The 72,089-nt window shown below is 40.0% G+C and overlaps 1 pseudogene; it reads right to left on the bottom strand.

The window, feature by feature from the left end:
- Positions 1-49,360: 49,360 nt before the first annotated feature.
- Positions 49,361-53,159, bottom strand: LOC105994870 (annotated as a pseudogene).
- Positions 53,160-72,089: the final 18,930 nt, after the last annotated feature.

The raw sequence follows: 72,089 nt of genomic DNA, 5'->3' as shown, positions 1-72,089 counted from the left end.
CTGGCTCTTTAGGCTAGTGCTCTACTACTGTGCAATTTTTGAGTGGTTAATTAGAGACAAGAGTCTCAAGGGAACTTTTCTACCTGGGCTGGTTTTGAACTGTGATCCTCAGATCTAAGTCTCCTGAGTAGCTAGGATTACAGGCTTCTCTTTTCAGTGTTATAACACATCTTTACTTCTATCATGGCTCTGTGGAAAGGCTTCTAATATCACAGGAGTTTTGTAGTCATCATATCTTAGCCATGTCTATGGATATGAATATGGCTTTGGTGAGGTTCTTCTCAGGGCTACAGTGTTTTATCTGAAAAGTGAGCATAGAAATATATACCCTTTAGGATGCTATAAGTATTAAATACGTAAAGGACATCGAATATAACTTGACATATTGTAAATGCTATTCTATGTAGTAAGTGGTTATTATTGTTATTACCACATCATAGGTTTGGTACATAATAGGTTTGATATCCAATAAACCCTTCACAAATGTTACCTACTATCATCAATTTTGTTCATAATACCACAACATATAACAACCCCTCCACCCCTCTAATTTCTTTGTCCTTACTGTGGTTTCAGTCTCCTTAGGCTGAAGAGCTTGTTACTCGTAGGTCCACTGTTACCTGACTGGGCAGGGCAGAGGAGAGCAGTTAACACTAAAGCATGATTATAAGGCCAAAAACAATATTGCTGATCTGGCAACTTGTTACAAATACACATTCTCAGGCTCCACCCCAGACCCACTGAATCAAAACCTCTGGAGGTGGGCCTATGATTTGTGGTATTACCTGGAAGAAGATGTTGAGGTGTTTCAGATAAAACTGAGGTTTAAGAACAAATACAGTAGGGGAATTACCAGCCTAGAGCATGAGTTCATGCTGGCCTGGTTCACACAAACATTCTTGTTAGCAAAAGCCCACTCTTAACTAATTGAGCTTAACTTCAACTAAAACCCCTAAGTCTTTTTCACACATGTTGATACTAATCCCCATATTCCCCATCTAGCACTTGTACAGGATTCCTTTTGGACTGAAGTATAAGTCTTTACATTTATCCCTATTAAACTTAATCTTGTTAGATTCAGCCCATTGCTTCAGTCATGTTTGGAGAAATTTTAGTTCAGCTGGAATGAACCATGACAAAAAGGCAGGGCCTAGAGACTGAAGAGAAATGGAGCAGGGACAACATCCTTTTATAGCCGGACACTGGCCAATGCAATGCTGGCTATGGTGGGCTTTTCTAAATACTTGAGACCTCAAAGGGCAGAATAATTTGATTTCAGTTTAATTCAGCTAATATTTATTGGGTCTCTACCAAGTTCATGGCTGTGAAAAAGATATGGAAGAACTACTAGACTGTCCACTCTTTAAGGTCAGATATAAGTAGAGATGGAGTTTTTGTTTTTGTTGTGTGTATGTGTATACTTGTGTATACATGTTGTTGTTGTTAGCAGAAACATGAAACCCAGTAAATATTTGCAAGGCTTTAAAAATACTAATATTTTTTAGAGACCAGATTCTATGCTTGATGCCTCATTTACACTTTCATATTTAATTTTCAAGCCAGGCAGTGAGGGAAGATGTTACTCATGTAAAGTTGAAGAAACAGACCCAGAGATAAATGCCTTTCCTCAAGGCCACACAGCTAGTTAGCAGTAAAGCTGGAGGAAATTCCAGATTTGTGGGGCTTTAGAGAACATGTTGAACATGGGCTTTCTCCTTGATATCAATAAAAGTAAGCTCTTTAAAATATCAACACTGGGCTAGGAATGTGGTTAGCAATAGAGTGCCTGACTAGCATGGGCAAGCGTCTGGGTTTGATCCCTAATCCTGTAAAAACAAACAAACGAAACAAAACAAACAAGCATCAAAATCACCCATGGGTCAAACCTCAACCATAAACTATTGATATTCTTAGCTTATTTATTTGTATTTTTTTCTTTTTTTATTGTAAAAATAGTATACAGAGGGGTTACAGTTACATGAGTGAGGTAATGAGTACATTTCCTATAGAGCATTGTTATCTCCTCCTTTGTTTTTTCCCTAACATCCCTTCCCATTTCACCTCCCCACTCCCCTTTTGCTCTCCCCCAAGTTGTAAAGTTCGTTTTCAACATAGTGTCTTGTACATCTCATTGTTACAATGGGTCAGAATGTATCCTTGTTTCAGCATTTTGTTATTTCCCTTCCCCTCCCAAAATTAGAAAAATGTATATACAAGATACAGGGTATCAGAATCAAATATAGTGCAAACAGGGGTTATACCAATAGGGAAGAACATAGGAAAGAAACAAAAGAAATCACATGTACATTATAAGTACATCAAAAACAACAGCAACAAAGATAAACCCTCTGTGTCTCTATCTTGGGGTTCATTTCGCTTAGCACCATCTAATATGGTCATATATGCATAGCTTTTGGTCTTTTCTACTTGTCTGGTAAGGTTATCCTAGAGTTATTGCAAATAAAGGAAACCATAAAAGGTTGGACAAATGGGATTATATGAAGCTGCAGAGCTTCTGAATGGCAAAGGATGTAGCTAGCATGATCAATAGAAAGCCCATGGATTGGGAGAAGATCTTCACTAGCCATACAACAGACAAGGGTCTCATATCTAAAACATACTTAAAACTCAAAAAAGTAACTCCCCCAACAACAAATCCTCAAAGAAACAACCGCCCCATTAATAAATGGGCTAAAGATTTAAAGAGAGACTTCTCTGAAAAGGAAATAAGAATGGCCTATAGGGGCTGGGAAGGTGGCTCAGTGGTAGAGTGCTTGCCTTGCATGCATGAGGCCCTGGGTTTGATTCCTCAGCACCACATAAGCAAACAGAAAAAAGCTGGAAGTGGCACTGTGGCTCAAGTGGTAGAGCGCTAGACTTGAGCTGAAGAGCTGAGGGACAGTGCCCAGGCCCAGAGTTCAGGCCCCATGACTGGACCCCCTCCCCCCAAAAAAAAGAATGGCCTATAGACACATGAAGAAATGCTCAACTTCTCTGGCCATAAAAGAAATGCAAATCAAAACAACATTGAGATTCCACCTCACCCCAGTTAGAATGGCTATAATCAAGACATCTAACAACAACAGATGCTGGAGGGGATATGGCCAAAAGGGAACCTTACTGCACTGTTGGCGGGAGTGTAAACTTGTTCAACCACTTTGGAAAGCAGTATGGAGGTCCTTATATTTTATTTTTTGTCAGTTGTGGAGCTTGAACTCAGGGCTTGGGCACTCTCCCTGAGTTTCTTCACTCAAGGCTAACACTCTACCCACCTTGAGCCACAGCACCACTTCTGGTTTTCTGGTAGCTAATTGGAGCTAAGAGTCTCATGGACTTTCTTGCCTGGGCTGGCTTCAAAATCTCAGTCCCCTGAGTAGCTAGTATAACAGGTATGAGTCACCAGTGCTAATTTATAATGGGTAAATTTATACTCCTAAAAATATTAGAGTAGCACTGATGATTTAATTCTATGTGTGCTAAACAGTGCCTCTGTGTAAACAGTCCTAGTATATATATTTAAAATTATATATATTCAAAATAATATATGGTCTTACTTTTATTTGCAAAGTGCTGGCCACATATTTTGGTCAATATCTATGATGATATTAGTATCATTGATACCAGTATAGACTGATACTTTTAGCAACCAAATCTTTGGATAGGATATAATTTCCTTTTCTCAGGGAATGAAACTAGCCAATTCTGTCCTGCCATGTAATACTTACTGTATTTTACTAGGGTATAATATGTGCCTTTTCATAAACTAGCATTCAGTGTTATGTACTGAACTTAATAGTCTATAAGTTAAAACTTGTTTCTACTTACTCCTAACATCACATTGGCCAAAAAAGTTTAAGCTTTGTGTCCTTCTGAGTTTAGATCTCTAAAATGGAGATAATAATATTCATGGGATTGTAAGTATTGGCTGAAAGAGTATTCATGGAGATGTTCTTGTGGTCTGTACATGTTTTGCTTAGACCTCAGTGTCCTACTCAAAGCTAGAAAGCCAGTCAGTGAAAAAAGCTGGATGAATACCTGGACTCCACCCTCACACCAACCACTTTCTCCATTCTTCACTCTCTCCCCAGCCTCCTTGGTCACCTTAATCTCCTCTTATACTTGCCAGTACTGTGTTGATCTAGCCCGCTGCCAAGTTAGGCTGTCCAGCTTCAGCTTAAATCTTTATGGTTAATATTACTAATTTATCTCTTCTTTTTTTTCCTAGCATGTAAGTTTATTTATTTATTTACTGGGGTGGGGGACCCTCTGCCTTTATTGGCAAATAAAACCTTACTTGTATAGTGAACTACAAACTATTGGGAGAAGAAATATAACAAAAGTATATTAGAGCTAACTTAAAAAGACCTTTTCTTACCAGGCATGTGTGAGTGGAATTTCTGCTGTAACCCAGGGCCTCTCACATGCTGGTAAGTGGACTAATTTTAAACTGCAAGCAAGAGAAAACCAGTGATGGCTCTGAACATAGATATGTCATGAACAGTTATTAAATCTGCTATCTCAGTTCTTCTTAGCCATTTAATGACAGGTATTTCCTTTTCCCTCTTCTAGGACTCTCTCTAGATTCTCCTTCTGTCTCTGTCTTAAAAGATGCTTCCATTTGGGCATTAGAGTAAATAGTTTTGCCCTGCCTTAGTATTTCCTAAATTTCTATTTTTGGTCTCTACTTATCTTTCCTAATACTCTTGTATGGGTGCAATTGAGATTCTTTGGTAGAAAATTTCTGTCTCTAGATCAGCCTTAATTTTTTCCTTTTTCTTTGCATACATTCATTGTATAAAATAATGGGTTTCATTGTGACATTTTTATACATGCATATAATACACCTGGAGCATATTCATTCTCCATCACCCTTTCTTATCTTCCTACTCCTTTCTCCCTTTTCTTCAATAGTCTCCTTTATTTTCATGCCTTTTCCCCCTCTTTACAATCTGCATATGGGAAAATATATGCAGCATTGTCTTTCTGACTCTATCTTATTTTGCTTAACATGACGATCTCCACTTCCATTCATTTTCCTGAAAAGGGCATGATTTTGTTCTTCCTTATGGATGTATAACACTCAATTGTGTACCAAAGTTTACTTTATTTCTCTATTGCTGAGCACGTAGACTGATTTCATACGATTACTGTGAATAGTGTTACAATAATAGTGTACAGGTATCTCTCTTTAATTCCTTCAAATATACACTTGGGAATAAATTAGCAGGATCATAGTTCTTGGGGTTTTTTGATCATAGTTTTTTTTGAGAAATCTTCATACTAATTTCCATAGTGACTGGAATAATTTACATATTCATATCAACAATAAACAGAGGTTATTTTTTTCCTTTGCATCCTTGCCACAATTTCTTGTTCTTATTTTTGGTTTTGTTTTTGTTTTTTTCTGGAAGATAGCCATTCTGCTGGGTGGGGGGGGGAGATGAAATTTCACTGTAGTTTTGATTTGCATTTCTCTGGAGGCTAAAAATACTGTGTGACTTTAAAAAGTATTTATTAACAATTTATACTCCTTTTGAAAAATGTCTGTTCAGTTTATTCGTCCACTTGTTAGTTGGATTTATTATTATTATTTATATTTATTATTATGCTGGTGTTAAATTTTTTGAACTCTTAATGTATTCGGGATTAATCCTCTGTCAAATGAAGAGTGGACACAGATTTACCTCTCATTCTATAGGCTGATACATCACTGCTAATTGTTTCCTTTAGACTTATCTCAGAAGATGTAGAAGTTTTGCAATATGATACAAATCTCATTTATCAATTCTTGCTATTAGTTTCCCAGCTTTGGAGACATGTTAAGAAAAGGTTTGCTTATGCCTCTCTCTCTTATTGTGTTTCCCTTAGATTTTCCTCTGGAAATTTTACAGTTTTAGGTCTTTTGTTAAAGTCTTTGATTTATTTTTGAGTTGAATTAAAATTCAAAATATAGTATGAGAGATAAGAATCTGTTTCAATGTTCTACATGTGAAAATTCAGTTTTTGCACCACTGTTAGCTCTGTTCTTCAGCATATGCTTTTGGCATATTTGTTGAAAATCATATGGTTATAGGTAGTAGGTTGTCCTGTGAAGACACTGGTCCAGAATAGTTTCAGAATTGAATCTACCAGATATGCCTAGCTTACCTTCACACTCTTCAAACTATAAGTTTACCCTCCAACCTTTTCTCTCACTCAGAAACTAATTTGATTTGATTTCATCCCTTCTGCTTTAGCCAAATCACCCTGTTTTATGTCCCTTGTGATGTTTTTGCTCGGTCTCTTGTTTGTCTTATACCTTAACTATGTATATAAGAACCTCATTCATTCTTGATCTTTGGCATAAATCCAACCACTTGAATGAAAATCCATATGCTACATATAGAATTGATCTCCAGGAAACTCGACTGCCAATCCAGCATATAACACTAACACTATGTATGTCACTTTAACTTGCATATTATTCAATATGATGGCTAGTGAGTGATGTCTGTGTTAAAAACAAGTAAACATATTCAAAACTAACATGTATGCTTACAGTTTTTTTAAAAAATTGAAAGAGTAATGGCATTTTAATACCCATGAATTATATTAGAAGTTGAGATATGAGCCAGGCACTGGTGGCTCAGGCCTGTAATCCTAAATACTCAGGAGACTTATATCTAAGGATCACAGTTCAAAGCCAGCCTGGGCAGAAAAGTCTACGAAACTCTTATCTCCAATTAATCACCAGAAAACTGGAAGTAGCACTGTGGCTCAAAGTAGTAGAGCACTAGCCTTGGTCTGAAGAGATCAGGGCTAGGGCTCAGGCCCAGAGTTTGAGCCCCATGCTCTCCCCCACCAAAGTTGAGTAAGTAGAGTTATATTAATTAACTCATATAAGTAACTAAGACTTAACTATTCCATTAATTCACTAAGGCTGCTATGATACAGTACCAAACTGGGTATCTTAAACAGTAGAAAATTTATTTTTCACAATTTGGAGGATGGACATCAGAGACAAAAGTGTCAAAGAAGTTGTTTTCTTCTGAGGTCTCTCTTCTTTGCAGATGGCCCTCTTATCTCTGTATTAAATGGTCCTTCATTTGTGTGTCAATGTCCAAATTTTCTCCTCTTATAAGAACACAAGTTATTTCAGATTGGAATCCACCTAATGACCTCGTTGGAATGTTATTACTTCTTTAAGACCCTACCTCAAAATATAGTCCTTAGGCAACAGGGATAAGGACATACTAATCTAGGGGAGGCAGAGCATAGTTAAGCCTAGAGCTGTTTTCATGCTTCCTTATTGACACTTTTTTTTTTTTTTTGTCGGTCGTGGGGCTTGAACTCTGGGCCTGGGTGCTGTCCCTCAGCTCTTCAGCTCAAGGCGAGCATTCTACCACTTGAGCTACAGCACCACTTCCGGTTTTCTGGTGGTTTATTGGAGATAGGAGTCTCATGGTCTCTCCTGCCCGGGCTGGCTTTGAACCGAGATCCTCAGATCTCAGCCTCCTGAGTAGCTAGGATTACAGGTGTGAGCCACCAGCGCCCAGCTAACACATTTTATGTCAAGACTGGATATAATTTTAGCACACCAAACACAAAGAAATTCCGAGTTTAGGGATACACATTTATCACCATGCTAATAATTTTGCTTTGAATAATTCTGAGCATAAAACTAGGCAAGAAAGGATAAGTAATTATGAAGTTACTTATTTTTAATTAATTTTATTAATATTACAACATCTTTGATTCATAATTTCCCACATAAAAATTTAGTGTTCAGGTGACACACATGCCTGAACTGAAGTTGACAGATGATAAAATGCCTCTGGACAGAATAGAAGAAAGCCAGGATTTGGAGGGGAACCTTAGCTCTATCACTAAAATTCTTGGTCTGTGTCCCATTTTCTATAAAAGTGAATGTTAGCTTCCTTGGTATTGAAGATATAATAATCAAATGGCTGGTAACATTCTTTGCAAATTGCAAAGCTGTATTCAGGTATAATTTAGTTTATTGTGATAGGGTAGGGAGAAACTTGAAGAGAAGCTTCCAGAACTGGATAATTCCCTCTAAAATAAGAGATGGTCAAATAAAATCTAGCTGTCTTATAGTTGCTTGTGTTTACTCAAATTTCTACATCACTGGTAAATATGTATGTTCTGAATGAGTTACCTAGAAGAACACAATCACAATTCATATGATTGCTAGGAATGAAGGTTGAGGAAGTGATGATTGTATGCCTACTATGTAAGGCCTGTCCTGAATGCATAACATACAGTGTATGTTCCCAAAGCCCTGTTCTCATTCACAATTATAGGGCAAAATTCAGCATCAAAAACTTAATAGGATAATTGGAGCTTTTCTTGTGATGTTGATATTGAAAAGGACCCTATATTAAAAAGAAATGATTCTTAAAGTTAGTTGACAAGTTTTAGCTACTTGCTAGTTATTATCCCCTCTCCCCAAGCAAGTGACAAATTAAACTTGACAGCCTGATTATATGATTGAGTTAAAAGGCCAAAGATCAAGATAGGGAAGTCTGTTAGTATTAGTGACTTCAGGATTCCTTCTTGCCCATCTCTGTTGAGTCTGTGGCATATTAAATAAACACCTTTTTATTGCAATTCTTTCTTCTATTTCTACTTAACCAGTAGGATTCATCTTTTTCGCATCTTGTTCATCTCTTATTCATACTTCCCATAACACCTTATACTTAGGGAATAGCTTGAAGAAGTTAGCAAAGCAGTTGCTAAGGTCCATATGGCTCAAATGAATCATATTAAAAAGAAGATAGGACCTATTGCTATTTACTGCTTTAGTTGGTACACTCACCAATAGCAAGAGAGACATAGAAAATAGACAATGTGCTAAATTGCTCCTTGAAGATCAAGGTACAATGGTGAATTTTAGGTGTCAATTTGACTACATTAAGGAATATCTAGAAATCAGTGTTTTTCAGAGGAGACTAGCATATGGGTATGAATGGAGTGAGTAAGGAATATCAGTTCTCAATGCAGATGAGCACTGTCCAATCAGCAAAAGCCCACTGAATTAAAAGCAAGCAAGCAAACAAACAAACAAAAAAACAGAGGAAAGGCAAATGTACTTATCTGAGGAGTTGGTATACAGTCCTCTTCCTCTCCTGTCCTGGGATATCAGAACTCTAGAATCCCTAGTTTTTTGACTACATGACTTACATAGAATATCTCCTTGAAGTTTCAGACCTTTGGACTTGGACCGAGAGGTACACCATTAGTTTTCCTGCTTCTGAGGACTTAGACTTTGATTGACCCACATTCCCAACATCCTAGAGTCTCCAGGCCACAGATGGCCTGTCATGGGACTTCTCAGCTTCCATAATTGTGTGAGCCAATACCCTTAATAAACTTTCTCTTGTATATCTGTATATTCAAATCATTTTGCTCCCTTGGAAACCTTAATATAGAATACAGAAGATAATATTGTGGTGTCTGTTTTGGATGCTGCATAATCTCCACCCTGTTTGGTCAAAGCCAAGAGCACTCTACAACTCTACATTCCCAGTTCCCCATTTCCCTTTTTAGGGGTGGAAAGGCAAATGTAAGGAGTCAGGAATTTAACCTAGGAGACTAAGCCAAGGCACAGCTTCTCCTGATCGCAGGCTGTCTATCTGAAAGATGAGGCAAAGTGACAAAAAAGTTGGATGATTTCTTTAATCTATCTCGTGGATCATTAAATCACAACTAGCCTAGAAAATAGATGAAATCTTCTTCAAGATTAAGGACTAGTGTGGCTGCCCTTGCTTTTGCAGGAGAAGATGGAAATGAAGGGTCCTTGTGACAGAAGGTAGGATGGTTAGAGTGGTGGCGATAGTCAGAGAAGAAATCCTCATGACCTCTGTGGAGCAGAGGAACCAGCTGGACGGCTGATATTTTCATCAATGATGGCTTTACCAAGCTGCACAGATGGGCACTTAAATTATATAATAAATCACAAGCATTCCAATGTATCTATCAAACCGTGCCAGTCATATTGCTTAAAATCTTTAGAATCAAAGACCCTAGAGATTGTTAGTTACAACTGGACCAGTTTGTTTTATTTAATCTAATATTTTGCCTATTGCTGTGAAAGAAAGTAAACTTTTTGGACCGGGAGAAGTAATGCGTACAAGACCATATTATGCTTCCAGTTCTTTTTTGCTGAAGATGCAACATCCTACTTAGGGAACAAATCTCCTTCTTTATGCATAAGAACTGATGCCATCTAGTCTCAATGTTTCTTTTAGGGCAAAATTGAAATGGAACTTTGTAAAAAAATAGTATTTTTATTCCTTTATGATTATAAAGGATTTAGCTTAATCAGTATTCAAGTGGTCTTGTATCATTCATGATGACTCAATAGCAATGTGTCTACAATTTATTCAAGTTCTTTCCATGACTCATGCCATGTATTATTGTAAAATTTTCCTCTCTCCTGAAAAATAAAGAGCCCTTTTTTTTGTATGAAAAGGGTAGCATTTGGAAACTTTTAAGAAAGAGATTTTGCTAATAATATAAATGGCTGTTAATATTTTTGAAAGTGAATCAAAAGCTTGTCACTAACACAGAACTAAGATCTTAGAAATCAAAGACCACCATTGGTGCAACCTGAGTACTAGGAGTGTATTGATTTTCAGTATGACTTCTCTAGAGATTCTGGCATGGGGGTGCAGGTACCCTACAACATGAGTATAACTAGGTAACTGTCTTGGTTTCTTTGTTCTTCTATAACAAATTACTATAGATTAGATAATTTATAAAGAAAAGGAATTCATTTCTCATAGTTTGAGGCTGAGAAATCTAAACTCAAGACTCTGTAGGTTTGTTTGTCTAGTGAGGGCTGCTCCCGACTTTCTCAGTGGTGTCTTATTGCTGCACCCTTTCTCACCCAGTGAGGAGGGATGCTGTGTCCTCACACAGAGAAGGCAGAAGAGCTAAGCGAGCTGGACATAATGTGAAAACTCTTCTATAAGGGCCTTAATCCCATTCAAGATTCATGACCTAATCATTTCTTTCAGGGAGCACATCTTAATACTTTCTTACTGGCAACATTTAAATTTTGGAGGTGACATATTGAAACCACAGCAAGAGCTTATTGTGACTGAGAATCGTATTAAAAATCAGCATTGCCCTGCAGTTAATGTATAAGTCATAGTATGAATTTATTACTTAGTTAAGTGACTGAGATGCAAATTATTGAGTAACCTGGCATAACTGAAGCTCGAAAAGTTTTTCAACTAACTATATTAAATTTTCTATGGTACTCTGTGCCTTGAGGGGGAAAATACCTAACATTTTTTTCGGTTAAATTATGTGTGCTTCTCCCTCCCCCTCTCCGTGCCCATGCCAGTATTGGGGTTTGAACTCAGGGCCTGAATCCATCCCTTAGCTTTATTGCTCAAGGCTAGCATTCTACTACTTGAGTCACAGCTCCAATTCTGGCTTTTTGGTAGTTAATTAGAAATAAGTCTCATAGTACTTTCCTACCATGACTGACTTTGAGCCATGATCCTCAGATCTCAGCTTCCTGAATAGCTAAGATTACAGGGATGAGCCAGTGGCACCTGGCTTCTGATGCATCATTTTTACATTTGAAAAACTTTGGTGAGAAAAAGCCATGTGAGAAATCATGTATTTTATTATTCAAAGGCAAGAATTTTATTTTTTTGGGGGGGGGATTAAAGACACATATATTATTATATTTATAATCACTTATTTGTTTCACAAATTTGCCTATAAATGATAATCTACAACTTTAGTTTTTTTTTTCAGACAGTGTCATTGTTTTGTTTTGTTTTCTTTTTTTGCTCTGTTTTCTGAGACAAGGTATGTAGCCAGATTTACCTTAAACTTGAGATGTTCTCTGCCACTATACCCAGCAGCACTTATTTATTTATTTATGAGGCCAACTCAAGCTGCTAAGTGCCCTATTAGAAAATTCACTTGAGCCATTTCTACATCTAGCCAATTCCTTTTCCTTCCAATTTTCCATGAATACTGGGATAAAGTCACTCATGCAGAGGATGGAGTGAGAGGCAGAGGCATTACTAATCCCAGTGCTGAATATGAAGAAATATGACATGACTTACTAACTCAGATTGCCACTGCCTGTGGCTAATACCTAGGGTCACTTCTGAAGACTGTGACCCAAACCCAGCAGATGTTTGTTTATTCTGTAATGTGATACACTTTGCCGGTCTCAATGCTGCTAGCTTGACAATGGGGTCCTGAACCCAGGCCTTGAAATTACAGCTCTAATGTTGCTCTTAGATCTTGTGTACAGTTAACCACATCTAGATATTGTGTGTGTGTCACTATGTCATGATGACTCATGCCACTGTGGAAAGTACTTCACAGTGTAGCCTGGATATCCCCTGAGAAGTATCCTTTCTTGACAGTTTCAACTTGTAAGCCTTAGGTAGCATCTCCCTGTCCACCTGTCTGAGTCTTTTTTACTTTGGTTCTGAGGAAGCAGAGGTTGATGAAAAGATCCATTTGCTGCAGAAGCCTTAGATCTTTTGCAAATCAATTTTGTTGTTGTTGTGGGTGGTGGTCATGGGGCTTGAACTCTGGGCTTGGACCCTGTCCCTGAGCTCTTCAGCTCCAGGCTAGCGCTCTACCACTAGAGCCACACCACTTCCAGTTTTCCGATGGCTAATTGGAGGTAAGAATCTCATGGACTTTCTTTCCCCGGGCTGGCTTTGAACCACAATCCTCAGATCTCACCCTCCTGAGTAGCTAGGATTACAGGTGTGAGCCACTGGTGCCCAGTCAATTCATTTCCTTTTAAGATATGTTTTCTTTATGAAATAATGAGGCGATTTGGTTAATATTTTTATATCTTCCTTTCAAAGCCACAAGCATATAGTTTTGTATACAAGTAGCAATGTCCTTTTAAATAATTATTTGAAATAAAAGGTATTTTGGGAGGGAATTTGTAGCCCATTAAGACATAGGAATGAGAGATGTAATTTTTAAATATATCTCTGCCCTCATCAAACCTCATCCTGGTATACACATAACAATCCAAATATTATCCTAGTAAATGGTACAACTTTTCCCACATTGCTGATGCTAAAATAATTCCTGACTTCTCTTACTTAACCTCCAAATCCAAGTCCTATTTACTAAATAAGGTAGATCACCAAAATACATCTGATACCATATATTTCAACATATCATCAAAATACATCTCTAAAATATAACAACATATAACAACATATGTCAAACTTTATCAACATATCATCAAACATTTACTCTAACATATATCTCTTCCTTCAGAGAAGATCTCAGTAGCTATTCCCTAAACTTTGCCCTCTGTCACATGGACAATGAGAGTAGCTTCCCCTTTTGCTATTCTTGTAAACCTCTAAGAAATCTTCTTGTCATAATCAGAAATACAAAGGTAAATCAGATCATTTCACTACACATCTTGAAACCCTCAAAGGCCTTTCCTGATTTTCATTTCTCAAAAACAATTTTTTTCCCACTCTAATGTGCTTCTCTCCAGTTGTAACCTTTAGAGAACAGATCTCCAGGTGTCCTTGGGAGGTCTTCCCTGACTTCATTTCTAGGGCTGCCACCTTCAGCTAACTTATTTCCATTTGGTGTGAGTTCCAAGAAGAAATAAAGGTAAATGTTTTCAATTTGTAATTATTATCTACTCTGTTCATATTTTGTTGTTGGAACAAAAGTCATCATCACATCCTGTATAGTTTGAATACCTAATTTTGTTATATTAAATCATAAATATTTTAGATGATTAATAATTCATCCAGAACATGATTTTTTTAAAAAGTACTTTGTCCTATGGAGGTGTCATCATTCAACAACTACAACTCTATTATTAGAAATTTAGGTTGTTTCTTGTTATTTACAATAGTTAGACAATACCAAGGTAATTACAACAGCCCTAAAAAAATACAGCTCTACTTATGAATTAAGATAATAGTCTGAAAGGAGAAATGATGGATCCAGGAATGAAAGGTAAATCAGAGTGCCTCCTAGTGTGTTAGTTAGATTTTTTCATTGTTATGACAGAACACTGAACATAATGGAGGAAGGATTTATTTTGGCTCACAATCTCAGAGATTTCAGTCCCTGCTCTCTTGGCCCCATGCACTTGGCAGAACATGATCGCAGTGGGAACTGTGGTAGAGAGGCGCTTACCATCTTCATGGTGCTTGAAAGTAGGGAGGAGGTATGCAAGACGGGCAGGGGCCCAGGGTAAGATAAATCAAGAGTGATCTATGTTCTACAACTATGTCCCAGCTCCTGAAATCCTACCACCAGCTAGAGACTAATCCTTCAACAATGAACCTGGGAGAGATACATATTCAAACCAGAACTCCTAGGATTTGAGTTCAATGAAGCACAATGTAGCATTATGTAGCTTATTGCATGACAGCCTCTCACATAAATAAGGAGGTAAATAGTGATGAAAAAGGCTTGTTGGTGAAGCCAATGGGTTGGATTTTTGAGATGTTGGATTTGAAGCATTTTGTGGACCATCTAAAGGGAGCTAGATAGTAAACCATTGTAATTAATGGAGTGTGGCTTAGGAGGAAGGTCTGGCTTAGAGTAAAACATTGGGAGACATCAGCCTATATTGGAGGGTAATTGAGGCCAATGGAACCAGACCAAAAATCTAGGGAGCGAATATAGAATAAGAAGAGAACACAAATCGGACACAAAAGTTACCATACACATATGCATGATGGACAGGGGAAATGAACTTTTAAAGGAGGGGAAGCATAAGAAACTAGGAAGCTAGGAGCAAAGCCACGTGATGATCTGGGATTCTCCAGTATCAATTAGCGTAAGCCTGTTATAATCTTTCTTGCTTATAGCTATCCAAAGTGTGCTTACATAGAGCATAAATTTTCTAGACAGAGCATCCTTTTTTTTCAGTAAAAGACATACATATCCTTTATATTCTACAAGAAAGGTATTCAGTACATTATTAGTTTTAGCTGAATGAATGAGTAGGTGGAGAACATTGAGAGAAATTTGCTCCAATGTCCTAAAAGAGTGCTCAGGCTGACCTGTAACCATGCCCGGTGCTCAGTACACCGTTGGGAAACCATCATATGAGTAAATGGACCCATGAATATTGAATGACTATCTTTTTAAAATGCAGATATTCACAGAGGATGACAAATACATTGGGAACCACATTTAACAACTGGGTAGACCAGGGATTTGTTCTCAAAGCTCTTTTCATTAACTCTCTGTGCCATTGACTCACAGGGCCAGTTTTTGTGGTCAGTTTTGAAGACCTAGAGTGGAGGATTAACTGGGAAGAGTATATGGAGCACATTTATAAACTTTTATAAATGTGTGTAAGCCATTACTATGTGCCTCCTAGGCTGCCATAACAAATTACCACAGGCTGGGTGTCTTAGAATAACAGAAAGTTATTGGTTCATAGTTCTGGAGGCTGAAAGCTTGAAATGAAAGTGTCAGCAGGACACTTTCAATGGGGGCTCGGGGTGAGTGGGGGCCTGGGGAGGGATCTTTTCTTGCCTTTCCCTAGTTATTGGTGGTTACCAGGAATCATTCATGTTCCCAGTCTCTGTCACCTACCATCCTTCCTTCCTTATCTTTGTGTCTCAGTGTTTCTGTTGTATCTCTTTATAAACATATTCCCTAATCTAGTATGTCTTAACAGAACTAATCACAGTCTGAAAAATCCTTATTTCCATATTGCATTGTGAGGTTCTGGGTAGACATGAAATTCTGGAGAAGACTATTCAATCCAAAGGTCCACTGATTATCACAAGACACCCAGCTAGCCCCTAGGGAAAGTCTGGTGACAGAAGCAAGTCATCTTGACATGAAGCACTCACACTGCAGTGGTATGTGTGTGTGTGTGTGTTAGCATAGAGGTACCTGATAACTTGAATTCAGGAGAAGTAACTTAGATGTATTGCACAATAGGAAGAGTGTAAAAATATTGTGAATGCAAATTGTGGGCTAATCTTTGGGTAAAGGACTTGAAAAAGTGTAAAAGAGATATCTTATTCATCTTCCCAGGGAACATGCAGTCAAATAGAAAAGATATGCTGTAAAGAAGTATGAATTAAGTAATAATAAAGTATAGAATGTATGCTGTGATTTACAGGATGGCTTGTGAATGAGAATAACTCAAGTGCTTACTCAGATGGTCAGGGAAAAACATTTACATTATTAACTTGAAGAAAAGAAGGATTCAGCCATAGGATGAGTGAGAAACAGTCAGGTCACTTGCTTCTTCACTTCTTTCAGGCTACTGAGGTAGGGATGCTGAATCTAACCAGCACCATCCTGGCTATATGGTAGATGATAGGGAATTAGGTTTGACTGGCACCATCTCATCTTCATGATAGAGGCAGAGAAGTCCCACCTCCTGAGTGATGGGACAATAGGTTACTGGACCTGCCAGTCTTGGGTTATGAACTCTCAAGTTCTCTGTGACCCTGCCCCCTGACCTTATCCTGTTTAGGTGCAGACCAGCTCAGAAGCCATATGCCATGCCATGTGTCTCCTGTCTGCTTGTGTTCTGTCCCCTGGCTCTTCTCTAGTCACCATGATGTTACAATTCAGCTCTCTGTTGGAGCTGATCTGGTTTGTTGGTATTGTTTCTCTGCTTTTTTATTGTTTCTCTGGCTCTCAGGGCTCAGTTTTCTGACAGCATTAAGTATATTCATGAGGCTATAGGTCTTTATGACAAAAGAGTCCGCCTGCATTTGCAGGCCTTCTAATAAAGACTCCCAATTCAATCTCTCAAAATGTGGCTTCTCTGTTTTCTCACCACATAACATTACCACCAAACAGAAGTCCAAAATGATGATTCATGTTCTCTCCCATGCCTTAGCTGACTGGTTGTACATCTAGATAGAAGCCTGTACAGTTTACTCTTCTTGTCCATCCTTTCCCCTGTTTGTGCACCCACACAAACCTATCACACATGTTACATACACAATATACCACATGAGCACACACACAAACCCATGCACACATAGGTGCATACTGCATTTATATACATCATACAAACACATACCATTTTTGAATGATTTGAGACTTACATATATTTGACACTTTAGTGCTATAAATTTCAGTATATATCACTTAAGAAAAAGATCAATTTTTATATTACCATGGTATCATTATTTGACATAATATAATTCTATTTGACATTAATATAATAGTATTTGATGTTAATATAATACATTATCTAATTAGAGTCCTTAATTTTAATTCCCCCAATTATCTAAATACTGTCCACTATAGTTTTCTTATTTTTTTCTTGATTCAGAATCACATCAAGATTCAAGGATTATTATTATTTTATTTTTTGGGTCCGGTTGTGGGGCCTGAACTCTGAGCCTGGGCACTATCCCTCAGCTCTTAAGCTCAAGGCTAGCGCTCTACCACTTGAGCCACAGCTCCACTTCCGGCTTTTTTCTTTTTTCTTATGTGGTGCTGAGGAATCGAACCCAGGGCCTCAGGCATGCAAGGCAAGCGCTCTACCACTGAGCCACCTTCCCAGCCCTCAAGGATTATTTTTATCTGACTTACCTTTTTGGTCTCCTTTAATTTATAACAATAAAACTCCAACTTTTTACAACATTGACATTTTTAAAGAATTCAAGTCATTGCTTTGTGGAGTGTCCAATAGAGACTAAGCATAATTCTGGACCTGAGGTATACTTTTTGATATTTTTTTCTAAATGCTCACTTGGAAATTTTCAACCAACTGCAATGAGTAATTCAACCTGTGCTCCTACAGCTCAAAGCATCCAAATCTCTTCCATGTTGGATTCCATGGGGATTGGAACTTTAGTTTCATAGTTGCAGCGCTTGGTGCACTGATAAATGTCATGTATCTTTAAGAAAGTTATAGAGCCTGCCTTTGTTAGTTTAGAAGAAAAGGGAAGAAATGTGGGTAGCATCTAAAAGTTGGGAAGAGCAACAAATGTATAGTCCTCAGAAAAGGACACAGCTCACCTGCACCTTGATTTTAGCCCAGGGAGACCATGTCAGACTTTTACCACACAGAGCTATAAGATATACACATGTGTTAAGTTGCTAAATTCGTGTTGATTAGTTATAGCAGTGGAAAATTAATACAACCATGAAATCACAAAGTAAAATCTTCTCTTTTTAGCTCCTAAATTTCCTTTTCCAAAGTAGATTTCTTTTGTCTTTACCCCCTCCTCCCAAAAATCATCACCTACATCTCAGGATAAGAATTAAAGAGTGTATCCATGAAAGCTTGTTGAAATTGACTCTTAAAAAAATCTGTTCTATTTCTCATCTTCCTAGTATAAAAGATCCTAAAATAAAATTAAATTAATATGAAAAAAGAAGGTTATAGAGGCTGGACAATGTAGCTTATACCTGTAATCCAAGCTACTTAGGAGGTAAAGATCAAGATGTGGGTTTAGGTCTGTCCTGACAAAAAGTTAGCACGAGTCCATCTTAACCAATAAGGGCTCAGAGGTTAATAAGGGTGCCTGTCATTCTACAGAACACAGAAGTTCAGTTTAGGTAGAAGGATGGAATCCCAAGGCCAGCCCTTGGCCAATCCCTTGGCCAGCCCTTCAGAGCCTATCTGAAAAATAACAAATGCATAAAAAGACTGAAGGCAGGGCCTAAATGGCAGTGTAAAGTCTTACATTTAAGTCTCAATACTGCAAAAACAAACAAACAATAGACAAAGGGGGGAGGTGGGTTATACAATATAGGTAACAAAATTTCAAGTCCCTTTGCATATGGCCTAGATATCCTTCTTTAGACTTTCCATCATTTCTGTGTTCCTTGCAATGTCTTATAGAATGTGAGTACCACACCATGAAAAGCCTTCTTCTGCTTCTCTAGAGATATTGATAAGGGGAAAGTAAAAGCATGTGCATATTGATACCAGTACTTAAAAATGTTTTCCATCTGTAGTTGATTGAATCTATGAATGTGCATTCTATGGTTATGGGGAACAGACTATAACAATTCTCCGAACTTAGTTATCACAGAACGCTTGAAAGAACTTTTTAGTCAATAGTGTTGAGTAACAAATTACTGAACATTTATAGGCTTTAAAATGATAGAATTTCATCTCCTTTCACAGGTTTTGAGAACCAGGAGTCTGGAAGTGGGATAGCATTGGCTATGGATGAGAGTCTCTCTTCAGAGTGTAATTAAGATATCAGGTAGGACATATTTATCTGAAGGCATATCTGAGATTGACTGCTTTCAAAGGGGCACATTCATGTGGCTGAGGACAGCAGGCCTCTTTCTAGAATCTCTCTAGAGGGCCCTTTGACTATCTTCATGACAGAAGAGCTGGGCATGGGGGACAGCCATAACACATTTTTTTTTCATAACACTTTTTATAACCTAGTCTCAAAAGTCACAGTTACCACTTTTACATGGAGTCACCAAATCTACCATAAACAAAAATCAGATTTTATATCACCTTTTATAGGCTCTAACTTTGATGATAATAATTCAAAGAATTTGTAGACATACTTTAAAAATCACTATAAGGACTAGGTCAGGAATCCAGAATTTTTTGTGTGTTTGGTACTGGAATTTGAACTCAAAGCCTTGTGCTTGCTAGGGAAGTGTTTTACCATTTGTGTCATAGTACTAGGTTTTTATTTTTGCTTTAGTCATTTTTCCAGTAGGGTCTCATGCTTTTCCCAGGTTGTTGTAGACTATGATCTTCCTATTTATGACTCATGAGTTGCTGGAATGACAGGGACGTACTGCCACACCCAACTTGTTTGCTGAGATGAGATCTCAGTCTCCAGAATAGCTGGAATTACATGTCTGATCTATCATTTCTGGATCAGTGTAAGAATTCTTGATAACATACTTTGGAAAGCATTGGTTTTAATGTTGAAAGAGAGGAGGTTTGAAATTAGAAAGAGATAAGTATCCCAAGAACAGTTTCAGTTTATTCATTATGCTGGGATTGTCTCTTAAGTGTTTGAGCCTGAATTTTTTCCTAGGTATAATTAAGGTGATATTATCTTTTTTTGCAGTATCTTTGGGTTGTCATAATGACAAAACGTACCAATGTTCATAAAAATCCTTTAACAGTTACAATGTACAACATAGATAATCACTTACTGAAATTATTGGCCAAGATATGACTAGTCCAATAAATGAACACTAGATGTCTGACTTTTCATATTAAAGAAAGTTCCTCTTCCTTCTTCTAGGATAGTTTAATATGCATAGATGTGCTTAAAAATACTTTTGATGAGCCTTATAATAACTCCATAGGAATTTAACCTGACATTTGTCTTTTTATGCAATCAATTTTTTTGCCAGCTATGTAGAACATTGTCTCTGCAGGGTACTGAAATACCTGGTAAATGAGTAGTTGTGGTTGTTTTTTACAATGCTGAGGCTTGAACCCAAGGCCTAGTGCCTGCTAGGCAAGAACACTACCTCTGAGCTAAATTCTCAGCCCTGTTGTTGTTCTTTTTAAAGACCTTTATATATTTCCATAATTTCCCTAAGCCACAAGAAGGCTGTTTTTCTCTAGTGTCTCATAAGCTGGCACCAAGACAGTCTCCAAAGAGCAGTTCAGAAAATGTTTTAAGTAATGGCAATCTCATCAGAATAAATATAGAGTCTCCCATGGTGACTACATGGTAGAACAAAGCAGGTTTGGATACATGAGTCTTGATGGGATATGCTTTTCCAAGATTAGTCTCTGTACTTTATAGTCATATCTCATTACAAAACGAACCACACAGATCAGACATAAAGAAAATATTACTGCCAGCCAACTGCAGTATTTAAATCCAGGCAGCTTAGAATACTTATAGATATAATCTTGTTAATCTTCATAATACTATGAGTAAGTCAAAGTATCATCACTCTTAGAGGAAAGAGTAACAAAACTTGAGTTTATTCTGAATCTCTCTGTGTTCTAATGCTTTGCTCTGTGTACTGTTTATTGATTATTGAATGTGATTCAGCCTAGTAAATTTTAAACACACACACACACATACACACCAGATATATGGCTAAATAGGGCCAGATTCTTAGATTAGAAAGAACTCTTGGTCAGTACATTAATTAAGACATCAAGTTTAAACCCTGTGTCAACTGTAATTGTTTACTGTTTAACTAAACTCTACTTACTTTATTACAATCATTAGTGTCTGTTAGCAAGAGAGAATATGTTTGAGTTTTATGATAGAATGTGCTTAGCAGCTTTCTTTTTCAGTTGATCTACTCACCTTACACTTAACATTAGACTGGGCCTTCCCTTATAGGTCCTTCTGTTTTGGTGTCTCAACTCTCAAAGCTATGAAATGAGAGGATGGGATAAAATGATCTGTACATTAATCATGTACATCTAAAAATCTCAGTTAATGGTTATCTGCTCTGATATGGAGATTAGGGCAGCAATGATAGAAATAAACAAATACCCTACATTATACCATTAGAGACAACTAGAGTTATTTGCATGTCTTTGTAACTACTTAAAATCAGTTTAAGGGTCAATAACTTTGTACCAATTATGGTATACAATTGCTACCACAAAAAATTCATTTAGTTAACAGAGCATGAATCCAGGAAAGTGAAAGTCCCCTGACCACATTGGCGTCTAGAGAGGGCAGGGAAGGAAAGAAGAAGAAAGTGAAGGAAGAGGAGACTTTTGCTACAGAAATGGGGAAATGTGTGGTGCAGTCATCCTTGATGAAGATGGCTTTATTTATTTTTATTTTATTTTTCATTAAAATTATCTTTAAATAGTTGCACCAAGGAGTTTCAATTCAACAAATCCGATTCTAAGTACAATCTACTTTTCTTGATGATTTCTTTCTTAAATGTATTGTCTTTTACAGAGTTACCTAAGGAAAGCAACATATCCAAGAAGTTTTGAAGGAAAAGAACACAATTGCTTTGATTTCTTTGTGCTATTATAAAAATAATACGGTAGTAGAAATGATTCAAAATTTAAAGTTTGTGAGCCTTTTCGTCTTGACCACAGAACTTCTTCATTCCCCTCTTGGCCATATCCCTAAGAAAACCTCTTCCAGACACTGTATAGTGCACATGCTTTAAAAGAAAAATAAAAACAAAACCATGAAATTATTGCCTCTGATAAATGTTCCACAACTTGCCCATCAAAGTGTGCTTGTTGTGTACATTTTCAATGGAAGCAAACATGAGTTTTCTAACGTGTTTTTAAAGTAGATACAGAGAGTGTTTCATAACAGACATATCTGACTCACTTGACCATTTTTTAACTACAGTTGGTGTGTGTGTGTGTGTGTGTGTGTGTTGGTCCTGGAGCTTGAAATCCACGCCATGGGCACTGTTCCCTGAGCTTTTGTGTTCAAGGCTAATACTACCATTTGAGCTATGGTTTGACTTCCAGCTTTTTTGTGGTTAGTTGGAGATAAGAGTTTCATGGACTTCTCTGCCCAGGCTGGCTTTGAACTGTGATCCTTGGATCTCAGCCTCCTGCATAGCTAGGATTAGAGGTATGAGCCACTGGCATTCAGTCTTCAAGTATACTTCTTTACTTTAAGTATTCTTCTTTAAGTATACTCCAGTGTTTGTTACTTATAAAATGATAGAATAGTTTTTGTGTGTGGAGCCTGGCATACTTGTGTTTCCAGAGGATAGTGTCTTCATTGTGAAATGACTGGATTAAAGATGATACTCCTCCCCACATTTTTTTTTTTTTGGGTCCGGTCATGGGGCCTGAACTCTGGGCCTGGGCGCTGTCCCTCAGCTCTTCAACTCAAGGCTAGCGCTCTACCACTTGAGCCATAGCACCACTTCCGGCTTTTTTTTCTTTTTGCTTATGTGGTGCTGAGGAATCGAACCCAGGGCCTCAGGGTTGCAAAGCAAGCGCTCTCCCACTGAGCCACCTTCCCAGCCCCCTCCTCCCCACATTTTTACTGGCATTATTGTACAATGAGGTTTTATTTTGACTTGTCCCATATATGCATACATAGACTCACATCCTCTGCCATTCTCCTTATCCCTCCTCCTCCTTTCCCAAACAAGTCCCAACATGCTTCATTTCCAAGTTCATACTTGTGCATAAAGTATTTTGACTACATTCATCCTCCTTCATTCTCTCTGTTGACCCTCCCCCTCTTACTAGTGTCCACATCCCAGATGGAACCTGTTTTATATTCCCATCATTCATTTTATGAAATGTATGTTAATTGTTTAAGAGGGTTTCACCATGGTATTTCACACATGCATATGCTGTTCTTTAATCAGATTGACCCACTCACTTCTACTTACTCTCATTTTCCCTAGGACCACTATTATTCAACAGCTTTCAGTGTGTTTTGTTTTGCTATGTTCACTCACTGTATTTCAGTATTGTTCACCCTCCCTCCTAGAACCTCAAATAGTCAGACTTATATTGGTTAATGTTGTGATCACTAATTCCATCTAGTTTCCTGAAAATAATGTAATTTCATTCTTCTTCATATTCCATAATGCATATACAGCACATTTTCTCCATTGATCAGTTGTAAGACATCTGGGCTGTGTCCACGGCTCAGCTATTGTCAATATTGTGCTGAATAGGGATGTGTAAGTGTCTCTATTGTATCTTGACTTACATTACTTCAGCTATATGCCCAAGAGTGATATTCCTGGACAATAAGATAGTCTTTGTTTATAAATGATGATTTCTAATTCTTTAGGAACAGATCCAAGTTTTGTGGGAGTCTAAGGCTTATTCAATTATGAAGGTAAAGTAAGTAAAACATTCTTTTGCCCCATTAAGGCCTCCTTATTGATAATAAGTGTACACTCCTCCGTCATCTGATTTCAAGCATCCCATTCTCACACTATCACTGGCCATCTTTCCAGTGTAATTCCACTCAGGCTTTACTGTAGCTATTTTTGACTTCCCAGGAACTACAGTCAAACCTCTCATCATTTCAGTGCTCCTCATTCTCTTCATATCCACACCTCATTCTTACCCAGCTCTAAACTTCACTGTCCACTGTTCTAAACATTTTGCATTCCCTTTCCTGCCCTGTTGCCTCATACTTTGTCATACTTCTTTGTCAAACTCCATCCCTTGCTTGAGTCCAATTCTCCTCCTAATCTGCTCTTGTAGTTACACAGTTGAATAGGGCTAGGGGGTAAAAAAAAAACCCACACAAGTCATGCTGACCGGTCTCCTTTTAAATTTCTTGCCTCATCCCAGGTGGGCTTTTAGTACTGCCCTGGAATCCTACTACATTTTCCCGAGTCCATTCACTCTCCCACACTCCTAGGAGGCTCTTTCACACTTTTGGCTCTCCTTAGTCCTCCATACCTCCTCTGCTATCTTCCCCCTTGGATTATCACTATGCTTACTATTTCATTGAGAAATTAGGAGCAGGAAAAACAAAAGGCAAACAAAAAAAAAAACCCTACACCACCTCCAACTTCCATCCTCGTGAATACTTACTCAGTTACCTGTGTCCCGACCATCTGCCTCCCTCCTCTTCTATGGGTGATTTCATAGCCAGCATTTCTACCTCAGGCCAGCCCTCAACTTGTGACTAATTCCATCCCCCTCTTACCAGCTTAACAACCCTCAGAGCAGATGGAACCAAAGACACAGTGGCTACAGCATCTAGGGCCCAAACCTAGGTAGAGTGCCTATGTTGAGGGATTCTTTTTTAAAGTAGAAGGAAAATATAAAATATGATCCAGGAAAAGATGTTTAATATATAATCTTAGTATGTTTGCTGCAGTCAAAATGATGATTGCTGTTGTTGTTTGTGTGATGGTGAGGTGCCTGGGGCTCACATGCAAGTCATACTGCAGGCTGGATATCACTGCTGTCTTTTTTGTCCCTTTTACCTTTAAGGCATCATTGTTGAGCAAGCTCACCGTGCTTTTTCCCACCTAACCTAAATCTTGTCTTGACAACCAACCATTCCATATCAATTTTCTGCCTCTTTTTCTTTTCTAACAGCAAATCTTAACTCTCCTCCCATTTGCCTTTGCCCTCAGGTTTTCATGCTGTTATGACACTGAAACTGGTTAGATAACTTCCCAGTGACCCCCGTCATACTTCCTCCAGGGGCCCATTCCCAGTCCTCCTCCTCCATATTCTTCTCAGGTAAGCCATTTCCTTTTCTTGGGCACCACAAAATATTTCCTTGGAATAAAAACATCCTTAAGAGTGAAAATTTGAGCCAGGCACTCACACCTGTAATCCTATCTACTCAGGAGATGATCTGAGGATCTTGGTTCGAAGCCAGCCTGGGTAAGAAAGTTTGTGAGACTCTTATCTCTTATTAACTACCAGAAAACTGGAAGTGGTGCTGTGGCTAAAAGTGGTAGAATGCTAGACTTGAGCACAAAAACTCAGAGTTTAAGTCCTACGACCACTCCCTACTCCCCCCCCCCAAAAAAAGTGAAAATTTGGTGCTACTACGGATTACACTGAGACACAAGAGTGAACCACACAATGTTTCATCTTTTTTGTTTGCTTGTTTCTTTTTGAAACAGGGCCTGATTATGTAGCTCAGGTTGGCTTTGAACACACATTCCTCCTGTCTCCACTTCCCAAGTACTGGGATTATAATAAGCATGTACCAATACGCCTGGTTTGGGCTGGGAAGGTAGCTCTGTGGTAGAGTGCTTGCCTTGCATGCATGAAGCCCTGGGTTTGATTCCTCATCACCACATAAGCAGAAAAAACCTGGAAGTGGTGCTGTGGCTCAAGTGGTAGAGTGCTAGCCTTGAGCTGAAGAGCTGAGGGACAGAGCCCAGGCCCAGAGTTCAGGCCCCACAACCAACCAAAAAAAAAATGGTACCATGCCTGGTTTATGATAGTCTTGCATGTAGTCTTTATTAGTTGAAGATAGCCCAGGAGATAAATGACACACCTTTAGGTATATCTGTGAAGATGTTTCTACAGAGGGTTAACTAAAGGGAAACTCTACCCTGAGTTATGTGTCATAGCTTAGTGGTTTGGGTAGAATTAAAGGGGGAATAGAAAAGAGCCTAATTTATAAAGTATATGTAAAACACTCTTTCTCTGCCTACTTTCTGGCTATCAAATATGAACTGTGCTGCTCACCACACCCTTGCTGCCACAATGGGCCTCAAGCTATGAATGTATGAATCAAAACAAACCCTTGCCGGGTACTGGTGGCTCACCCCTGCAATCCTAGCTCAGGATCTCAGAAGGCTGAGATCAGAGGATTGTAGTTCAAAGCTAGCCTGGGCAGAAAAGTCCCCATGAGACTCTTATCTCCAATTAACCACTCATAAAACAGAAGTGGAGCTGTAGCTCAAGTGGTAGAGAGTTAGCCTTAAGCACAATGAGGTTCAGGGACAGCGCCCAGGCCCTGATTCAAGCCCCATAACCAACAACAACAACAACAAACCCACAAATAACAGAAAACAAATCCTTCCCTCTTCTCTTCTCTGCTGTAATTGTTTAAATTGGGTATTTTGTCATGGCGACAAAAAGTCTAATACAACCCATCCTAGGCAAGTTGCCCCAAATATCACATTGTCCTGCTATTTTACCCATCTTACTGTGTGTCTTTTTAAGTCTCCTATGCAGGTCCCCGTTTCTGTACAGCTTCTAAATATTGACTGCCCAGGACCCAGTCCTTGTACCTCTTCCTCTTCTTCTTATTGTTCTTTGACTTCTTCTACCTCTGGCAAATTTTTCTTCAGTATTATTTTTAGGCAATATTCATATACATATTTGTGAAGTATAATATGATAATTTGATACATGTATACAATGTATAAAGATCAATCAGAACAATTAGCATCTCCTTCCTTAGACACTTACCATTTCTACATGTTGGGATCCTTCATGCTTTCCTAGCTCTCTTAGAATATTGTTCTACCTCTTATTCTTATCTTTCTCTTGTCTTTTTGTTTTTTAGTCTAATTTCCTACTACTGTACATTTGTGTGCTATATCATTCAATGAAATATCAAAATGCTCCTGCTCACATAGTAAGATAATACTTTCTCCTACCTTACCACCCTGGCCTCACTCTGAGAGCCTCAGACATACACACAGATTTGTTTCTGTACATTTTAGAACTATACTGTCAATCTAGGATGGTCAGTACTGTTACTATACTGACAATTAAATATTGTAAAAGCTTTAAATGAACTCCTAAACCTATGTTTTCAGGTCAGATGTTCCCAACTCCTGACTACCAGGCTTGCATTCCTAATTTCCTCTTCCCTACTTGTTTGCTTGCTTAAACTCCTCACATTTCTTCATGCCTTACATCCAAGCTATCAATAAGTACTTTTCATGGTCTAGTCAAGATCCACAGGCCCTTGCTCTTCCTTCCTCCCTTACTGTTGTTGTCCATCATCACCTCTCACCTTGATCCCTGCAGTGGTTCCTGTTTTCCTGAATCCACCCTGTATCTTTCTTCTTGTCTAACACAGCAAAGAGTGATCCTGATAGAGCATGAGAGAGCTGATCCTGTTGCTTCTCAGAGGCTTCCTACCTCATTCAGGATTAAGGCCAAGTCCTAGAGTTGCAAAGCACCTAGCCCCATGTGTCCACCAGAACCTCTGACCCCATTTCCTACTGCTCTCCCATCCCTCCTCTCATTCACCATGGTCTTATTGCTCTTCTCTATGTGCTAGGCATACACTAATCTCCCTCTCTTTCCCTTCAAGCCCAGTTCTTGGTCCCTGTGACACATAGCCTGCCCTTTACCTCCTTTGGGTCATTGATTAAAGGTTATCCTCTTAGGGAGCTTTCCTTAATAAACTTGAAGCCCCACCCCATTGCCCTTCCCAATGTTATTTTTGTCCACAGCACTTATGACCACCTGACTATGGTGTGGTGTTTGTTAGTGTTGTTTGTTGCCATAACCTCAGGGCCTAGACCACTGCTTGGTATATAGTGGGATATCATTTATTAATTGGCTAATAGCTCAAAAAGTTTTACTATTATTAAAATTTTTAATTATTTAAAATTATTTAAATTAAATTTAATTAAAACTATTTAAAATTCATTGGCTGTAAGGAAAACTTCCAAAATGGAACAACTTGCTAATCACAGCTTTGAGCTCTGATCTAGAAGTTCGAGAGAGAAACAGAGAGATGGAGAGAGACAGACAGATAGACAGACAAGCAGAGAGAGTGTATAAGCAAGTGAGATAGAGAGAGACAGAGACAGAAATTGAGACAGAGGCAGAGAGAAAGGAGAGAGAGGTGAGAATTTTCTATATTCTCTGGAAGTTTAAGTTTATATGCTAAAAGAGGCATATCAATCAGATTTACACAGCCACAGTCAGGGGAAGTCATAGCATAGAGGCCAGGGATGCAGTGTTTTAAGCCAGGCATATAATCAAGCCCACCTTTTCTGGTCTCTGGTCTCACTGTGGAATTCCCCCACAAGGCTGTGGCTGTAGAAATCTTGCTGACAAACCCAGTTCTCCCCCCAAAGCCCCGAGTACTGAATTAGGGAAAGCCAAGACATTAAGCCCTCTGCTCTTCACAGAAGATTTGAAACAGAAGAAAGTTATAAATGAACTGGAGCGGTGGTACTGATGTGAGGGTTTGCCTACCCGTCATCCTTTTCCTGTGATGCTTCAACTGATTCACCTCATGAAATTTGCTAATTGACACAGTGTATCATGAAACTCCTTTTGTCATCTGTAATACTCTGGTGTAGACATGTACCTATCTTTTATTCTGTCCACTTAAGAACAATTTAATTTACCAAGTTAATCAGGAAAATATAATCATAAAACTGGAGAGCCATTAATAATCCTAGTGGGTGTTTTCTAGTGTATTTGAACATTAGCCACTGAGGAATCTCATTAGCATGCCTACATAGACAAATACTCATATTAGAAACCCCTGCACACCTTTGCAACCCAGTAAGTGAACATTACTCACTTCTCAGCCTTCCCAGGGAAATCTCCAGAGAATAGCACTTCTTATTTGCAAAGAGATGAGAGTTACCAGTTTCTGTCCTTGCCATTGCAGAGATCTCTTGCCACCGAGAGTCTTTCTCAATCCTGTTTATTTGCCTGCTAGAAAAGAGCTTGGCTCAGCAAATCATTTGGGACAATTGTGATTTCACAGGATTTAAAAAGAAATAAAGAATTTAATTTTACACACATATGTATATATATGTACATGTATATACATGCATATGTAGAGAGAGAGAGAGAGAGAGAGAGAGAGAGAATATGATAGTACTAGAGTTTGAATTCAGGGCCTATCCCTTAGTTTTTCACTTAAGGCTTAAGTGTTCTACCACTTGAGCCACAGCTTCACTTCTGGCTTTTTTGGAGGTTAATTGGAGATAGGAGTCTCACAGATTTTCCTACCTCTGCTGGCTTTCAAACCATGATCCTCAGGTCTCAACCTCCTGAGTAGCTAGGACTACAGGCATGAGCCACTAGCACCTGGTTTACATACAATTTTTATTTACTTTATTTAGAACTATAATTGTAAGTTTTCCTTTTCTTATTCAAAATAAAAAAAAATACACAGGAAAAAAAATCCAGGCACTGTTGGCTCATACCTTTAATCCTAACTACCCAAGAGTCTGAAATCGTGTAATTCCATGACAATTGGGACATTTCCTTTTCTTATTCAAAATCAAACCCAGAAAATCCTAAATTTTTAATGTACATGCATGTTGTAGTATTTTCTCTCTGCTTACTGAAGTAGGTAGGGTGAAAGGGGAAACATTAATGCAGTTATTATGAGCAATATATACATCTTAATCACTAATCACCAAATTTATAAGAAAAAGTAGAAGTGCAAAATATATGATATATATATAACAAATTGATGTTCTTTTGAATTATAACATTCTTTTTAAAATTAATATATATGTGTATTAGAACATATTCATATACACATACACACTTTCATATATACTTTGAACAGCATTAGTCTAGAATTAGTGTTTTCCTGTGTAGGGAAAAATGGTTTTGTAACCACATGTGAAGTTTTCTCACCCATCTTGCATATAAAAGAAGAGATATTTTGTTAAACAGTTACAGAATTTATAATTTTTTTTATTATGAAAATACTGTAACAGAATTTATAAATTCTTATACAGCTTGCTTGTATATATTTAAGGTAGACAACAATGATGTTTGAGATATATATATATATATATATATACATATACATAGTGAAATTTACCACAGTCAAACAAATTAACATACTCATCAGCTTACATAATTACTTCTTTGTATTTGTAGTGAAAGTACCTGTAATTTTTACTCTTAGCAAATTTCCAGTGTAAATACAGTATTATTAACTATAATTGTTAACCTTATGCTGTCCATTAGATTTCTAGCCTTATCCATTCTGCATAACTATAACTTTGTACCCTTTGAGGTATATGTCTCCATTTCACATAGAAATGTTTTGTTGAAGTCCGGAACATAAATGCTAATAATGAATCCCATAAAACAAAACAGTAAATGTAAATTATACAAAATCACAGTAAAAGAAATTAAGGAAAATGTAAGGAAGTGTTTCATACTTCTTATGACTGCATTATTATGGTACTTCCTTCACTAATTTAGGATCAAAATAAAAATTGCTTAGTAGCTGTAGTTCATCGGGACTAGTTTGATCAAATGTAAAGCAAAGCAAAGTGGACAAATATTTGAAAAAATGTTTTCTTGGTATCTAATTCAGAAAATTTTATTCTGTAAGTGATTCCAAGAATCAATTTGGATATTTCTTTTATTAAATTTCAAGATGCATTTCTTTTAATTGGAACTTGTATAAGCTACATCAAAAACATGTATTTGTATTGTACAACGCACAGAGGAATTAAATGTACAGTACCTTGCATGATTCCACCTAATGACTTTTTTACTTAATGGTAAACAGTGCAGTAGAAGTACATGTGCCTCATAAAGGAGTAAAGAAAGAAGAAACAAACAATGGGAGAGAGACTGGGTACATGATTCTAGTAGTGGAGGGCTTGCCCAGCGATGTGCATGGCACACACACACACACACACACACACACACACACACACACACACACACACACAGAGCATTTGTAGGCTACAGAACTAATCAATGGGAAATCAGAATTTGAATCCAAACCATTTGGTACTAAATATTTCCACTACAATGTGGAAATTAACTCAGTTTATGCTCATGTAATTACAAGAGTAGTAACTACTGAGACAATTCAAACAAAGTTTATTTGAGGAACTGATTTACCAGATAATTGGATATTTTAAAATTGATTTTGCAAATTGAGACATGATCTGGGTGTCTCTGAGGAAACAAAAGAGAGAAAGAGAGTAAAATAAAGTAAGAAAGATAGAAAGAAAGAAAGGAAGGAAGAAAGGAAGGAAGAAAGAGAGAGAAAGAAAGAAAGGGAGAGGAAGAAAGAAAGGGAGAGAAAGAAGGAAGGAAAGAAGGAAAGAAAAGAAAGCAAGCAAGCAAGAAAAGAAAGACACAGGGTTACATGCTTGCTAGGCAAGTGCACTACCTCTTGAGCCACAAGTCTAGTTCCCAAAATGAGAATTTTGGTAACTCTGGTTTTTCAACCTGTAAGAAATGTTTCTTGAACCAATGGTTCCCGGCATGTTTTTATTGGAAATTAAGCTCACCTCTGAAATACGGACTTCATTAATTTTTTATGGCTTATTACATCCTCACCTTACTTCCCTCAGGACTGAAGAATTGAAAGTTGTACATTCTCCTTCCTAGTGATGTGCATGGCATACCTTAATGTTGTTAAAAACTCTCTCCCAAGTGTGTTTTTTAATTAATTACCTATGGTGAGTATGTGAACATTACTAATATATCTAAATAAACAAATATTAGATAGGCTCAGTTATGACTAGACTGTAGATCTCATATTACATAGGAGACTGATGTGATAAATGATGTGAGACCGTCTTTCAGAGAAGTGGTCTAAGGCTATATAAATATTTGTGTTCCGGAAGTGCTGTTAAATATTTTTCAATTATTTATTGAATTTCATATAAATAAACACCAAATTCTTTATTCGCTAAAGAGTTAACCTGGCATGAAAAATGCTTTGGAATGCCAAATACTTTAATTCCATACTTGGTCCCAGATTTAATAGAATGTGTTTGCCCACTTATAAGTTTCTGGCAACATTTATGATTGAAGATACAATAAGATACAACAATGTTCCTATGCAGGTCGAAGAGGCCATTGCTTGGCACAGAACCTGACACATAATGAATGATGAGGAAATATTTACTGAATCAATGAATGAATGTTCCACTAACTTATTTTGGAGGCCTTATCTGCTCTATTGCTCTATTAATTATCTCCATTTCTCAGCAACTTATGTTACCAATGGGGAACATTTGGGAATGACTTCACTAATAAATGTCAAAAGCATGTGAGTAATTATAATTTAGCCAAAAGCATTTATAGAAGCTGAGAGAAAAAGTGAATATCAGGGTGTGATTTACGAAGTGACTGATGCTACTAAGATCTCCTCAAAGAGACAAAAGGAGTGGGAATTGGGCTAAGCCACAATGGAAATACCAAGGGTATTTAAGCTGTTTGTTCAGTTTAGTTTAGCGATTCAACAGACAGTCATGGGGCAGGCACTGGGATGAGTGCTCATTGTTGGGATTACACAGTGTCTCTGAGAATCATCAAACAAGATATGTGTATATTTCATTAATACTGTAGTTGTAGTTTAGATAATATGCTATGTTTTCCCTCAATCTTCAGAAGAGATTTTTCAGGTTAAATAAACTCTTCTAAATTTGAAGCAATTGGTAATGTGAAAGAGTTTAAATTATATACTGTTTCCTCCAGTCAAGAAATTATTTTGGGAATATTCTGTATTGTATAACAAATGAATCCCAAAATGTAACAAATATCCCAAAATGTAACCAGCAGTTTATATAAAAACAAGACTACCCATTGCTTCCTATCTTTTCAGATACACCAAAGTTTTATATTTGGGTTCACAAGGATCTCTAGTCTGTCCAAAAGGACAGATATGGGAAGAAATCACTATACCAACTACAAGCTGTAGTGTAGCAATTATTACTCTGAGGGATGTACCAGAGATTCAGGAAAGAATTCACCCAAGCAGGGTTTGGGGAGGCAATGAACAGGCATTTACTATAAGACAGGTTGGAGAACACAAACACAAGGGACAGTGTTGTATTCAACAGCTTACTTACTTACAGCTTACTACAGCTTACGTAACTTTGCTCAAAGTTACAGTGAAAGATGAGAAATTGCCAGGAAGTAATATCATGAATACTTCCTTCCTTCCTTCCATTTCTTTCTTTTGGTTTTAAGGATGGAACACAATGCCTTGAATACCTATGTAAGCACTCTACCACTGAGCTATATTCTATGTCCTCAGCTCTTGTTTTGCTTCTTAATGAGTCAAATTTTATCCTGCAGAATTGATAAGGAATCAATACATTATTTTAGAAAAGGAAATAATTTTAAAAGCATTGGGGAGAAAAGGGAGAAACTTTCCATGATTCTTTCCTGGAATGTCAACAGCCTTCTGATTCAATGATTAGACAAAGAATGAAAAGTAGAAATGGACATGCTATATGAAGACTCAACTTTTTTGTGCAATCACAATCTCCAAAACAAAAGTGGAAATGTTTTAGAATAATTCATCAAGTTCTCAAACATCAACCATGGGCTGGAATGGCAATAAAATCAAAATTCAGGAACTATCTGAAAGTCTTATTCTAGGTACCTTTTCTAGTTGTTGCTCCTACCAAACTTCATTGGCTTTTTTGTTTTCTCTTTAATATTAGAGTTCTCATAAGTTAAAATTGGGAAATAATAATTGCATTTCACCTGGTTTTTCTCTCCCTCTGAAGGAGAAGCTTAATAAAAGTCAAATATCCAGAAGGCAAACCATTAGGAGAGAAAGCTCAGAATAATCAAGATTTGGCTGTATGTGTATTGAAGTTGTTGAATTATTTACATTCTTTCACTCTTCTTGGATGGAACCCATGTGGTTTAGATGTGGTGGAAAGGACATTAGTAAGGAATCAGGAGGCAGCCTCCTGCATCTCACTTTACAATTAGCTGTGTGTTTCCAGACAAATCATTTCTCTGGACTTTTCTTTTTTATTCTTATTATAATTTTTAACAAGAATATTTGTATATCTTTGGGGGAATATATGATAATTCGATAGATGTATACAGCATGTAATGGTCAAATCAGAGTAAAAAGAACATTCACCTCCTCAAACATTTCTATGTGTTTGGATACTTCATACTCTTCTAGTTATTTTGAAATACATTGTAGACAGTTGTAAGCAATAGTTACCCTTTGCTGAAGAAAATGAGAATTAATTCTGCCTATCAAACTGCTATGCCCCATCCTTCCACATCTCTAAGATCAACTAGTTTCTACAAATGACTGAAAATATGTGGTACTTTTTCCTTTGTGTCTGGCTTATTTCAGTCATTAATCTCTAGTTCTATACATACTGTTGCCAAAGATAAGATTTCATTCTTTTTAGGGCTCAATAATATTCCATTGTGAGTTTGTGCAATACTTTCCTCATCCATTTATCTGTGAGCAGACATGTTGGTTAATTCCCTATTTTGGCTATGGGGAATAGTGCTGCAGTACACATGAATGTGCAGGAATCTCTTTCAGATAATGACTTCCTTTGAACATACCTATTTTAGGGCAGTTTCCTTTTTTTGTTGGTGATGGGGCCTGAACTCTGGGCCTGGGCGCTGTCCCTCAGCTCTTCAGCGCAAGGCTAGCGTTCTACCACTTGAGCCACAGCACCACTTCCAGCCTTTTCTGCTTATGTAGTGCTGAGGAATCGAACCCAGGGCCTCATGCATGCAAGGCAAGCACTCTACCACTGGGCCACCTTCCCAGCCCTAGGGTAGTTTTCTGATGAGGAAAATAAGGAAATGTTATTGTATCAGTGCTTCTGGACTTCTGTTTTTCATCACATCCCCTTGATGTAGCTTCAATTTATACAAATTCCCAAGTCTGCCTGGAGGATATCATGTAGTGGAAAAGTTTGTGGACTGAATTAAACTGGGTCTGCCTTTTCACTGGGCCATAGTGGGTCTCCCATTTTTCTCGTATGTTAAGCAGGCATAACAACCGTATCAACTTTATATTGACTCTGAAAGTACAGAAAGCGATATTAAAGCTGAGAGCCTGTGGCTCTCCTAGCTACTCAGAAGGCTGAGATCTGAGGGTCCTCTCGAAAGCAGCCCAAGGCAGCATAAAGCCCATGAAATTCTAACCTTCATTAACCAAAAAGCTGGAAGTAGAGCTGTGGCTCAAGTGGTAGAGAACCAGCCTTGAACAACAACAACAAAAAAGCTCAAGGGCAGCACCCAGGCCCTGAGTTCAAGCCCCAGGACTGGCACACGCTTGCACACACATACACACACACACACACACACACACGAGAAATTAAAATAACAAGTACATTTCCTGTCGAATAGCTAGCATGCAACAGCTGTTCTATATTACTATTCATAGGGTCCACAGCATGTAGAGAGCATACGTGGGGGGGAGGGGGGTGGGCAGTGATACAAATGATACACGGTAGATTCTCTCTTGAATAAGTAACTGGAGTTATTTTTTAATGCAAGTTTTTCTTTTGTTCTCCATTCATCATTAGCTCAAGAATGCTTTCCCTCACAAAGGTGAGGCTACTTTGAGAGGAATGTTTACATTTTACACACTCATTACTTAGGCGGCGAGCCTCGTGATCGTGAAGAATCAATCAAAAGATTAAAAAAAATAAGACTCCCATTAGAGTGGGCGAGCTGGGAGGAAGGCCAGGCTGTCTCCGTGAGCCGGATCGAGCCGGTCACAAGCTAATGGGACGACTCTGGCTGAAGTCGACATCTGCACTTCGTCTCCGAAGATGCTGCGAAATTCCCAACCGCGGTCACTATAGTTGGTTTGGAAAGCACACCGAGAGAGTCACCGGATGCGTTCTGTGTCGTTGGCCAAACAAACAAACAGCGTAACTTTTATGAACCTTGAGCCATCCCACCTACTGGGAGAACTTCTATTGCCCATGAACCCGCTGAGGAAAACAATCCGCGCGTCTTGCACTGTGTGTGTGTGTGTGTGTGTGTGCGCGTGTGCACGCGCGCGTGTCGCGGCCGAGCTCTCGCCCAACACTCAGCTTGTGGGTCTCCCTGGCGCTTTTGGTGACAGGAGTTGGCAATGTAGCGCCGGCAGGGAGGAGATGGCCTCCTAGAAAGATCGCTGCGAGGGGAGGAGCCCCGATTGTCCTGGAAGAAAAGCATGGCCCCATCCGGGAAGTCACAGCTCGCGGGGAGGCTGGGTCTGCAGACTCGCGCGGTCCTGGAGGTGGCAGACGCCAGGGCAGCGGGCCTGGAAGCTGGGGCCTGCGTGCCGGAGAGCGGAGAGGGGCGCTCGGGGTGTGCAAGGGCAAGACGCGCAGCCCGGCGGACGTGCGCGGGCGGGGGTGGGCGCTGAACCTGACCCGAGCTCATCCTGCGGGCGCAGGACTCCCGCACGGGCTGGCGCCACCGGGAGTCCGGAGCCCTGGGCCCCGGCGGGGCGCGGCAGCCCCTCCCCTCCGGGGGCCCCGCGCTTCCGCCCGGGAGCCAGCCGGTGGCGGCCGTGACCGTGGCTGCACCGCGCCTTCCGCCCTGGGAGCTGCCGCCGCCGCCCTCGGCTCGCGCTTTGCGCTGCGCGCCCAGAGGCCGCGGGAAGCAGGAGGCGGGCGCTGGTCTCCCGGGCCTCCGCGATGGTGACGAGAGGAGCAGTTTGCAGGAGGGGTGGGCCGGCCCCGGTGTTCCTCCCCGGCCCGGAATGGGCTACTTGGGCACCTGAGGCCTCCTGGGAGCGGGTGACTGGCTAGCGATCGCCGCCGCCGCGGGCGGGGAGGGTGCACCGAATCGGCGCACCGACTCGGAGCGACCTCGGAGGGGCCGGCTCCCGGCGGCGGGCGGGCGGGAGTCCCCGGGGTTCCGAGAGGATCTCCGATCGCCTGCTGCCACCCGCAGACCAGCGTCGCTGCCACTCGCTGTGCGGGCGGGCAGCCCCGCGCTTCCCGCCGCTTCGCGGGCTCACTCCGCCGCGGTCGCCACTTAAGCAAACATGAGTCTGGGCTGGTCGCCGATTCCAGTCTGCCCCGGCCGTCCTTCTTCCACTCACCCCCCCCCCCCCGCCCTCTATCTATCTTACCTTCTTCCCCAAAGCTCCGAGGCAAATATGGACAGGCGCGAACAAGTTCGGATATTGCCAAGCCAAGTGTGCATTGGGAGGAGGGTGGTAATGAAGTGGGAGCAAATGAACATAAAATTAGAAATAAAATACCCGGGAGTGTACACACACACACACACACACACACACACACACACACACACACACACACACGATCTTCTTCCCAGCCTGCAAAGCAGTCTTGGCTATGCCTAAGTGGATGTGGATTTTTAAACACAGTCGTAGGAGAAAATTTGCTATGCACAGGTAGCCGAGGTCTATAGAAGGGGAGCTTCCTTTGCAGGAATAATCTCACTTTCCCTGGACAGAATTTGTGATTGGTTATTTTTAACTCGGTTGGAAAGGCCACTCTGGACACCGCGGTGGCCAGGTTCTCATGGGAGGGTGGCCCAGGTCATCGACCGGCCTCTGTCTTCCCAAGGTTTAATGGGGAGGGGAAAGGGGTTTGGGAACCACCATGCTGCGAGGGTCAGTGCTTTTCTTAAGGACTGTTTACTCGGAGGTGAGTAACTACAAAGAGGGTGGAAAACACATTGAACCTTGGCTGTAACCCCCCCCCCCCGGAGAAGCCATGCCAGTTCTTCAGGATCCAACCTTCTCTCTCTTTCGAACAACTGCATTAATAACAAGGCAGTCAGAACCGGCTGGCTGCGTAAAACAGGAGCTTTTTTTTTTTTTAAAGAGTCCTCTTGCGACTGCGTAGTCCTGGAATATTATTTCTTTCCGAAGGCTCTTCCCGTTGATTCCAAGCGGTGTCGGGTTACTGTTCTCACGGCCGATAGGGGGCAGCCGATGCACTGAGATGCGGGGGCTCCGCGCAGGAATTGCTCCCTCGCTAGCGCCTGGGAACCTTTGGCTGCACGGTCTGGACTCGCGCCCCGGAGCAACTCGGAGGTTTCCTTAGGAAGAGGTGGCTCCAAGGCATCTCTCGGTGCGCCGAGCAGCGTCCTGCCGGGTGAACTTCGCGTACAGGATAAATTCAAACGTATGCCAATGTCAGCATTAAAAAACACACTGGCACTTGAAAGTGTAACAGATTATAGTTTCCGATCGTTACAAAAGAATACATCCACTGCCGTCTACTGCCGTCTGGATGTCGTGGTGTCTGTTAACTCCTGTGGCGTTTGAAAACGTTTTCTCTCAGGAGAAGTTAGGAGCTACTGATGGCGTGGCCTCGCTGGCTCGCAGAGGGAGAGATGATCAGGCTTCGATCGGGGCGGTGGGAGCCGTGGAGACCGGACCGGGAGTGTGAGTCGCAGGGCGCCTCCCGGCTTGGCCGTGCGCCCCCGCGGAGAGCGCCGGGCCCGGGCCGCTCCCATTGGCCAGGATCTGGAGACTCACCCCAACTGGGTTTTCAGCAAACCTACTGGTTTGCCATGTGCAGAATTGTGTTAGAGGGAAATGATACAAACCTTTTCCAAATGCACACCAACGGGAGATTTCCTTCGAGGCTAAAATTACATTTGTGAAGCAGCTGTTTTTCTTTAAGGAATGTAAAACCTGACATAAACATTTCGAGTCTGGTGATAACAATCATCTTTTAAATATCGTTAAAAAAAACCCCAAACTAAAGCTAATACATGTTAACTTACCCAAATCAAAAAGTCTAAAATAATAGCAAGGTTGCGCCTCTAAATCTCGTGCACAATTAAAAACTATAGCCAACCCATGATCGACCTTTGGAATGAGGACAAGGATTGTAATGTAATAGGATTTCTCACAGCCTGACACTTAAGATGTTTTTATTTTAGTACAGTGAGTAACATAACATACTGATGTCTGTTTTCACAGTAATTTTTCCAACACCATAATAAATTCTAGAAAAGCAACCATAACTACTAAAAGAAGGAAAGAATTTCAATGGCTCATTTAACGGGCAGAAATTTCTTCGACATGAATATAGACACTTCCCTTAAATAACGATGGATATTATTAAGCTACTGTAATGTGGCACGGATATATTAAATTTGTATTTGATAGGGGTGAGGAGGAATTAGAAGACTACTTTTTGGCCCAGTGTGGGGAAGAATAAATCTAGAGGGGAGCATTTCCACATTGGGTTCAGAATTCTAAGAGAAAGCAGAGGCCCAACTCCTGTGGAAAGCCCTACTGCTGTTGAACCGGCAGACAGAGCTCTTCCTGAGATCTGAGATTGCTATTTGTGTCTAAAGATAAACCTGGATGTTTATTAAGTTTGCTAAGGGCGAACACAGGGTGTTTAGGCAACTGTGCACTGAGCAAGTGCAGTCTCTCCTGCCCTATGTTTTATAGGGGCAAAAGCTGTACCAAGGACCAACCACTAAAGCTTCTTTTTGTGAGGTGGGCAGCTCAGCCTGTCATCCTAGCTCTTGAAGATCATGGACCCAAGCCACTCTAGGCCCAAAGGTCCACAAGACTCCCTCCCAATAGAAGAAGCTGGGCATGGGGATGTGTGTCTGTCAACCCAGCTACAACAGGAAGCCTAAAACAGACAGATGGGGTCCAGGCACTGGTCTTAGCAGGAAGTGAGATGCTAGCTCAAAAATCAACCAGTGCTAAGGGCTACTAGCGTTTCTTAGGAGTAGAGTACTTACCTTGTAAGCATGAGGTTCTGAGTTTAAACCTCAGTGTGTATTAACATGAACACTTCCGAATACTCTAATTTTTTTCTCTCTCTCTGTCTCTGTCTCTGTCTCTCTCTCTCTCTCGCTCTCTCTCTGTGTACAGTCAGTACTGGGGCTTGAACTCAGGGCCAGGTACTGACTCTTGGCTTTTCCTCTTAAAGTTGGTGCTCTACTTCATCTTTTTGATAATTAATTGGAGAAAAGAGTCTCACAAACTTTCCTACCCCGGTTGGTTTTGAATCATGATCCTCAGATTTCAGCCTCTTAAGAAATTCGGATTATAGGTGTGTGAGTCATCACTAGCACCTAGCTCTAAGTTTAAGATAAAATTTTGTCATTGTTAAAAAATTTTATCAGTTTTTTTTCTTGATGTGACAGGCTCATCTTGTTTATTTCTGAGAAAATATCTGCCAAATATTCAAGCTAGATATCCATAGTTTAGCTGACAGTTATTTTTTTAAATAAAAATGCTTTTATACATAAAAGTGACTAGTTTAACTTGCTACCCAATTGTACTAGCTCTTTTTGTTGTCATACTCATATGAGTGCAGATTGTATCATGTGTACTCCTCATTTTATCCTACAGAATACAGAAAAGACATGTCCTAGACTGTCAGAACTGAATAAAATTAGTATTTTTCTCCACTATCAATCACATTCTTCAGTGAATCTGGCTTTTTGTTGTTGTTATTATTGCAAATATGTGGTAATGAAAAGAAGTACAATGACTATATGTGGCATCCTTGTCTGTGGTTTAATTTTCTCAAGCATTTCTTTCTGTCGTTTCACTTCTCTGAATTTAACTGCAATATTAAATGGGATACTCTAGAAACAAACAATTCAGAAGTTTTAAGATAGTTGCCCTTCTCAGTAGCATGAAAAATTAGTGCTGTTTTGTTCTATCCTAACCTGGACATGAATCATCTTTACACTCAGTGTGTCCATTCTGTGTAAGCTACCTGCCCTTTAATTTCTTAGTAGCCATTTGCAGTACCACAGTGTAAAACTACACCCAATGCTTATACCATTTCATTTCATATGCAGGCTTTGTATCATTTCATATCATCACAAGAAAAATGAGTACAGTACAGTAAGAAGATCTGAGAGGCCCACTCACGTAAATTGTGTGTGTGTGTGTGTGTGTGTGCGTGTGTGCGTGTGCATGTGCGCATGTGATTGGAATTGGAATCAAGGCCTCACACTTGTTAAGAAGGTGCTCTACCACTTAAACCACTCTTCCAGCCCCTTTTGCTTTAGCTCTTATTCATATCAGGCTTTATATATTTGCTTGAAGCTCACATGGTGACTGTGATCCTTTTACCTGCTTTTTGTGAAGCTAAGACACAGGCACGGGCCACCAACCTTGGCTCACATGACTTGTGTGTGCTGATACTGGGGTTTGATTCAGGGCATGGACACTGTCTCTTAGCTTTTTGGCTTAAGATTAACATTCTACCATTTGAGCCATATCTCCACTCTCAGCTTTTGAGTGGTTAATTGTAGGCAAGCTCTCATGGTCTTTCCTACCATGGCTAGCTTCACAGTGCAATCCCAAGACCTCAGTCTTTTGAGTTAGCTAGAATTACAGGTGTGAGCCACCGTCACATAACTTTATTTTTTGTATTGTTATAATTGTTTTGTATCATTACCAGTTATTGTCATTGCTGTACCTAATTTGTAAGTTAAGCTTTATCACAAGGATATGTGTATTTGGCAGAGCATGATATAGATAGGGTTTGGTATTATTCCAAGTTCCAGGCATCCATTGGGGGAGGGGTCCTGACATGTACATGAGAGGAGACTACTGTACCCCTGCAATTTGGTAAATTTGGTACCATTGTCTTGCTTTTGCTAAAGCAACCACTGTGTTATCCATCATCCGTGAAACACAAGGAGAAAACAAATCATACTTTCATGTTTCATGGAAATAGTTTTAATCTCACAGAATTTGTGTCTCAGGGACCCCTAGGAATCTGTGGACTTCACTGTGAAACCCCCGAGGTTGTCGTTCAATTCAACTATTAATATCATTTAACTACATACTACTTTATGTTGCTAGGTATCTTCCATGGTCTATAAACCTAATCTTTCTTATTAAAAAACTTTATCATTTACCTATTTGTTTCCTGACAACTCCTGAAATCCCTAATACTAGGTATGATTAAAGTGTGTTGATAATTCATTGACACATTAAAACCAGTGGTTTGTTTATATCTTATATTAAGTCATCGTATGCTTTGCTCTCTTCTTATGGAACAAGGAGAGGATAGTTGTGGATACATTTATTCAAAACATGGAAGGAAACAGTTGTGTTGATGTGGATCTATTTTACCTATTTTATTGCTAGTACATGGAAACAGCTTCACATGCCAGTGAAGAATCTGAGTCTAGTTTGTAATAAATTTAAACACTGCACTCATTAGCACCATCAGAGGAATTGCTTCTAGCAGTAAAGGGCTTGTCCAATTTGTATGGACAAGCTGAAAAGCACAGCTGAGCTTTGGACAGTTCATTAACTCCATTTCTTTAGATCATGCAAGACTTCTCCAATATGTGAGAAAGTTGTGTGGTCTGTGAGGTCACAGATTTATCCACAATACTAAGCACCATGCTTGTGTTTTCCACTTACCTCACTGTCTTCACTGTGACAAATTATACAGTGACAGTAGCATCTCTTAACCCAGGGAGGGAATGAAAAATGGTGCAGCCCATGATTGCAGAAAGTAGCACCTAATTCCCACTATGCAGTATTCTGTCTCCTTTGTAGGCAGATTTTCTAGTAATAAAAATATAGAGGCCATGTGGGTGGGGATGAGAGGGAAAAACATGGAGAGAACAGGCGAAGGGTGACATTGTCCAGAAAGAATGTACTCTTACCTGATTTATGTAACTGAAACTCCTTTGTAATAACAATAAAAAATAAAATAAAATAAACTAGAGGCCAAGAAAGTAGATGAGCACACACACACCTTCCTTCCTTCCTTCCTTTCTTTCTACATTTTTGTAACTTGTCGAGTTATATATGTATATACAGGCTTATTCCCCATTACATGCCAACAGGAGACAGAATAGTAAGAGCCTATAGCCACACATAAAAACCTGAATGTGCAACTGCTAATCTTGTGTGTGTGTGTGTGTATGTTTTCATGGGGATTGCATTCAGGGTCTTGTGCATGCTAGCTAGCACTCTGCCACTGAGCTACACCCTTCAGCCTAAGAATTTTGATTTTTAATTTTGCTTAATTTTAATTAAAAATTTTTTGCTTAAATTAAATTTGTTTAAATTTAAATTTCAAAATAAATTTCTCAAGTCAGTAATTGGGACACATTTTGGAAAATCTTGAGCATGCTAACCTACATTTACAACAGTAAATTCTGTGAAATCTAAATGCTGAAAAATTGAGAATCAAATTGAGATGTGTTGCGTGTATAACTTCACCTATCAGATGACTTAATTTGATAAGAGACATAAATTATGTTGATATATTTTAATACTGATTATACATTAAAATATTTGGCTGCATTAAGTTAAATAACCAATATTATCAAAATGAATTTCTCCCCTTCTCTTACCTTTTTTAAAAAATAGTGGCTACTAGGTAATTTAAAATTATATCTATGCCTTTTATATTTCAGAGCTGTTATAAGTCACCTTCCTTCCATCTAAAGGATAAGAAAGGAAATGAAAAGACATTATACTTTAATTTCATACTTACTATGTAGGATGTAGATTTACTCAAAATTTATTAGGTAGCTATTCAGCATATTTTCAAAGCTTCACTAAGTATTGTTTCATATTTCTGTATTATAAAGTTCCAGAATAACTTCACATGTAGTTGTTGTTCTCCTTACCCCCACTCCTGAACATGCAGTCTCTCTTGAAATCAACATTCTACCCCAGAGTGGCTCATTTGTGGCCATCAATAAGCCTACTTTGATACAACTTACCTTTTAAAATCCAAAGATTACCTTAGAGTTTGTCATTTTTGGTGTTGTACATTCTGAGGGTAGGACAAAGAAATCATTTAATAATGTATATTGCCTATGATACTTCTGCTTTTCCATTAGTATTCATGATTTTAAAATGGAATTGTGAGCATTCTCAGTGGTTTAATACAATATTTTTTCTTTTTTTTTTATTGTGAAAATACCGTACAGAGGGGTTACAATTACATGGGCAAGGTAATGAGTACATTTCTTATCAAGCATTGTTGCCTCTTCCTTTGTTTCCCCTTCCCATCCCTTCCTATCCCTTCCCATCCTAACCCCCCCCACCCCCCACCAAAGTTGTAAAGTTCATTTTTCAACATAATGTCTTGTACATTTCATTGTTGCAATGGGTCCACCTGTATCCCTATTTAAACAATTTGTTTTTTTCCTTCCCCTCCACAAAGTATACCAACATCAAATACAGTGAAAACAGGGATTATACTGTAGGGGAGGGACATACAAAGCAACAAAGAAATCATCTTATAAATATGTTAGAAATAATCACAAGAAAGAAAAAACATTTGAATCCTTATCTTGGGGTTCATTTTGCCTAACATCAACTTATCTGACTCTTTCTGTTTGTCTCAGACATATACTAGTTATTGAAAATAAAGGAAACATTGGACTAATACAATATTTTTTGGCTTAAAATTTCATATAATTGGGCTAGGAAGTTGGTTCAGTGGTAGAGTGCTTGCCTCCCATGCATGAAGTCCTGGATTCGATTCCTCAGTACCACATAAGCAGAAAAAAGACAGAAGTAGTGCTATGGCTCAAGTAGTAGAGTGCTAGCCTTGAGCTAAAGAGCTGAGGGACAGTGCCCAGGCCCAGAGTTCAGCCCCCATGACTGACAAAAAAATAATCCATATAATTGCAGGAAAATTGAAGAAACAAAAAGTTGTTGTTGTTATTTAAAGTAAAGAAATTGCCAAGTGATGTTGACTTACACCTATCATCCTAGTAATGCTGAGGTCTGAGAATGGTGATTCAGAGCTAACTGGGCAGACAAATGCAGGAAAAAAATCTGAAAGTATAGATATGGCTCAAGTGATAGATCACCAGTTGAGAGCAAAACTTCTTTTTTTAAATTAATAATAAGATTGAACATTTTTAATGTATTAGACAAGAAATTGTCTTTCAGATTGTCTGCGATCTTTGTTCTTATTATTTGGCAAGATATCTTTAGACGTAACAGTGAGTTTTCTTCCATTTAGTCTTTCTAGGCAGCTTTTCACTAATTGTGCTTAAAGAGAGGCCAGGAGTGGAGTGTTCCATTGGATGTAAGAGTCCTCACTCAAATGGCAGTATTTCTGTGACTAACAAGCAAGCTGATAGGTATTCTATGGAGGTGTCACTTATTGATGAGGAAGTCTCAATATTATACAGAAATTTGATCCTGAGATACAGAGAAGTCATATTTTGAGAGGTTGATTGGGGAGTCTTTATTAGAAAGCTGGAGATTGTGAGCAGACACATGTCCCCCAAAACCTTGCAACCTCCAATGCATTTAACACTGTTAGGAAACTGAGCCATAAGGTAGTAGTGTTAAAAGAAAACAACAACAACAAAAAACAGGAAACAATCTCAGCAAACCAGATAAACCCTAATGGAATGCTGAAGAATGCCATGTTGTCCTGAGGAGAATCAGGAGACATGGGGTATGGTGTAATGGTGGCAGAGGTGGAGTAGCCTAGATAGGGTCATGGTTACGGAGCCAGGTCATTGTAAGCTGAGAGTTCAGGGTCCAGTGAGTTCATATATAGGTCTGGCAGGTTCAGGAACCTGTTGTCCAAGTCCTGCCCCTGCTTCTAGGAATTCAGGTGCCTATTACCTTGGGGAGGGGGTAGGAAACTGGATTTCACCTCTACAGGTTTTTGGAAGGTCCTCATCATCTAACAAGATGTCATAATGGTGCCTCTTAGACTCAGTGTCCATATTTCGCCAGGACCCTTCTATTTCTTGGTTTGAATCATATGGATATTGAAGTACCCAGTTTTCGGATGCCCCCTCACAGACCACCAGAGACCACCATCAATGCAAACAGCAAAGAGTCATTTATTACAAGCTCGAGCATGGTCCTCCACACACTCGGTAACTGGTGTTGCTAAGAGGACTCGAGCATAAAATCAGCACAGTTTTTATAGTATTGAACAAACAACTTTAAGGAACTTTTACATAAGAAATTACATGATTGGTTAACATTTAAAGCAAGCTAAGCTGGGCAAATATGATTGGTTGACCTTTACAGAAAAATATCCTTGGTCCATAGCTTGACCAAAAACGGTTATAAGTCACACCTGGACCAACAGTATGCATGGCATGTCTGGCCCTGGGCTCTGAAGAACCGCTTGGTCAGAAAATTATATGGTTTTCCTTGGAACCAAAACTCTTAGCCGTAGCCCTAGGTCACTGGGAGGCAACACCACTTGGGGGTAATCACCTGCTTCTACTGAAGGCTAGTTTTGGATTCTTACTTCTTTCATTCCCCCCTTTCTCTACAGGCCCAGGGAGCCAATCATGGATCCCTCGGTTGCAACTCCATGTGAGGCCAGTTTTGGTGAGTGGCTGGTATTGGATCCACAGCACCATCAGCTGTACTGTGTTAATCCTTCCTTTAATTAAGGATAAAACCTTGTTAATTACACAGGGCCCAATAGTGAGGGCAAGTAAAAGAAGTATTAGGGGTCCCTTGAGGGCAGAAAGCAGAGTGGTCAACCATGGTGAGATGTTGAACAGGACTCAAACCACCCTTGAGACTCTTTTCACCTTTTTTCGCGTTCATCAAGTCTCTTATTTAGGGCCGCAAGGCTGTTTTTAATTGGCCCTGTGTGGTTGGCCCAGAAGCAACACTCTTCCCCTAGGACTACGCATAGCCCCCCTTTCTCTAGGAACAATAAATCCAGCCCTCACCTATTTTGAAGTGCCACCTCAGCCAGTGAGTTCAGAGACTCCATCAGCAGTTCAATGTTTTTATGCAGTTCCTGAATATCAGAATCTATTTGACCTGCTAAGGAGGAAAATTCAGAGGTCTGCACTAGAGCAGTTATCCCAACCGCTGTGGAGGCTGCTATACCCCCTGTTACTAGTACTGGAATCAACATGGGGACTGCTCTCTGGTTCTGTCTGAGGCCCTGAACCGTGGTGAGTGGCTCGTCAGTGTCCTCAAGGTATTCCACCTTAGGTATAATATAGGCTGTTATACATAGTTCTTCTCAGGAGCTATTTTTAAACAAGGCTAGATTAAGGCAGGGAGTAAGCCTTGAGGTACAAGCGAACCATACTCCCTTTGGTGCAACAAGGAAAGTGGAAAAGGTTTTTGGAACAATGGTCCGATTGCAAAGGCTATGATTGCGTGAAGCGGTTTTCCCTTCTGGGTAGCAACACATAGCCCTTGCCCTTGTATGTCTCCCAAAGTTACTTTGGGTGTCTGTCCCCACTTACAGGATGAAGGGGAGCTGTTATTTTTTATGTCCTGATCTGTTGTTCCTATCAGAATGTCTGTGCTATTCCCATATAATAGGGTGGCTGTGGGTTTAAGCAAAGCCAGCAACTGTAGGTGGCATTAGGGTTAGATTTGTTTAGCAGGCCCAAAGTGACATTCATTAAGGGAAAGAAAAGGTCTATGAGGTTTTTTTGTATCCTATGTAATAATTTCATTTTTTTGTGGGGGACTAATAGGGAAGGATGTATGGGTAGAGGGGGATGCCATTGCTGGGTTACTGGGTTGAGTGGGCCGGGATCAGGGTTTAGTACAGGGTTGGGGCCAATGGGCTGGGGCAGAGTCTGAACTTCCAGCCTCTGTATAGTGATCCAACCCCTTCAGTCGGTCCCCTGTTCATAATATCTTAGGCCCCAAATCTTTCCATAGGCCCACTTTGGTCTAAGGGTTTCTTGATTCTAATAAAAATGTGGGTACAGGGTTTATGACCCTCATCTTTAAAATAGCTGCCCCTAAGATATCACTAGACATAAGCCGACAGGGAGGCATCCCTGTACTTGTACCATCCCAAGTACCAACAGATTTCTTTCCTCCTCCAATAGTGGTAGGCAGTCCGTCATCCTGTTGGGGCAATCTTCCCACTGTAATGTCTGGATCATTATCCATCACCCAGTCAGACGCTATAGTTTCACAGCCCCAGTGGGCACAATAATAATGCCCAGGTTGATTGCAAGAAGAGATCGTACTAGGGCACATGTAAAAGGGGCTGGAAGAGTAGCAGGGGTCTATGGGAACCAAGGCACAGGTGGTTGTATTAAATTGAATGATGTCATGACTTAAGGCCTGGGTTTTGTGCATTATTTCTCCCGAATCAGTTTTCCAAAGTTCCCATATGTATTCTTTCGATTGGTGGGAGGTGGCCAAAACCCAGGGGCCGGCAAAAATTCCTATTAAACTCATTAGGCCCTGCCATATCTTTATGGTGTAATTTTAACTTTAGGGGGTTAGAATTATGGCTTGGAATCAGTTCCCACTCGGGCTCCTGTCCCTTTACAAAACAGTCTCTCACGTGGGCCAACTCTGCCGATTTGATGTGACAATGATGAATCCAGGTGGCGACGACCTCGACTTTGAGAGCGGTGGGAGTGGTGAGAAGCACTATGTAGGGTCCCTTCCAGCAAGGCTTTAGGGTCTCTTGTTGGTGTCTGTTGACATAGACCCAGTCTCCGGGTTGGAACTCGTGGGGCTGGGGAGGAGGTCCTATCTCGTAGAGTGCTCTGAGTCTCGGCCACATGTCCTGATGGACCTGTTGTACTGCCCGCAAAGAGCGCAACAGTTCTGAATCATCAAATTCCACAATTAGATGACTTGATAGGCTGGGGATAACAGGTGGGGGCAAGCCAAACATAATTTCAAAAGGGGTAAGTCCTAGTTTATAGGGAGAGTTGAGGACCCTATATAAGGCATAAGGAAGGAGGGCCACCCAGTCTCTGCCAGTCTCCATGGTCGATTTGGTTAAGGTCTCCTTTAAGGTTCGATTCATCCTCTCTACCTGTCCTGAACTTTGGGGGAGATAAGCACACTGTAATTTCCAATCTGCCCCGAGGATGGAAGCCAATCCCTGATTTACCTTGGACATGAAGGCAGATTCATTGTCTGATCCTATCATCATGGGGAAACCATACCTGGGCAGACTATCCTCCAATAACTTCTTGATTACTACCTGAGCCGTTTCCTTTTTTGTGGGGAAAGCTTCTGCCCATCCTGAGAAGGTATCTACAAACACTAATAGGTATTTGTACCCACACTTTCCTGGTTTTACTTCAGTAAAATCTATCTCCCAGTACACTCCCGGCCTGTCCCTCCTTTCTCTAGTACCCGAGCCCAGCGTCCCGGAGTAGTGAGCTGGCATGTCTTGCAAGCTGCTACAATCCGCTGAATTTTGAAAGTGGCACCCTTGATTTTAAGCTGCGTGACTTAGCAGGTCTTGCATTCTCCTTTCTCCCAGGTGGGTGGTTTGATGCATTTTTTGTAAAATCTGGTGGCCTAGTTCCTCCGGAACTATGATCTTTCCCTGGTAGTCCCGCCACCATCCCTGTATGCACTGTGTCCATGGGCACAATCCCTCTATCCAGTTTAAATTCTCTTCTGTGTACTGGGGTACCTCGGGCAATTCTCAGGGCCCTGGATCTGGGCCTGAAAGGCCACCTCCCGAGCTGTTTTGTCTGCGTAGTTGTTGCCTCTGGATACTCTGTCTCTCGCCTTTTGATGTCCAGGACAGTGGACAATGGCCAGTCTCTTGGGTAGCCACAGCACTGCTAGGAGAGCAAGAATCTCTTCCTTAATTTTTATGGTTTTTCCCCTCTGCCGTTAATAGTCCTCTCTCTTTATAAATGGCCCCATGTACATGGGCCGTGGCGAAGGCATATCAGCTGTCGGTATAGACTGTCAGCTGTTTGTCTTTTCCCAAAGTCAGAGCTTGAGTGAGGGCTATGAGTTCTGCCTTTTGAGCCGAAATCCCTGAGGGGAGGGGCTCGGCCCAGATCACCTCGGTCTCTGAGACTACCGCGGCACCCGCATACCTCTTGCCATCTCGGATGAAACTGCTCCCATTGGTGAACCAGGTGACATCTGTGTTCGGCAGTGGCTGGTCGCTGAGATCGTCTCTGGTCCCATGAACTTGCGCAAGGATCTGTGCACAGTCATGGAGGGGAGCCTCCAGGTTTGGGGCTGGCAATAGTGTTGCAGGGTTGAGTGCTGTCGGTGCCTGAAAGATGATACTGAGGGGGTTGAGTAAGAGTCCTTGGTAGTGAGTCAGGGGGGCATTGCTGAGCCAATGGTCTGGAGGTTGTTTCAGCACACTCTCTATGGCCTGAGGGCCGGCCATGTGCAACTCCTGTCCCATGGTCAGTGCGTTTTTGACCATGAGCGCAGTGGCCGGTATTATCCATAGACATGGGGTCCATCCAGCCGCATCTGGGTCCAGTTTTTTTTATATATATATACAACTGGTCGCTTCCAGGTCCTGCTGTGTCAGGATCCCTTTTGCTACCCCCTTATGTGCGTCCACGTAGAGGTAGAAAGGCTTAGAGACGTCCGGCAACCCCAGGGCTGGAGCGGACAGCAGGGCTGCTTTTAGTCTTTGAAATGCCTGCTCTGCTTCTTCTGTCCATTAGAAAAGTTTGCTTTTCACCTCATATAGGGTTTTGGCCAACTGCGTGAAATCCCGGGATCAATAAGTGGCAGAAGCTGGCTGACCCCAGGAATTCCCTCACTTCTCGCCGGGAGTCGGGTCACGGTATTTTAAGGACAATCTCTTTTCTTGCCTCAGTCAGCCAACGCTGCCCTTCTTTTAGAAGGTACCCCAGGTATGTCACTTCTGGTCTACAAATTTGGGCTTTCTTTGCAGATGCCCGGTACCCCAGGTTACCCAAAGTCTGGAGTAAGTCCTCCGTTCACTGAGTGCACTCTTCCCGAGTCTCTGCAGCTATTAACAAATCATCCACATATTGTAGTAAAGTCAAGCCAGGGTGGCTTTCCCGAAACTCACCCATGTCTTCATGTAATGTCTCATCGAACAGGGCTGGTGAGTTTTTGAAACTTTGGGGAAGCCGGGTCCAAGTCAACTGGCCATGAATGCCTTTTTCAGAGTCAGTCCATTTGAATGCAAAGAGATTTTGACTCCTGGGCACCAAGGACAGGCTGAAGAATGCATCCTTGAGATCCGGAACAGTTACCAGGTCCTATATGGCAGGAGGACACTCAAGAGAGTATAGGGGTTAGGTACCGTAGGGTGAATGTCCATGACCCTCTTATTTACTTCCCTCAAGTCTTGTACTGGCCGGTACTCGTTGGAGTTGGGCTTCCGGACCAGTAACAGTGGGGTGTTCAGGGCAGACCGGCAGGGGCTAGCACCCCCTGCTCTAATAGCCTCCAAATGTGGGGTGTTATTCCTACTTGGGCTTCCTTGGTCATGGGTTATTGATGGACCCTGACCGGATCAGCCCCTGGTTTTAACTCAATAAAGAGGGCTGGTTGGTGTTTTGCCAGGCCCATCCCTCCAGTTTCGCCCAAGCCCCAGGGTACCTGCTCAGCCAGTAATTGAAGTCTGTGTCCGGAGGGTGTGGTTGTAGGTGAAGGCAGTATTCATCCTCTAAAGCCAATGTCAGCATAGGAAATGGCTGACCTCATGAGTCCGTTACCGGAGGGCCGTTGGGGTGAAAATGGATTTGTGCTCCTATATTAGTCAACAAATCTCAACCCAGAAGGGAGTAGGGCTATCGGGGATGACTAAAAATGAATGGGTCACTCTCCCAGTCCCAAGGTCAACAGTTCTCTTAGTGGTCCACGGGTATTTCTTTACTCCGGTGACTCCTTGTACCCACGCAGCATTGTCGGAAACTTTTCCCTTAGGCTCAATCAAGGCTGAATGTTGAGCCCCTCTGTCAACTAGAAAGTCTACCGGGGTCCCCTCCACCTTAAGAGTTACCGTGGCTTCGGAGAGGGGAGCCCAACCCCGTCACTCCTAGTCTTCTTTTGGAGGAGCAGCCATTAACATTGGTCTCTGGGGGGGGGCATCGTCTAGATCTCTGTTCTTCCCTTTTGGGACATTCTTTAGCCCAATGTCCTGTCTCATGGCCAAAGGCGCACTGGTCTGACCTGGGCCCGGCCACCGGCTGTCTCTGGGGTCTTTTCACTCCCACCCCATACATCCTTTTCCCCCTTTGTTCCCCTGACCCTTTTTCAACTGCTGCCACTAACATCCTAGTCATTTCCCTGGTAGCTCCTACTTGCTTTTCTTCCGGAGTGTCTCTATTATTGTATACTTTTTGGGCTATGCTCACTAAGTCCTGAATATTTTTGCCCTCCAAGTCCTCAAGCTTCTGTAATTTTCTTTTAATATCTGGGGCTGCCTTGTTAACAAAGGATATAACTACTGTGGTCTGATTTTCGGGATCACCTGGATCTATTGGGGTGTACTGCCTAAAGGCTTCCATCAATCTTTCTAGAAAACTAGAGGGGGACTCATTCCTTTCCTGCATTATTGAATATACTTTGACCAAATTAGTGGGCTTGTAAGCAGCCCCCCGGAGAACCAGCCATTAGAGTCTGGTGGTAGACCCCGTAGCCTCTCTCTACCTGCAGCCTTATTGTAATCCCAATCATCAGGAGGGGGCCTGGTCAAGGGATTAATTAGATCCGTATTAATGGTGCCCGTCACCTCCCCTGATTAGTTTTAGGGCCTCTGCCTGGATCCTCTCTCTCTTTCTTCAGTGGTGAACAGGATCCGAAGCAGCTGCTCGCAGTCATCCCAGGTGGGCTGATGAGTAAACATTACACTGTCTAAAAGAGTAATCCAATTTTTAGGGTTATCTGAATACTTCGCATTTTGGGACTTCCAATTGTATAAATCACTGGTTGAGAAGGGCCAATATTGGAGTCTCGGGTTTCCCGTGTCACGGGGTGGCCCAATCTCCTGAGCGGCAAGGCCACCCCATGAATCCGGAGAGTGAGGACTGGTGGCCAGAAGGGTGCACCCCGTGTCCTCCCTGCAGGGCCCTCCAAATCTTCTCCTCTGACTTTTCCTCCCCCCTTATGCTCCTGCCTTCCCGGGGGCCAAGGGCGCTGCCAGGGGTCGTGGGACAGGGTAAGGTGGGGGCAGAGTATGGAGGAGATTTGGATCATCATCCACTAGAACAGGAGGAGGCGCTGATGGGCTAGGCGCCTGTGGGCCTTTCAGGGCCAATATGGTGGATGCACCAGGAGTGGGGAACAGGAAGTGGGGTACCCACCTTGGGAGGTCTTCTACTAGATCTTCCCATACCAGGATATAACGAATCTGATCTGGGTGTCCCAACTTTCCAGGCAGGAATATTTTGTACTTTACCTTCTGAATAATTGACAGGTTAAAGGTGCCCTCTGGAGGCCATCCCATCTCGAAGGCCGGCCACTTTGAACAACAAAGAGTGGTTAGCTTGCCTTTTTTAATTTCAAGACTTAAGTTGTGGGCCTTGTCTTTAGCATCTTTGAAATGGTTAGTCAGGAGAGTCAAAGGAGTACTCAGACTACTCTAGCCTTGTCCCATTGTGGGGTGGGAGAGAACCCAACCCAAGAAGAAAATTACTGTAAGGAGGAGGCACCCGAAAAGGAATTGATAAAGTCGGTGGGTTGGTGATTCTGGTGCACAAAAACAGGCCTTTCGGGGAATAAGTCAGCTCCTGGTGTCGTCCTGGAATTCCAAAAGGATTAAAAGAGGAGAGCAGCTGGGGTGAAATAAGCCACTGGCTGCCCATTTTGGGGGGTTCCAGGATACACTCTGATTTGAAAATGAAAGTAAAATGAACAAGGAAAAGAGGCGTCAAATTAGAACGACAAACACAGACGAGACAGAGACAGCATGTGTGTTGAGCTTTGCACTCTAATCCACCTTTAACCTGCAGTGGCAGAGGGCAGACGTCCTTGTCTAAAGGCGAAATCTGCTGAAAGACTGGGGAGGTCCCGGTGTCCCCACTGGGGCTGTGGCTTTCCCTACCTTAGGGTCGGTGCCCCGAGGCAAATCTCGAATCCACCCCTAATCCGCAGTGGTGGAGGCTGGACATTCTTGTCCAAGGGTGAAGTCTGCCAAAAGACAGCAGAGGTCCTGCGTCCCACTCGGGAGGGCTTCCCCCAAGGGTCCAGGGAACCTCTTCCATCGGCCCGCTGGCTACCTTATAGCCATCAGCCAAGGTTTCTTGCCAGTTACAAAACCCTACTTGCAAGTCAGACAAGAAACACTCAACATGAAGCAGCTGCACCCCTACTCACTGGCAGGCTAGATGACTCGCTGATCAGACATCTGGGTGGGCTTCTGGGGGGGGGGGAGGGGTATCCCGGATGAGCCCCCAGATGAAGTACCTGGTTTTCGGATGCCCCCTCACAGACCACCAGAGACCACCATCAATGCAAACAGCAAAGAGTTGTTTATTGCAAGCTCGAGCTTGGTCCTCCCAGCACTCGGTAACTGGTTATGCTAAGAGGCCTCCAGCATAAAATCAGCACAGTTTTTATAGTATTGAACAAACAACTTTAAGAAACTTTTACATAAGAAATTGCATGATTGGTTAACATTTAAAGCAAGCTAAGCTGGGCAAATATGATTGGTTGACTTTTACAGAAAAATATCCTTGGTCCATAGCTTGACCCAAAACGGCTATGAGTCATACCTGGACCAACAGTATGCATGGCCCTGGGTTCTAAAGAACTGGTTGGTCAGAAAATTATATGGTTTTCCTTGGAACCGAAACTCTTAGCCATAGCCCTAGGTCGCTGGGAGGCAACACCACTTGTGGGTAAACACCTGCTTCAGGACAGGTTGGTCAGTAAATTATATGGTTTTCCTTGGAACCAAAACTCTTAGCCCTAGGTCGCTGGGGGGCAACACCACTTGGAGGTAATCACCTGCTTCTACTGAAGGCTAGTTTTGGATCCTTACTTCTTTCAGATATATACTGCTAACCTACTAAGCAATGGTTACTTAAGGACTCAGGAGAGTAGCCACTTTGTTCCTCAGGCATTGGGAGGAAAATTTGGTGGAATTATTATTAAATTTATAATTAAATGTAAATTAGCAAATGGTGTTATATGGGAATTCAATTGCAAGAAACAAAGAAGCCACATTTTGAGTCATCTATCACCTGGGGGTGGAACTTCATTTTCATCTACCAAGAAGACAAGATGGAGCCAGTTAAACCCAATTCCCTATTATCCACCAGGTTGCCAAGATAGTGCTGGTTAGACCCAGTATCTTTATTTTACTGTAAAGAGTCAAAAAGTTGAACTGACATGTCTTGTGATTGTTAGACTCTATCTTTGACAGTGGAATTAAAGAAGATAATCCATGTTTACTGTTACAGAAAAGCAAAATATGTTTTGAGATGAGTCTAACTAGTGCCATCTTGGCAGTATGGTAGATGGCAGAATATTGGGTTTAACTGGTGCTATCTTGGCAACATGGTGGATAACAGGGAATTTCCAAAAACTCTTAGAGGTGAAGTCTCACCCTAGAATGATGGGTGTGTCTAAATTCATAGAGGCAGATTGGTTACTGGACCTGCTAGATCAGTACCATGAACTTGTGAGACCTTGCCCCCTGACTATGGCCCTATTTAGGCCCCAACAATCTCACCACCATTTTGCTCCATGCCTTGTGTCTCCTGACTCTCTTCAGGTCATCCTAACTCCCTCTTCTACTCTCCATTAGAAGTGACCTGGTTTGTTGAGGTTGTTTTTCTGTTCTTTCTTTATTACCCTTGTGGCTTAGTTTCCTAACAGTATTAAGTGTGTTGGAGGCTGCAAGTTTTGGGGGCACACGTGTCTGCTTGCAGTTGCTGGCTTTCCAATAAAAACTCCCAAAATGTGGCTTTTCTCTGTTATCTCACAATCAAATTCCTATATAACAGTTTGACCCAAATAAATGAAGACATAAACAAAACCTTACTATTGTCAATAATTAATATTTTACCCCCAAAGCATTAGCATATTTTGGAATAAATATATTAGCAATAAATAATCTTATACTTTTTTTTTTTTGGTCCGTTGTGGCTCCTGAACTCTGGACTTGGGTGCTGTCCCTGCACTCTTCAGCTCAAGGCAAGTGCTCTACTGCTTGAACCACAGCGCCACTTCCAGTTTTCTAGTGGTTTATTGGAGATAAGAGTCTCACAGACTTTTCTGCCTGGGCTGGTTTTGAGCCTCCATCCTCAGATTTCAGCCTCCTGAGTAGCTAGGATTACAGGCGGGAGCCACTGGTGCCCGGCTAATCTTATATATCTTAAGCAACAAGTTCTGAAAAAATCTGATGGGGGCTGGGAAGTTGGCTCAGTGGTAGAGTGCTTGCCTTGCATGCATGAGGCCCTGGGTTCGATTCCTCAGCACTACATAAGCAGAAAAAAATAAGCCGGAAGTGGCACTGTGGCTCAAGTGGTAGAGTGCTAGCCTTGAGCTGAAGAGCTGAGGGACAGTGCCCAGGCCCAGAGTTGAGGCTCCACGACCGGACCAAAAAAAAAAAAAAAGTCTGATGGGAATCTGCTTTGTTCTTATAAGTCAATAGTACTCCCATGGCTTGGCCCACTGACTACCCTCCCCACTGGAACCTTCCTCCAGCCTGGAATCTTAATCTCACTGTGAAAGCCCACTCCCTCAGGTGCCTGTCCTCTGAGTTCCTCTGGCTGACCCATTAGCCTACACAATAGGTTTCTGAAATCAGGTCATTTGGGGCAATTACCATGAACTCTCAAGACTGTCCAAAAACTCCTCACAACTCTCCAGCTGCCTCCCACTCTTCCCCCCACTCCCTACCTAGGAACCTCCTTAAGTCCCTTTACCCCAGTACCATTAAGCTGCATCTCCTGACTCTCTTCAGGTCACCATGGTGTCCCTCTTCAACTTTCCATTAAAGTTGATCTGGTCTGTGAGTTGGCTTTCCGCACTTTCTTTATTCTAATACCCTCATGACTGAGTGCCCTGAGTCTATACACATCTATGTATGTATGTATGTACATATGTATGTGTTAACTAACCTAGGAAAGTAAACATACATTAAAAAATAAAGTACATACTAATGTAAGGTGAATTATCCCAGAAGCCACATTTTAAAATATAGAATATTGGAGTCTTTATTATACAGTTAGCAGGCTGCAGGTGTTGTAAGGTGAATCATCCCAGGAGCCACATTTTAAAATATAGAATATTGGAGTCTTTATTATACAATTAACAGGCTGCAGGCCACCCATTGTTACATAGGCCTGCAGCACACAAATACACATAACACAGCTAGGAAACATGCTGAAGAGGAAAGAAATAACAAAAACAATTCCAACAAGCCAATTCAGCTACAATGGAGAGCTGAATTGGGAAGCCATGATGACTGGAGATGAGCCAGGAGAAAGAACACAGGACAACATCACAGAGACACACTTGGCATGGCCTCCTAGTGCTAGGCTGGTTGGGGGCTAAATAGGTGGGGCGGGGAGGGGCAGATCCTCAGGAAATTCCCAGTCCCAGGACCTGGACTGACAGATTCAGTAGCCTATCAGCCAAGTGCCTGCCCCTGCCTCCAGGCATCTGGGCTCACCCATTACCTGGGAGGCAGGTGATGGGGAGGGGAGTTTTCTTCCCCCAGCATGAAGACAAGATGCCAGACCCTACCATGTGGCCAATATGGCCCTGGCCAGACTGACCTCCTTACTTCAATACAAATGAGCAAAACTATTATGTGAAGGTAAAATTCAAATTTGTTGCACTATTTAGTCTTATTATACTTTAGCTGTTCAGTAAACATTGATAGGGTTGATGTGCAAAGGTTAATCAGTTACTTTGACTAGTCAAGGCCAGCAAAGGGAAAATAGTCTATGTGATGTATAGTACTATCTGATGAATATATCTGGATTATAGTTCTTCCAAAAGAACTGGAAACAAGGCCCCAAGCAATGCTGGGAGTTATAGTCTTCCAAAGTTTTCACCAACAATGAAGAGAAACTGATTCTTGGAGTACTAACCGCTTGTTATTTTATCAGTTTCTATATTCATAGAAATTCTCTTTAGGTATTTCTCCTTCAGATTTTGTATCAATGCAATGACAACATATACCCCTGTAGAATGATATATGCTTTATGTAGAATATTACTTTTAAAATTCTTTTCTGTTCCAACTGTATAAATGGTGCTAATTTACATTGACATTCCATTTATGAGTACAGTCCTAAAAAGTTTGTGCTACTTTTCAAAGATTTCACTCTTATATTTATAGATACCTTGAAGGTATTTTCTTATTCTCCCTAGTGAATTAGTGCTTTTTTGTTGCATTGAAACCTTTTCTCTCATTTTTTAGTCTACTATTGATTCCTGCAAGATTGATACCACTTTTTTTCAGTAGAAACCACTTATTCAAGCATTCAGCTTAATACTTTTATTTTTAGGGAAATCTTAGGTTCCCAGCATAATTGAGCAGAAAGTACACAGAAATCCCATATGCTTCTCATACTCTGCAACTGCACAAACTATGATGCTGTCAACATCTAACAGTTGAATGTTACATTCATTGTTCTTTATTCTTTGCTTTTCAGTTCTGTAAGAGTCTATTGTCATAACCTCAGTTCCAGAGATTTTTTTTTCCACTCATTGTATCAAGTCCACAAATGAACCCATGGAAGACCTCCTTTATGTCTGTTGTAATGTTTTTGATCTACAGAATTTCTTTAATTCTATCTCTGCTTACATTGCCCATCTCTTCTTGCATTAAATCTTTTAGCATATTACTCACAAATGTTTTACATTTTTCCCTGATACTTCCTATGTGTCTACCATATTCTACTCATCTGGATGTTTGCTCTCTATCTCCAAATTGTTTTTTACCATTTAGCATCCATTATTTTATTTATATATTTATTTGTTTATTGTTTATTTATTTATTAATTTGCTGGTCCTGGTGCTTGAACTCAGGCCCTGGGCACTCTCCCTGTTAGGAATATGTAGGAGAAAGAACAGGACAAGCAGAAGGGGGGGTTGGTCTGGAGCAGAGGTAGAAGAAGGCATGGGCATAGGAATCCTCAGGCCCCTCCCTGTTTCATTATAAGTTAGTCAGTGATGTCAAAATCAAAAGTACCAGACATGGGCTCCAGTTTGTACTGAGGCCAGATCTGGGTACATAAGTGAGTTAATTTGGGAAGGGGCTTGCAATTGGGAAATTCTGAAAATTTCGTAGAGCTGTGAAGTGACCTGTCCCACCACTTCAGGTGTACTCAAGGCTTTGGGAAGGCAAATGGACAGATCCCAATAATTAGGAGAGGGCATCCACAAGGTCCTAATTAAAGGGTATCAGCTGATCAGTCAATGTAAGAGACTCCCGAAGTCTCCAGGACCCACAGACAGGAAAAAGAGGGTCTCCTGGAATTCTCAAGTCCATGTAGGCCTCAGTCCTCAGGGACACCTCCTCCATGGACAGCCTGTTGTTACCTTGTCCTGAAAGCTTTTGGATGGTGGATGGAGTCCATCAAATGGCAAAGGGCCTCTTGCCTGGAGATGAAGAGTCCAGGTACAGAAGAAAGGGAAAGATATTAGAGAAATGGAGACTGAAGTTTGGGAGAGGTGGCCAGGACACCATGGTGACCTGAGGAGGGTCAGGAAACATGAAGCATGGCACAAAAATGGAAGCTGAGGTGGTTAGGTCCTAAATAGGGTCATGGTGGAAGGGAGTGGAGCAGGGTCGCAGGTAAGTGGAAAGTTCAGAGTCTTGCAAGTTCATGGTACTGATCTGGCAGGTTCAGTAATCTCTTGTCCAAGTCCCTGCCCCTGCCTGAAGGTGGGACTCCACCTCCAAGAGTTTTTGGAAATTCCCTATCATCTACATGGAATCAGTTAGACCCAGTATTCTCATTTCAATAATACTCACAAACATGTTTCTCCCTTGTGATTTTCTGAATTTTTCTGAAATTTTCTGAATATATCTCTAATTTTGGAGTGCAATGATTTGCCCTGTGACACTATTTCCTATTTCCCTGAAAAACCTAAGAAGAGTTGTAGATTTTTTCAGTTTGGTCAGCTTTTCGTTTGTTATTAGAGATGATGTCAATTTCTGAGTTGTGTCTGGGCCCAAACAGAAATTGAAATTCTACAATTTCATTTTAACCATAGATACACAGGGAAAATGAAATAATATCCATGTAATCTTTGTACCTAATACTTTAGAAGACATTTGGAGAAAATAATATTAATGCAGTATACTGTTTATGTTTCTCTGGGATATAGCAGAGTAGGAGTTGCAAAGAACAGAGTAATTCTATATTTATACTGATAAATAAATCCTAAGGTACATAATTTTTTTTCAGTAATGGGGTTTGAACTCAGATTCTTCTTCATATGATTGCTAGACAGTTGCTTTACTACTTGAATCACATCATAGCCCTGTGTGGTCTAGTTCTTTTTCAGATAGGGTCTGCTTTTCACACTACTCAAACTTAGACTGTGATCTTCCTACTTTATGTACTCCATGTAGCTGGTATAACAGGCACATATCATCATGCTTAATTTTTTGGGTTTTTTTGAGATCAGATCTCACTAACCCTTTGTCTAGTCTACTTTCCAAGATTACAGAAATGAACTACCAAGCCTGACCTACATTTCTTTTTTATTTTCTTTCCTTAAAGTTCCTCAAAGAATATTTTTCAGTTGTTGAGATAACAAAATCTTCTTAAGCTATTAAATATTTCACTAGTAGATGTCTCTTTTTCTGCATGGATTATCATAACAAAAATATCAGAAAATTTTTTTTGAGGTTCCTGTTTCCCATGAAAACTTTCTTTATTGCCATAACATTCATAGATGAGTGAAATTACCTGAAGTTGAATGATCAAAACAGAGTTGATGAAGCTGATGGTGTTGAAGATGAGTGTCTTAAGGCCAGCAATATGTACTAACAATTTAAAATTTTTATGCCATTTTTTTCTAGTGATTTCTTCTTTTCCCCTTCCTTAGCTCTAGGAAGCCGCCATTCACTGTTTTATTTCCATGAGTATGGTGACTCCAGCTGTCACATACAAGTGGAATAATACATGTCCTCTTGTAACCTTCTAATTATGGGATAATTCATCACCAAGAAGCCAACTTGCAGAGGGACAGCTGAGGGAATGGAGCCATGTTTATGTGCTAAGCTAAACACTGATTAAAATTACTTTTCTTAGTTTTTAAAAGCAAAACCTTGTAAGTAAAAATTCTCATGTTTTCTTCTTCCCAACCAATGCAGCGTCCTGTATAACTCCCCGACAATCCCATCTAGCTACGAATCACTGGAGACACACCTAGAGCTGATCAAATTGAATTTCTCATGATGGCAAGGGAAACTGCTGATGTGGTGCAGAGGCTATTTAGGGAGACTTGTCAAAGGATTTAGGCTGTGGATGGGTCACTCGGAGAAAGAGCCAAAGAAACAGAATTCGTTGTACATGATTGTTGGGAAATGAGGGCAGTTTTATGACTGAATATCTCAATAAATCTTCTATCTACAGAGAGGGCAGAACAAAAGCAAGCATTAAAGTGTAGTAGGTAAAGGAACATGAGAAGGAGTTCCTATTAATGAGGAGAGGTTTCTTGTGGAGTTTTCACTGTGATCTTATTTTGCCCTTTTACACAAAATAATGAAGTAGTCTTGTTCTGTTTCACTTTATAATGGTCTCAGAACGTCCTTGTTTGATACTGATGTTCTGTGAGATTGTTTATATGCAACAGGGAACATGTTCGTTCCTCTAAGGTACATGGTGAGCATTAAGTGAGATAAAACATCTAGACAGCAGAGCCGATTAATTCTTCTAGAGTGAGAAGTCATGTTAGCAATAATTGATTCATTAGCTCTCTCTCTCTCTTTCTCTCTCCTTCTCTCTCATGGAGAACTAATGAGGGAGAGGGATTTTTTTAATTGATTTAAGAACTACTTATTGGGTCTGCTTATTTACAGGCACTTTGCTAGGGATGCATTGGTGAGCATGTATGGCCTCTGTTCTCATATACCCTGCAGCACAGCATGAGTGTCAGGATTAAACAGGATGTTTAACAGAGGGTAAAAATTTATATGAACAGGCACTGCAGGAGTCCTTAAAATGATAATATCTAATAGATGAATAGGCCTTATCTGGGGAGATACTGTAGATAGAAGGAAGAGCATAGCTCAGTCAGAAGAGCAAGAGAGAACTGGGTATAGCCTGTTCGATGAAAAAGCAAACAAAGTAAAAACCAACAGATCAGAAAAACAAAACACTCATATTTCACTTATACAGTGCACTCTATATGAAACAATTTCTTTTCAGTCTTGCTCATAATTTTGTGTGCTGCTGCAGTAATGATTACAGATCGCTGATTAATTAATTAATGATGACCCAATGATTTGAGCATATGAAATGCACCACATTTGCTGACAAATGGTGATTAGCATGATTGCTGTTGTAATACAGTCTTTATTTACTATCTATACTTGCAATTCCAATTGTCTGTTTGACTTCATGCATCAGAAACAGCTGCGTCATGGTAGGAAGAAGTTGATTGCTATTTTGGATGTGAAGAAACCCAGGAATGACTATTTATGCAAAGAGGAAAAGTGGTCTGAATTAATACCAGGGCCTTTTTCATAAGTCATCCTGCAATGTCTACTGCTTTTCCATTCTCAGACGTATCAATATCTGGCTAAAAATATATAAGAGTATAGATATGAAGGAGTAACATTGGGGTGAACATAATCAAAGTACATTATAGACACACGGAAGTGTCATGATGGAATTCCTTTCTATGTATAATTTAATTTGTGCTAACCAAAAATTCTGAATCAGGAAGAAAAAATTACCGGGAGTCTTTGCTTTAAAGACATTTTATACAAAGCAAATACCTAAGGGCTAGTTTTGTTTATTACAGTATATAAACTTGTTTGGTTAGTTTCCACTAAATAAATGTGATTTTTTTTATGAATACTACTGTAACACATAATTCCTAGAGGGATGGCTAACTGAATGGGATCCTAACAGTTATGTATCTTTTCCCTTAGCAAAAAAAAAACCCAAAAGAACCTTCAATATTACCATCTTCTGTCATTACCAAAACAAAAACCAACAATAGCAACAAGAAAAAAATCAAGCCAAACCACAAAGCACTGTCGCTGAGTTTTAATTGTTGATGAATATCTTCAAGTACTTAGTTTACAAATAAAATGTCCGAAATTAATTTTATTGTTGTTTCTACAGTGAATAACCAGAATAAGCAGTTGTAGATGGCAACATCCTACTAATTAAAATCACTCTTGTTGATAAACATAATTTAATGAAATATTGGCTTTAATTTGCTTGGAAGGTACATCTGGCAAAATGTTTTTATTATTGCTGTGTGGAGACCTCTTTTTAGTTGTCCAGTGCCCTTCTGCTCTTAGTAGGCAAGACAAGCTGGTGGGAGTTTGGCTTGGAGAAGCTGCACTAATGGTATAGGCTCACGGCTCTGGCTTGGCTTAATGTCTGGAAGCTATCATTTCTGGTATTGGTGGTAAGACCAACTCACAAATATATTTATATCAAGTCGAGCAGATTGTGGCAAGTGCAATATGAGATGACATAAATTCCTGTTGAAAAAGTGGGAAGGATGAGGTTAGTCTGAGTTGGGTTGTTTTCATGACAATAGTGGCTTTGAAATGGGCCTTGAACAATAAGAACTGGTCAAGTGGCAGAGAAGTTGTTATGGATGGGGAAAGGGAAAATATTAAGGGCTTGGAGTGGCGTTGAACATAAACTTGGAGGGTAGCTGGCAACAGATGCTCCATCCATCAATTTTGTCACTGACTTTTCTTTTTTCTTCTTTCCTTCCTTCCTTCCTTTTCCTTTCCCTTCCTTCCTTTCTTCCTTCCTTCCTTCCTTCCTTCCTTTTCCTTTCCCTTCCTTCCTTTCTTCCTTCCTTTATTTCCTTTTCCTTCCTTCCTTTCTTCCTTCCTTCCTTCCTTCCTTCCTTCCTTCCTTCCTTCCTTCCTTCCTTCCTTCCTTCCTTTCTCTCTCTCTCTCTTTCTTTGTTTCTTTCCTTCCTTCCTTCATTCCTCCCTCCCTTCCTTCCTCCCTTCCTCCCTTCTTCCCTTCCTTCCTTTTTTCAGTTGTGGGGCTTGAATTCTGGGCCTGGGCACTGTCCCTCAGCTCTTCAGTTCAAGGTGAGCACTCTACCACTTGAGCCATAGTGCCACTTCTAGTTTTCTGGTGGTTTATTGAAGATACCAGTCTAAAAGACTTCTTGCCCCAATTGGCTTTGAACTGAGATCCTCAGATCTTAGCCTTCTGAGTAGCTTGGATTAAAGGTGTGATCCACCAGTGCCTTGCTGTCTTTGACTTTTCATTAGATTTCAAATAATTATTTGTAGGTGAGGACTTATTGCCATTTCATTCATTGTTTTGTAGTTGTTTGGTAGATATCTTTGTGTGTCTTTTCTTCCTCTCTTGCTGTCCTTCATGATTCGAGGATGTTTCTGTACAGGAACATTCTGCTGCCTTTTCTTTCTTTTTGGGGGTGGGAGGGGTCCAGTCGTGGGGCCTGAACTCTGGGCCTGGGCACTGTCCCTCAGCTCTTCAGCTCAAGGCTAGTGCTATACTACTGGAGCCACAGCGCCACTTCCGGCTTTTTTTTTTTTTTGCTTATGTGGTGCTGAGCCCAGGCCCTCATGCATGCAAGGCAAGTGCTCTACCATTGAGTCACCTTCCCAGCCCATGCCTTCTCTTTCTTTTCTGTGAATCTAATACAGGTTTTGATTTTGTGGTTATTATGAGGCTTATGTAAGACATATTATCATTGTAATGTTTAAGTTGACAACTTTATTTCAGTCACATACAAAGTCCTATATTTTTACCCATCTCCACATTATGTATTTTATACTACAATTTACATAGTTTTATTGTTTATATTCATCAACATATTATTGTAGTTATAGTATTTAAATATTTTTAACTTTTATACTGGAGTTATATGTAATTTATACACTATTGCTAGAATATTAAAGAATTCTTAATTTTTTTTCTGGTGCCCTGAGGCTTGAACTCAGGCCTGGATACTGTCTCTAAACTTTTTTGCTCAAAGTTAGAACTCTTTATTACTTGAACCACAACTCTACTTCCTGATTTTAGTGGTTAATTGGAGATAAGAGTATCATGGACTTTTCAAACCTCAGCCTCTTGAATAGCTAAGATTAGAGCTGTCAGCCACTGACATCCTGCTTACACAATTGCTCTTGAGTCTTACATTTTTATGTTTCATATGTTATTAATTAGTGTCTGTTGTATTTAGTTTGAAGAGCTCTCTTTAGTGTACTTGTAATACATGCCAAATAATGAATTCCTTCACCTTTTGTTTATCTGAGGAAGAATCTCTCTCTCTTTCTCTCTCTTTTTCTCTCTCTCATTTCTGAAGAACAGCTTTGTGGACAAAACATGTTGGCTGACAGATTTTTTTCTCTTTCTGTCCACTTATCCTGGCCTTCAAGGTTTCTGCTAAGAAATCTGCTGAGGTTTGTAGCAACCTTTTTTCTCTTATTGTTTTCAGAATTCTCTTTATTTTTGATAGTTGATTTATTTTTTATTTTAGTATGTCTCAGTGAGACCTTCTTTACATTGAATTGATTTGGTTTGGGCACCTTTGAATTTCACATGCCTATTGTTCCTACTGTGTCCATTTCATGTACAGATTGTTTCTTAGATTTGGGAAGTTTTTAGCCATTATTTCTTTAGGTGAGCCTTCTGTTTTTCACTTTTACTTTCTCCCTTTAGAACTCATAATTCATATTTTGGTTCTGTCAGTGGTGTCAAATAAATCCCACAAGCTTTTTTAATTACTTTCACCTTTTTCCTTTTCCTTTTCATTCATCTCTGGACAATTTCAATTATCCTGTCTTTGAGTTTACTGGTCTTTTCTTTTGCTTGATCAAATCTGCTATTGAAGCTCTTTTTAGTTCAGTCACTGTATCATTTAGTTTCAAAAGTTATTTGGTTATTTTTGTTTTCCATCTCTTCATTGAATTTTCAATTTGTTCTTGTTTGGTTTTTCAGATATTGTTAAATTATTTATCAGTGTCTTCTCAAATGCTCATTTAACTTTTTTGGAACAATGATTTTGAATCCATTGTCAGGTAGTTTGCAGACCTCTATTTATTTGAAGTTGGTCATGGAAAGTTTAGTGAGTTCCTTTGGTGGCATCGCTTTTTTTCGATTTTCTATGGTTCTTGTAGCTTTTTATGGTTGTCTGCACATTTAAAGACATGGTCACTTCTTTTAGACTTTATGGACTATCCTTGATAATAAGAGAATTTCACCGATGGTGAAAAAGAATTTTATCTTTAGGATAGGGACATACAATAAGCATGTGTTTGCAGTGAACCTAGTGAGATATGGCACCAAATGTGGAGGCATGTGGAAGCCCTGGGTTCAAAGGACACAGTGTGTTGTCAGTTCAGGTAGCTGTGTTTATGACGTTGATAATCGTATAGTCCTTTCTGGAAGAGATGTGAGGCGTTCACAGTGTCTGTAAGAATGATTAGGGTCTTCAACAGAACCTGTGGGTCCATCAGTAAAGAACCAGGGTGATGGCTTTCTCCAGATGTCTTAGCTATGCCAGTCTTCCTAGTGATATGGGTAGAGTGGGACCAAAGTGAGTTCTTCAGGCTGGAAGTTGGGGGAGATGGCTTTTTCTTTGTTCCATTATGATACTGCAGCTTATCACTTGCACTTCCAGAGCTGTTTTCCTTTCCTTTCAGACAACTGTCTATAATTGTCTAATTGTCCCCCCACCCACCTCCACCTCCACCTCTGGGAGAATGAAGACTGAAATAATTGATTTCCTTCTGACCTCTCATGACAAAGGGTTATCCCATATCCTGGTGTTTTCCAGTTTGTACAAGCTAACCTATGGTATGGATGTTAGGTTTGAATAATCTCTCACAAAGATATATATATATATATATTGTAATCCCTGCAGCCTATGAATTTGTTATTTTATATAAGCAACAGATATGCATAATTGGGGTACTTGAGCTAGAGATTATCTGGGATTATTTGAGTGGACCCAGTGTAATCATAAGAATGTTTATGAAAAAAGGCAAGAGGCTTCTAGATAGTAGTAGGAGATATGGAATGGTAGCATGAGATTGAAATGACAAGACAAGAGGCCACGAGCCAAGTTTTGCTGGTGGTCTCCAGAGGCCAAAGAAGTCAAGAGAACAGTCTGTCACCTTTGATACTCTAGAAGGAACAGGCCTTGCAGTCACCTTGACATTAACCAAGATTTTGGACTGCTGAACTCCAGAATTGTAAGATAATAAACGTGTGCCTTACATCTTTAGGTTTGTGGTAATTTGTTACAGCAACAACAGGCAAGAAAATAGAGTAATACAGTAGCTGCTTACACTGAGCCCTTTTATGCTCTCAAAAATAGGCTTACTTGGCAATAGATTCTTTGTTCTGTGCATAAGCCATTGCAGCTTCCATATTGAGTCATTTTAAGAAGTGAAGCCAAGATCAAGCTCTGTGATGATCTTGGATTTGCTCTTAGGCCTGAAATTGGATCAAGTGAACACATACATGGGAAATCACATGTTTACCGGATTACTTGTGGTGAAGGGCCTAGGGCCAAAAAGGAACAATAGGGAGATGAGATGTTAGACCACATCCTTTACTTCCATAGCCTCTTGTTTGTGGGCTCATAGGACCTTAATCAAAGGTTTACTTTGGTTTAAGTCATATCTTTTTCTGTTCACTGGACTTTTGACATCGACTAGAAATGGAATTTATGAGACATTGCCAGAAGTATTTCTAGGGCATTGGGCATAGTTGCCTCTCAGATCCATTTAAACTCTTAGGAAATTCATTTGCCCAATAGCTATCAATTCATTTTCCAGAAATATATGGAGAAGATTATTTTCTAAATAATCTCAGTTTTACTATGTAGAGATACATCATTAACAATAATTGCAATGAGTTTGAATACAATGATTCTCAAAGCAGAGTCTTTTAAAATATTTTAGACAAGAAATATTACTCCTGAAATCAGTTTCTGTATCTTCAGTGTTGCTTGAGGGTTTACATTTTCACTCAATTGTTCTTTATTTTTTAAATGTTTTGATTCTTCCAGGGTTTGTCAAAAGTTTCCGAGACATTCTTTGTAGGAAAATTAATGCAAGATGGCAACTGTTTATATATATATATGTATTCCATAATGGTATCTTTCCCCAGCTCATTGTATAATAGAGAAATTCATCTCAGTAATGAATAAGACAGCAAAATTATTCTATCCTTGTGAAATCATAAAGCCATTTCTTTCTTTTTCCTTATTTCTTGAGCTTTTAGATTTATTAAAATGCTTACATATATGAATGATTAAATTATATACTAATTTTAGTTTTTAGGAAGATACTAAAAGATACATTTTTCTATTTTAAAACAGTATAAAATGGGCCCTAGAGAAATTACCATTGTTTGGACTTATAATGGGCTGATTTTATCTTTTGTTGTATACCAATTAGATAAATTGTACAGAAAAGATTTTGTATCTTTCTAATTAGTTAAATAAACAATTGGACAAAAGTCAGTAGAAGAAGCAAAGAAACTGAAGTAGCAGCAAAATAAAAATCAGGTTATGAAAACAATTAGGTTAGTTAAAGTGATTTTAGTAATTGAACAGCAAATTCAGACAAAGAAAATGATAAAGGAAAATATCCTGTAAAATTTAGGACAGGTCATGGTAGACATACCTTAATTCCAGTTAATTGGGAAGCAGAGATAAGTAGAATCACAATTCAAGTCCTGCTTGGAAAAAATGTTAGTAAGATCCTATTTCAACCAAAAGCTTGGCATGGTGGTAAACACCTGTCATCAAAGCTACATAAGGAGTTTAGATTAGCTCATATCAGAGGATCCTGTCCAAAGGTTGGTCCCTGGCAAAAAAGAAAAACATTATCTGAAAAATAAAGCATAGAAAACATGTCTAGCAAGCATGAGACTTTGAGTTCAAACTATAGTACCACACACAAAATTTTTTTTTAACAGGACAATACACATGGATCCATGGATCAATGCATTATTTTCAGCAAAAAGTTTTTGCTTCGTAATGCTGCAAAACTGCAGAAATAAGAATATTAGGTTAAAAAGAAACCATGAAAATAACAAGATTAATAAAAATAGATTGAGTCTAAAAACAAGAAAATTTAGAACAAATTATGTGCATTAAGAATAATAGGGCATATGTAAAGAAAGACATGAAAAATTAGCTTGATTGTAATTAGTGGCTAAATTTCACATAGGCGGTATCAGTGGATTGAAAGCTAGTCCTAACTTTTGCATGAGTACAACCTTAATTCCGAAAGTTATGACCTTCTCCTTACATGAGCATTCTCAGCCTCTCCTGAATTCAGTGATTTCTTGGAATGAGCAAACGTTCATTAGAAGAAATAGCAGCAATTGAACAGAAGCAGTGTCATGTGTTCTAATCCCTATTTTCAGAAATCTCCCAAAGCTAAATTTCCTGTTACTAAACAGGCTGCTCCATTGGTAACATGACTCCTTCAAATGAATGCCATGGTCCATCTGTCTTTTCATGAAGACAAATGGTCTGGTCTGCAAAGATCTGAATGACTTTGGAATTTGGAATACTTCAGATAATTGAGGTCACTTATCTCCATTTTTAGATTTTGTAAAGCATTATGCTCAATCGTTTGGGTAGTTGGCATATTTCTAAAATTTGTATTATTTGTGTGATGCGTGCGTGCACACACACACACACACACACACACACACACACACACACACACACACACACACACACACACACCAAGGGACGAATTTATGACAGCCAGAACCCTTCAATGGCCGGGCAAAGAATTATGTGAGTTGACTCAAAGGTCAAATAAATGTTGCACAAATGTACTGTGATTGTTTCAGAATGTTCCACACTGTAAAATTGCATGACCCAAGTGTTTTATAGTTTATTTGCTTATAGGTTTGTACATATATAGTTGCAACTGAGTTATTACATTTATGACACAATTGTCTAGCAAGTATGAATCTAGATATATTTTAATAAATTTTCTTAAAGTCTGGTTTATAGTTTATGCCAGTGTCATTAAATGATTGATGACTAACAATTGTGTAAGATATGCCTTGATTGACTAAAGACTAGAAGGTCTTATTAACCAGGTGAGCCCCTAAGCATACATGAGGAAAGTCATCGCAGGAAAAATATCTGAGAATATTAGACATATAGGCAAGTTTTTTGGGGTGGGGGGAGGTTAGGAGAGCTTGGCTTTTTAAAAATTATGTCATTTAATTTACTGTATCAAAAGTGAAAAACAATGTTGTGTGGGTATAGATATACATATAGGGAAGATTTTGTTTTTTTATTTTTAATACGTTTTTTTATTGTGATAACACTGTACAGAGGGGTTAAGTTACATAGCAAGGTAATGAGTATATTTCTTATCCAGCATTGTTGTGTCCTCCCCTACATCCCTTCCCTCCCATCTCCATAACTACATTCCCTCCCACCCCCCAGCTTGGATTTGAACTCAGTCTCAAACTTGCTAAGCCAGGCACTCTACTACTTGAGCCATACCTTTTTTTTTTTTTTGCTTTTGTTATCTTTTGGATAGGATCTTGTGTTTTTGCTAAGGTTTGGCCTTCCTACCCATGCCTTTCTGTAACCACTGTGTATGGCTTCTATTTTGAGATTAACTATTTGCTGAAACTAGCCTAGAACTATGACCCTCCAGATTGCTTCCTCTCTAGTAGTTGGGATTACAAGGAAGCACTACTATGTCCTGCTTTCCTTTGTTCTTTTTTTTTTTTTTTCGACTGGGTACTGGATGCTGTCCCTGAGCTTTTGTGCTCAAGGCTAGCACTCTACCACTTGAGCCACAGAGCCACTTCAGTTCTGACTTTTTGTGGTTAATTGGAGGTAAGAATCTCATGGACTTTTTCTGCCTGGGATGGCTTTGAACTGTGATCCTTCAGATCTCAGTCTTTTGAGTAGCTAAGATTACAGGCACTCAGCTAAATGCCACTGGCACCAAGCTCCCTTATTTTTAAAAGTTACTGTTCAGTAAATTTCACAGAGTGTATCACTTTCCTCCTACCTCTTATTCACTGCCCATTGTATGTTAGAGAATAATCAATGCCCCCCCACCCTTTTTTCCAGTCCTGAGGCTTGAACTCAGGGCCTGGGTACTACCCCTGAGCTTCCTTTGCCCAAAACTAGCACTTTACCACTTGATCCACAGCACTTCTAGATTTTTCTGTTTATGTGATACTGAGGAACGGAACCCAGGGCTACATGAATGCGAGACAAGCACTCTGCCACTAAGCCACATGCCTAGCTCCTAATCAATGCCATTTTATGGCTGGATGATTATAACATATACTTTTTTATTTTTGAGATAGCTTATGTTTGTAATATAAAGAGGTTTTGCTGTAGGTTTCCATACATGTACACAGTGCATTTCGAAAAATCTTACCCCCCACTACCATGTTTTTATTTCTCACCTTTCTTCAATTCCCCTTTTCCAACAACATTTAGTAGGCTGTAAATATATATACTTTATATCTATATACTATATATCTATACTATATAGATACAGTATATCTATACTATATATCTATACTATGTATTTCTCTATGTATACTATATACTATCTATATATACTATATAGATATACCTATATCTATTTATACTATATAGATATAGCTATATTTATATAGATAGTATATCTATATACACTACACATAGTATATATATATATATATTCTACAAACCTATATCTTTATATCTATAAGCTATATATGTCAGAATGTAATGTCTGTCCTTCAGCTCTCTTCATTCCTCAGTATCTCTTCCTTTATACCTCCCCCTCCCACTGATCTCTCCCTAAATAGTCCCTCCTTTACATTCATCGCCATCTTCCTCTTCCTCATTGTTTTTGCTGTCATCATTATTTTATGTGTAAAATTCACAAATGATCAGGAATATAATATATTTGGCCTTTTGAGTTTGGGATGCTCAGAATGATAATATCCATTTCACCCATTGCCCTGCAAATGACATAATTTAATCTTTCTTTACAGCTGAGTGATAGTCCATGGAATTTTTTCTTTCTTTCTAAAAGTATATTCTTTGGAGTCTAGTGTGTTCTGTGTTGGTGTCTAGTGTAATCATGGCATGATTCTGACTGCCTAGTGGGCACACAAAGAAATGCTGGCCTTGTAAGGCACTGAATGCGAATTGTTTTTTGCTCAAGCTGGCCTCAAACTGTGATTCCCCCCAATCTCCATTTCCTGAGTGGCTGGGATTAC

Source organism: Dipodomys ordii, unplaced genomic scaffold (assembly GCF_000151885.1).
Source record: "Dipodomys ordii isolate 6190 unplaced genomic scaffold, Dord_2.0 Scaffold111, whole genome shotgun sequence".
NCBI lineage: Eukaryota > Metazoa > Chordata > Mammalia > Rodentia > Heteromyidae > Dipodomys > Dipodomys ordii.
The sequence above is the reverse complement of the archived record's forward strand: the minus strand, read 5'-3'. Positions and strand labels throughout refer to the sequence as shown.